Source organism: Phocoena sinus, chromosome 3 (assembly GCF_008692025.1).
Source record: "Phocoena sinus isolate mPhoSin1 chromosome 3, mPhoSin1.pri, whole genome shotgun sequence".
Lineage (NCBI taxonomy): Eukaryota > Metazoa > Chordata > Mammalia > Artiodactyla > Phocoenidae > Phocoena > Phocoena sinus.
Genome location: NC_045765.1, coordinates 104,705,354 through 104,777,442, shown reverse-complemented (window position 1 = coordinate 104,777,442; position 72,089 = coordinate 104,705,354).

The following is a 72,089-nucleotide window of genomic DNA, read 5'->3' as shown; positions in this document are numbered from 1 at the left end:
TTCCAAAGTAATCATGCCAGATATATTCCCACTGTCAATATACAAGTGATCCTATGAATTTGAATCCTCTCAAAGTCTTGATATTTGCAATATTATTACTTTTTTTGCCATAGGAATTACGTATGATGGTTTCACATGGTCATCTAGATTTACATATAATTTGTCACCAATAATGTTGACCATTATTTTTAGCTCTGTTGACCATATGTGTTTCTTCCTCTGTGAAATACCTGTTCATATATTAGACTTTTTCTATTGGCTATATTTTTGGCACAAGTTCTTTGTATATTATTACGAATTGTGACCTCAAATTTTATAAATAAAATGATTTTTAAAATATCATCAAATATATCAGTAAGCTAAGGGCAAATGGCCAAACTATACACCACACTTGCTGAAACATGAAAAGGGAAGCAGAAGTAGTTTATATATTTTTTCTATCAACCATCCAACTCTGAAGCACAGCCCAAGCATCCAACTAAGCTGGTGCTCTTAGGACATATTTTTTTTTTTTTTAGCATCTTTATTGGAGTATAATTGCTTTACAATAGTGTGTTGATTTCTGCTTTATAACAAAGTGAATCAGTTATACATATGTCCCCATACCTCTTCCCTCTTGCATCTCCCTCCCTCCCACCCTCCCTATCCCACCTCTCTACGTGGTCACAAAGCACTGAGCTGATCTCTCTGTTCTATGAGGCTGCTTCCCACTAGCTATCTATTTTATGTTTGGTAGTGTATATATGTCCATGCCACTCTCTCATTTTGTCCCAGCATACCCTTCCCCCTCTCCATATCCTCAAGTCCATTCTCTAGTAGGTCTGCATCTTTATTCCCGTCTTGCCCCTAGAGGGCAAGGTCTTGGTTGTAGGTTTATCTCTTTTATCACTTTATATATTTCCTGCCATTCCCTTCTGGCTTGCAGAGTTTCTGCTGAAAGATCAGCTGTTAACCTTATGGGGATTCCCTTGTGTGTTATTTGTTGTTTTTCCCTTGCTGCTTTTTTTTTTTTTTTGCGGTACACGGGCCTCTCACTGTTGTGGTCTCTCCTGTTGCAGAGCACAGGCTCTGGATGCACAGGCTCAGTGGCCATGGCTCACTGGCCTAGCCACTCCGCGGCATGTGTGATCTTCCTGGACCAGGGCACGAACCTGTGTCCCCTGCATTGGCAGGCGGACTCTCAACCACTGTGCCACCAGGGAAGCCCTCTTGCTGCTTTTAATATGTTTTCCTTGTATTTACTTTTGATAGTTTGATTAATATGTGTCTTGGCATGTTTCTCCTTGGATTTATCCTGTATGGGACTCTCTGTGCTTCCTGGACTTGATTAACTATTTCCTTTCCCATATTAGGAGGTTTTCAACTATAATCTCTTCAAATATTTTCTCAGTCCCTTTCCTTTTCTCTTCTTCTTCTGGGACCCCTATAATTCGAATGTTGGTGCATTTAATGTTGTCCCAAATGTCTCTGAGACTGTCCTCAATTCTTTTCATTCTTCTTTCTTTATTCTACTCTGCAGTAGTTATTTCCATTATTTTATCTTCCAGGTCACTTATCCGTTCTTCTGCCATAGTTATTCTGCTATTGATCCCTTCTAGAGAAGTTTTAATTTCATTTATTGTGCTGTTCATCACTGTTTGCTCTTTAGTTCTACTAGGTCCTTGTTAAAATGTTTCTTGTATTTTCTCCATTCTATTTCCAAGATTTTGGATCATCTTTAATATCATTATTCTGAATTCTTTTCCAGGTAGACTGCCTATTTCCTCTTCATTTGTTATGTCTGGTGGGTTTTTTGCCTTGCTCCTTCATCTGCTGTGTGTTTCTCTGTCTTCTCAGTTTGTTTAACTTACTGTGTTTGGGGTCTGCTTTCCGCAGGCTGCAGGTTCGTAGTTCCCATTGTTTTTGGTGTCTGTCCTCAGTGGCTAAGTTTGGTTCAGTGGGTTTTGTAGGCTTCCTGGTGGAGGGGACTAATGTCCATGTTCTGGTGGATGAGGTTGCATCTTGTCTTCTTGGTGGGCAGGTCCACATCTGGTTGTGTGTTTTGGGTGTCTGTGGCCTTACTATGATTTTAGGCAGCCTCTGTGCTAATGGATGGGGTTGTTTTCCTGTCCTGCTAGCTGTTTGGCATAGGATGCCCAGCACTGTAGCTTGCTGGTCATTGAGTGGAGCTGGGTCTTGGCGTTGAGATGGAGATCACCGGGAGATTTTCACCGTTTGATATTACGTGGAGCTGGGAGGTCTCTTGTGGACCAGTGTCCTGAACTTGTCTCTCCCACCTCAGAGGAACAGCCCTGACACTGGGCTGGAGCACCAAGAGCCTGTCCTCCACACTGCTCAGAATTAAAGGGAGGAATAAAAGAAAGAAAGAAAGAAAGAAAGAAAGAGATAAAATAAAGTTATTAAAATAAGAAATAATTATTAAGAAAAAAATTTTTAAGTAATAAAAAAAACCGGACAGACAGAACCCTAGGATAAATGGTAAAAGCAAAGTTATACAGACAAAATCAGACACAGAAGCATACACATACACACTCACAAAAAGAGAAAAAGGGGGAAAAAAAAAAAAATATATATATATATATATCGTTGCTCCCAAAGTCCATCTCCTCAATTTGGGATGAGTCGTTGTCTATTCAGGTATCCCACAGATGCAGGTACATCAAGTTGATTGTGGAGATTTAATCCGCTGCTCCTGAGGCTGCTGGGAGGAATTTCCCTTTCTCTTCTTTGATTGTACAGCTCCCGGGTTTCGGCTTTGGATTTGGCCCTGCCTCTGCGTGTAGGTCGCCTGAGGGCATCTGTTCTTCGCTCAGACAGGACGGGGTTAAAGGAGAAGCTGCTTCGGCGGCTCTGGCTCACTCAGGCCGGCGGGAGGGAGGGGTATGGAGTGCTGGGCAAGCCTGCGGCGGCAGAGGCCGGCGTGACGTTGCACCAGCCTGAGGCGCGCCGTGCGTTCTCCCAGGGAAGTTGTGCCTGGATCACGGGACCCTGGCAGTGGTGGGCTGCACAGGCTCCCGGGAGGGGAGGTGTGGAGAGTGACCTGTGCTTGCACACAGGCTTCTTGGTGGCGGCAGCATCAGCCTTAGCTTCTCACGCCCGTCTCTGGGGTCTGCGCTGATAGCCGCGGCTCGCGCCCGTTTTTGGAGCTCCTTTAAGCGGTGCTCTTAATCCCCTCTCGTGCACCAGGAAATAAAGAGGCAAGAAAAAGTCTCTTGCCTCTTCGTCAGCTCCAGACCTTTTCCCGGACTCCCTCCCGGCTACCTGTGGCGCACTAGCCCACTTCAGGCTGTGTTCACGCAGCCAACCCCAGTCCTTTCCCTGGGATCCGACCTCCGAAGCCCAAACCTCAGCTCCCAGCCCCCGACCGCCCGGCGGTTGAGCAGACAAGCCTCTCGGACTGGTGAGTGCTGGTCGGCACCTATCTCTGTGTGAGAATCTCTCTGCTTTGCCCTCTGCACCCGCGTTGCTGTGCTCTCCTCCGTGGCTCCGGAGCTTCCCCCCTCCACCACCCGCAGTCTCCACCTGCGAAGGGGCTTCCTAGTGTGTGGAAATCTTTCCTCCTTCAAAGCTCCCTACCACTGGTGCGGGTCCCGTCCCTATTCTTTTGTCTCTGTTTTTTCCTTTTTCTTTTGCCCTACCCAGGTACGTGGGGAGTTTCTTGCCTTTTGGGAGGTCTGAGGTCTTCTGCCAGCATTCAGTAGGTGTTCTGTAGGAATTGTTCCACATGTAGATGTATTTCTGATGTATTTGTGGGGAGGAAGGTGATCTCCGCGTCCTACTCTTCCGCCATCTTGAAGCTCCTCCTAGGATGTATTCTTAAGGAAACATTATCTCCTCAACTGGCAATATTAGAAGCTGAACTATAATGACAAAAACTTGTATCTGGCAGTATTCTTTCAGCCAAGCATATATGACTGAGAAATCACCAGCCCATATCGTGGTACAATTTGAGGGCTGCTGTGCAATCTGCATTGCAGATCGCTGACACAGCAATCCGGTGGCATCATCTATGACCTAAGAATCATGGTTTGGGAACCAACAGCTGCTCTTTGGTTATGTTTAGGAACTGAGGTCAGTTTATATAACAAAATACACTGTTGAGCTGATATACCACTTCAACACTACCCAGATTGTTGCTTTTCATGTAACTACTTCTAGTCTTTTCGTTTATCCTTGTACCAATAGCAATTATGTAGTTACTATAGTTTTGTAATGTCTTAACAGAAGTCCACCCACTTCTTATTTTTCATCAAAATTATATTGACTTTTCTTGGCTTTTTCATTTTCACTTACAAAAAATACCATATAGAATTATCCTCTGCATAAAATATATAACCAGTGAAAAAATTAGGAGATTGTTTTCTCTCTTTAAAATCTGATACATTACATTTAACATTTCAAATGGATTAATAAGTTTCCAGTAAGGGTTTAGACCATATAATTCCTTCTTAATATAATCAAATTCACCCAAATATTAATTACACATAAATTTGTTTGTTTTTGAAGTATAATAGACCTACAACATTATGTTAGTTCCTGATGAACAGCATAGTAATTTGATATTTCTATACATTATAAAATGATCACCATGATCAATCAAGTTACCATCTGTCACCGTACAAAAGACATTACATTATTATTGACTATATTCTCCACACTGTACATTTTATAATTGTGACTCGTTTATTTTGTAACTTGAAATTTGTACCTCTTTACTCCACTTATTTCTCCCCTCCTCCCAACTCCCTACCCTCTGGCAACCTGCTCTTTATTCTCTGTATCTATGACTCTTTCTGTTTTATGTTTGTTGATTGTTTTGTTTTTTTAGATTTCACATATAAGTGAAATCATACAGTATTTGTGTTTTTCTGTCTGACCTATTTCACTTAGCCTAATACCCTCTAGGTCCATCCATATTGTTGCAAATGGTAACATTTCATTGTTTTTTTACGGTTTATTTATATTCCTCTGTGTGTGTGGGGTGGGGTGGGGGCGGTGAGTGTGTATCACATCTCCTTTATCCATTTATCTATTGATGGACCCTTAGGTTGCTTCCATATCTTGGCTATTGTAAGTAATGCTGCAATGAGCACTGGGATGCATATATCTTTTTAAATTAGTGTTCTTGTTTTCTTTGGATAAATACCCAGAAGTGGAATTGTTGAATCATATGGTAGTTCTACTTTTAATTTTTTTAGTAACCCCCATACTGTTTTCCACAGTAGCTGCACCAATTCACATTCCCATCAACAGTGCATGAGGATTTCTTTTTCTCTGCATGCTGGTCAACATTTGTTATTTGTGGTCTTTTTGATAACAGCCATTCTGACAGTGTGGGGTAATAGCTCACTGTGGTTTTGATTTGCACTTCCCTGATGATTAGTGATGTTGAGCATCTTTTCATGTACCTGTTGGCCATTGTTTGTCTTCTTTAGAAAAATGTCAATTCAGAGCCCCTGCCCATTTTTTATTTTTGGTTGTTTGGTTTTCTGCTGTTGAGTTGTATGAGTTCTTTGTATAATTTGTATATTAACCCTTCCCATTTAGTAGGCTGCTGTCTTTTTGTTTTGTTGATAGTTTCTTTTGGTATGCAAAAGCTTTTAGCTTGATGTAGTCCCACTTGATTATTTTTGCTTTTGTTTCCATTGCCTGAGGAGACATATCCTCCAAAAATATTGCTAAGATTGATGTCAAAGAGCATTCTGCCTATGTTTTCTTCTGGGAGTGTTATGGTTTCAGGTCTTATATTTAAGTCCTTAATCCATTTTAAGTTTATTTTTGTACACTGTGAGAGGGTAGTCCAATTTGATTCTTTTGCATGTAGCTGTCCAGTTTTCCCATTATCATTTATTTAAGAGATTGTCTTTTCCCCATTGTATATTCTTGCCTCCTTTGTCATAGATTAATTGACTATATAAATGTTGGTTCATTTCTGAGCTTTCTATTCTTACACAATTTTTTTAATAAACACATTGATTGCATAAAATAACTTATACCTGTAAGAATGAGTCAGATAGTATGTTTAGAGAAACAAGAGAGAGGCAGACTCATTAAAATATATTTTAACAGGAGAGGTTTTGAAGATAATATGGGACCCTAGTTTTCTTTACACGTGGATGATTCATGGATTTACTGTTAGGAACCGTAGGTCACTGCTCATTCTAAAGCAATATTCCCAAGGAATGATCAAAGGGAGTTGGTGGAAAATCCAAAGGCATCAAAAAATCTAAATACTTGTTCTGTTTTTGAGTCTCTAGCTGTAGATCAGGACTTTGAGGTTACTGAAAAAAAATTCACCATCTCAGTCCAAGTTTTTGTCAGAATAGGAGATAAAACATAGGATAGAATGAGAGTCAGATAATTTCTAATCAGTAAGACCATCTACCATATAAATTACTGGAATTTTTAAACCTCTTACTATTAGAACACCAACTCTATGTTTTCATTACAAGGTAGATTAATCCAACAAAGATAGTTGTCCAAACTTTCTGTTCTTGAGAATGAGAATCACATTTCTCTCTCCATAAAAGCACAGAACAAGCCTTATAGATTCTGCTATTCTATTACTTCCTCCATCCAATCACCAGCCACAATGTGGTAATAATTTTACTATCTCAACATTATTATTTTAAACATTTCTACAGACTATTGTGCTGTAATGGTGACCTATTAACGAGCTATTTATTCTATGCACTAACAAAAATGAGAAGAACATGGTTAATTTTTTTTTGCATTTACTCAAGCTTTACTTGAAAATATATGAATTTTAAAATAAATAGCTTATTTTAACCAATCATTGTATCATCATATTGAAGTGACATACAATTAATCAAAACTTCATCTGTCAGGTAATGCCATTTTTGACCAACTTTATTTGTGCAAAAATATGAAACCTATCTCCACAGGGGTAACTAAAGTTATCATAATAGATGTGCCACACACTAACTGATTACACTACTGGAGCTAAAGTTATCATAATAGAAAATAACATTCTGACTCTGGTATCTGTAGAAGGATAGCCCAGGTCATCACAATAAGAAATAAGATTAGAGATTTTCTTCTATAAATGAGTTTTAAAATTTTTTTTGAATTTTTGAATTTTATTTTATTTATTTATTTATACAGCAGGTTCTTATTAGTTATCCATTTTATACATATTGGTGTATATATGTCAATCCCAACATCCCATCACACATCCCCCTCCCCCCACTTTCCCCCCTTGGTGTCCATACATTTGTTCTCTACATCTATGTCTTTACTGTTTTTTTAGTTTTGTTTTGTTTTTATAGTATCCTTTTGTGACTTCCAAGAACCATAAGTACAGTAAAACAGCAGCCTACTTTGTGAGCAGAAATGCCAAATCATAGGTTTTTGAGATGCTGTGTCTCTCTACTATTTTATGATAATATACAAAAGGCCACATGCTAACGATAAAACCAACCTTAAGATAAATTTAATGTATCACTTGTTCCTGATCAAAGACCATTAAACTTTTCTTCTTCCATTGACCAGTATAAATATGGAAAACTTATATTTTTATAATTATATGTATATGTTTAAACCATAAACAAAATCATATAGTTGTTCATCTTTAACCCTATTCTCATATAATTATATTAACATAAGTGTTCTATTTATTTAAAATATTATGAATACATAAAATATCTGACATGAATTACCTCTGGACCAGATACAGATGCTCTCACATATTGTTAATATCTACCTTTAACTGAAGTATATCAGAGTTATACTGATTTTGTTAACAAATTACTATTTATGAAGATAATATGATCCAAATTACAGTCTTCACAACAGAGTGCAATGTTTTTCCCTGCATACTTGAATACACTGAATATGATCTGCCTATTGCTGCACATTTATTATTGAGCTGTCAGGAAGAAGGAAAGAAATAAAAATCAGATTGGATTGAAAAGTCAGTCACTAAGTTGGAATAACAGACACAGATAAATCAAGGTGTACATTTACACAGAACATTATTTTCCTCAAGGACTTGCTGCAGTTGTAAGATATTATTACAATCTCCTTCTATGAGTGACAAATACATTCTTAATCATGGAAGTAATCTGTTCTCTAATATCATAGGCTATCAGAAAACTTGCTATTTAAAATTACATTCATAAGAATAAAACAATACACTCTTCCTTTGAGGAACTAAGTCACTCTGGCACAGAGAAGCAGTCATGAATTAAAACCCTAGTTCAGAATTTCAGATAAAAGGTCCTGGACACTTTTCACGTATATATTAATTTTGTATTTTAAATGAAATGGCTTCCTGGGTCTATTTTGTATTTCATAATTGATATTGACTCATTTGCCCGATATACTTCTTTTGTTTGAGACTTTCAAACCCTTCTTTGTTTAAAAACCCCCTAAATTTCACCTGTCCTCCAAATCTTATAATGCCTCTGTCTTTTCCTTGTTTGATGATATGCTCTCCTAGTCCTCTGGTGTGCACTTTGCATTAATGCCATGGGCTAATAAACTTGATTTGTCAGGCTACAGATTTATCTCTGGTGGTTTTAGGCTTACTGGGCTAACGCATTGTATATGTATGGTTGCTTGTATTATGAAAGGCAACTTTGTAGCACAGTTGGAAAAGAATATATTTCCAATTAATATTTCTAGATCAATTGGACATCCAGGTAGGAAAAAAAATGAATCTAGAGCATTAACTCACACCTTACAAAAATATATCCCAAGTGGGTCAGAAGTAAATGCTAAATATAAAACAATAATCGTCTAAAAGAAAACTAGAAGAATATTTTGTTGACTATCACAAGTAAAAATTTCTTAAGCAGGCAGACTAACTATAAGATAAAATATTAACAATTTGTGGTTCATTAAAATAAAAAAAGTTCAGTTCATCAAAATACAATATTTAAAGAGTTAAAAGTCAAGCTACAGAATTGGACACAATATTTGTAATGCACATGACAAGAAGAAGAAGTGGCATCTGGAATATAACAACAAGTCCTACAAATAAGTATAAAAAGACAACCCACTAGAAAAATGGTATTATAATTTAATAGGCAATTCACAGAAAAAATTTTCAACTGGACAATAAACATGTCAAAATGTCCTTAAAATTAGCACTTATTATGAAATTTCAAGTTAAAATTTTAAAGAGATCCACCATTGGGACAGTAATGCCACAACAGCTGCAGAGCTTTTTAATACTGATGTGCGGGTGAAGCCAGGTGCAGTCGGGTGTGCTGCGTGCCTTGCTGTGGGTCATAAAGGTCTACTTATTCTCGATCTTCCTGTGTCTTGTCATCCCTAAGGGTTTATCTGCTAAGAACTGAGGTGGAACTGTGGTCCCTGTGAAGCCCTTCCGACTCCAGAGAATATAAAGGCCACTGGCAGACCATTTGAGTCTTAACAGTGGCATCTTTACCAGCTACCTAACTATATTGGCAAAATCATTTAAATAAGCACAGAAGATTTCCATATTATAATCTGACATTGTTATTTTGCAACATTTTAAACTAATCCCTCAATTCAGTCTTTAACAATGTCATTTCAGAAAAAATTGTACAATAGCAGCTTGTAAACTGCTGTTTATGAGAGTGTCCCGAGAAAAAGGTTTGTCAAGAATAACCAAAACTGAAAGGAGGGGAGGGAAGAGACACTAGGAAAGACACAGTGGGCTACACAGAGAGAGCTGCTAACATGAAAATGGTTGTATAACCAGGAGGGCTATGCAAAGGTACAGTGTGTCCACAGTCTTGGGACTTAGGTAAATAAAACAGGGGTATAGACAATGACAGTGGAAGGTGGAAATGATGCTATTAAAAGGAATGGAAAGAGTGGCTGAAATATTCCAAGCTGGTTAAAAAATTATCAGCCTAACTTTTAAAATCAAAATATATAACAATAAAACTGATCTTTTGATGTCCCTTTCCATATATGCCATGGAAATGGTATCCAATGTCACACCTTGATTGTAATCAAATAGAAAAAAATATACCCTTGGGAAGTATTAGAAGTCTTTATTGTAGGTTTTTGAAATATGCCATGATTGTCCCATTTTGCAGTCAATATATGATGTATAGAGATGCTTCCATAAAATATTTTACCTCTGTTATTAAGAGTATGTTTGTTTTGTATTATTTGGATATGTATATAATACTATATCTATCAATACAAGTGGAGAAATACAATTAGATACACTTCTAATAGAACAGATAAAATTAAAGATAAAGAAAACTAAAAATACCTACTGTTGGCTAGGATATAGAGCAACTAGAACTTTTATAAACTAGTGGTGGGTACGGTCTGGCACTACCTATTGGCACCCATTTTGGAAAATCATTTGGCTGCAATACCTCTCCTGGTACATACCTAACAGAAATGTAGGTATGTATTCAACAACAGAAATGTAGGTATGTATTCAGCCAAAGACATGGTCAGGAGTGTTAATAAAAACATCAGTAATAATCAAATATTTAAAATAACCCAAATATTGTTCACATATTTTAGAGTGATAAATAAAATGAGATTTATTTACAATGGATTTCTCTATAGTAGAGATCAATAAACTTTTTCTTTGATAGGCCAAATTGTAAATATCTTTAGCTTTACGGACCATACTGTCCTGCTTGTAACTACAAAACTCTGCTGTTGTAGCATAAAAACAGTCAGAGATAACATAAATAAATGAGTTCATTTAAACTTCATTTATAAAAACTAGCAGTGGGCTAGACCTGGGCCAGAGGCTATAGTTTGTTAATCCTTGTTCTATAGCAATGAGAAATAATAAATAACTTCTATGTGCAACAAAGTGAAATAATATTGAGGGAAAGAAGTGAGACAGGAAAGAGTATAACTGAATGACTCCATTTATATAAACTTCAAAAAAATTGGCAAAACTTCTTTGGTAAAAGAAGTCAGAATGCTGGTTGGCTTAGAGTGGAAGACACCAAGAGGGGGCAAAAGGTGAGCTTTCATGGAGATGTTAATGTTCTTTTGCTTGATTTGGCTGTTTATTAAATAAGAATATTCATTTAAAAGTGTATACAGTTATAATTTGTTCAATTTTATTTATATATGTTATATTTCAATGAAAAGTTCCCTTAAATACTGAAGCTTATTACTCAAGAATAAATATTTGTACCCAATTATTAAATTTTTCTTCTACGTTCCATTGAGATTTGTAATTGTATACATTTATTGACAAATTTATTCTTCTGTATTTTACCTTTGATTCTGTTATTATGAATGGGGACATTTTTCTTACATGGTGTTTGTGTGTGTGTGTATGTGTGTGTATGTGTGTGTGTGTGTGTGTGTGTGTGTGCATGTATTTTTAAAAGCTGTAGCTTTTAAAATATGTTTTGCAGTGTAACAGCCTATCTACCGAACTCTTCTGGATTTTTTGGTGTGAGAGTTGCGTTTTGTTTGTTTGGTTTGATTTATTGTCTTTTATTTAATTCCACCTGTCTTGTGAAAATGTGGCATAAAGGTTTTCATTAGTCTTAATTTTTACCAAGATTTCAAAAATGTTCATTTATGGTTACTGCAATGAAAATTGGTTATTTCCTGTCTAATTATCTATTGCTATATATCAAACCATGCCACAGCCTAAGGACTTAAAACAACATTTGGTAATAGCTAACAACTTTGTGGATCAGTAATTAGGGTAGGGCTCAGCTGAGTAATTCTTCTGTGTCACATAACTATAACTATTGTCACTTGGTGATACTAAGCTGGTGGCTGAGATGCTCTGGAGGTTACAAGATGGTTACCCTGAGATGTCTGATGTATTGACATAGATGATCAGAAATCTGGGCTTAACTGACCCTCTTTCTCTCTAAGTTATCTCAGAACATTTTGACATAATTACAAAAACCTAGTTGTACTTCTTTCATGGTAACTCAGGGCTCTCAGAAAACTATGTGAAATCTGCCAGACTTTTAAAGGCATACTTTCACCATACTCTAGTGGCCGAAGAACTCATAGGCTAGCCCAAATTTAATGTGAAGAGAAACGCTACATCATAATGGGAGAAATGCCAAAGAATCTGCATATATTTTAATCTATGAGAAGTATTCTTTCATCACAAATTATTTATATTTTCTCCCATGATAAATATACCCTCTGCTTCTCAATACCTCATAATCTCATTCCATCACGGCATTAGTTAGATGCCCAGGGTCCCATTATCCAAACAAGGTCCATGTGGGAATGAAGCTCCTGGAGTACATATTCTTTAGTATATTTTCTCTCAATATGAAGATATAGGAACTAAAGTTAGAAGATATCTGTCCCCACACACTGAAAATAATATGGAAAAAGGCACACCATACTGATACAAGACTCTGATTCAAAAAAGAAGTTACATAGCCATTACTGCCCCCATAACAATTCTGCAATCTAGAGGAAAATATGCTATCAGTTCTATTAATAGGGCTCGATTCAGTTTTGCGAAGTGCTCCTCTATGTCTCTTTGCTCTGCCCTATGGCTTCTTGATTCCAATTTCTGATTGGAAGTCCTTTCTTTTCCATTGGTAATGGTTCATGTTTGCCACAGAGAGGCCTATAATCTTTTTGATGTCTTAAAAAAGGATGTTTCTCACAGAGATTATTTTGCTGGAAGAAACTGGAGTTGCATAAGAGCTTTATTTTTGAAACTATAAAGTCCTGACATTTGTATTTTCTCTAAATTCTTGGCCTGCATCTTGCTTGTAAAAGTTTTAGAGTCCAAAGAATTACTTTTGTTTTTTACTGTCCCTCTTTTAGTCCAAACTAGTGGTGCTTGTATCAGTAAAATTATTTTAAAAGTGTTTTGGTTTTCCTGTGAATTGTATTGGTGTTTACTACATTAGATAAAAGCCACATCTACAAATCTCTTCCAGATTAGCCTTCTCTATAATATTGGTTCTTTGTTCTTTGAGACTCCTATTCAACTGCATCCTTCACATTCTCAGAAACTCTATTGCTTAATGGAAAGGATATGACATATACTTTTGAAATCCATAAAGATTTATTTTCTAACTTAAAAGTATGCAAACTTTTTTGTAAAGTGCTGGAGAGTAAATATTTTAAGCTTGTGGGCCATAGAGTCTCTGTCACTGCTATTCAACTCTACTGCTGTAGCACAACAGCAGCCATAGATCATATGTAAACAAATGGGCATGGCTATGTTACATAAAAACTATTTACAAAAATTCATGGTCAACCTGTTGGCCACAGGTTGCCAACTCCTGATCCAGCCACCAGGTTCTATAATTATTTTGATACCTAAAAATGATATTTCTCTCAGAGATTATTTTTCTGGGAAAGACTGGGGATTTGTTAGAGTTTTATTTTTAAAAGTCGTAAGTCCCAGCTCATATTTTCCCAAATTCTTTTCAAAAACTGTTATTTTGTATTACTTCATTTTTTTTCTTTTCATATTTTATCATGGGCAGCTAGAAGTACCAGTTACTGCATTATGCATTTTACTTGGAAATCTTCCCAGCCAGACTCATGAGCCCAATAAGTACCCTTTCTATGTTCCACATCATACAGGTAACACTAATGACAAACTTTGTGCTACAGCAAATGTAGGGTCCCCTTTTTTACAGTTCCCAATAACTGTTTCCTCAATGTCATTCAAGCTATCACCAATAATCTCCTTTTCTTTTAGGCCCTTCCAGTTTCCCCTAATACTCTACTCAAGATTCTTGAGAATCTTCCACCTTTTGTCTGTTATCTTGTTTTAAGATATGTCCCATAATTTAGCTTTTTGTTATGACATTACACCACTTTTGATAGCATATTCTGACTTGGTTAGGTGTTGCTGAAAAACAAACTGCCCCAAAATCTGGTGCCTCAAAACCACCAAACATTTTAATATGGTTCATTAATTTTGTTGGGTGGGAATTGGGCCAGGGTGATTCTTCAGTTCCATCTGGTGTTACTTGGTGTCACTGGGTGTTATTCAGCTGGCAGCTAGATTGCTCTGGATAATATAAGATGACTTAACTTACATGCCTGGCATCTTAGCATATGTGGAATCTGGCATCTTGGCAGAGGTTCCTGGAAGACTAGACTTAGGCTACTCTATCTCTCTCCACTTAGTCTCAGGGACCCTCTACACGGCTTCCTGACAGAGTATTCAGACTTCTTACTCAAAAGTCAGGGCTCCAAGAGACCAAGGCAGAAACTGACAGTCCTTACCAATCCTAGATATAGATTTAGCTTAGTATCACTCACACTATTCTACATTTGTCAAAGCAATCATGAGCCAGCCCAAATTCAAAGGTGGGGAATATGGACACCGTCTCTCAATGAAAAAGCTATTAAAGGACTTAATGGTCATTTTACAGTCAACACAGTTCTAATATGCAGCTAGAAGAACTGTCATATTCATACAATAAAACTTCAAAATATTCAAGTTACATTTATTACATGTATTCAAATTACAAGTCACTTAAAAAATATGTATCACCCTTCTTTGACATGTGGATCTCCTATAATCTACTGTAATTGGTTTTACTTATATAATATAGAGAAGATATGCATAAACTATTTACCATAGCTGTGTGTTTATTGATGGTGGTAGTGGTGACATAATTCAGATTTTATGAAATTAAATCTATATTTATTTCTATTTGTATCATAAAATCTGGAAGGAGAAGAAGGCAGATAATTAATATGATATTAAAATCTATTATTTTTTATAAACCTCCATATATGGGACCTAGAGAATGTGGTCTATTTCCCAGTCTCCTGTGTTAGTGAATCAATGCACATGCAAATACATGCCTGGAGCAAAGAAAGAATGTTGAGAGCTAAATCACTTTATAGCGTAGACTGGTTATTATTGAATTTCTGAAGGAAGAATGAGTTGTTGTAGACTATGAAACATGGAATGATAGGGTCGAGCAAAATGAATCTTAACTATTTATGAAATGCCTAGGCACTTGCAATAAAAGTTATCTCTAATATTCAGCTTTTGATTTACTCTTATCCTGAAATATAAACCCCCTTTAATTTCTCAAAACCTCCAGTAAACTATGCTATAGCATTTGGATATGCTAGCCAGAACTATTGAAGCATCATTTTATGGTTCAAGCTGTATCCTTCCTTTGTATATCTTAGGCAGACATATTTAACTATCCTTAATTACCTGCATAAAGACCTCACTAGCCCATTATTAAAAGTTAAAAGTTTCTTGAAACTGATTTGTTAAAAAAAATATTTGTGCAACTTTCAGCCAATGAGTATTTGTGTTGAGAAATTACTTAGGGATATTGTTATCCATAAGGAAGAAAAGATAAATATAATAAAGGTGCCACTTTAAAAAAAGAGATTTTCAGATGAGAATACAAGTTCTGAAATGAAACAATTTATTACATAAGTTCCAATATTAAATTAAAATAATTTCTATATATCTGTATAAATTAATGTGCTATGATTTGTAAGAAGGCTTACATTGGTGCCTAAGATTCAAATTTCATCAGTATTACCTTCATTTAACATAATGCAGGAAATAGAAATCTTTAAAAAGTGCTTAGCTGTTTGTCACCTTGTGGAGGTTCAGCAAAAGCTTACTGATTAATATATCCATAGAGAAGCCAATAGGTGACCTCTGATAAGTTTGATTATTACCATTTCAAATAAATGGCTCATTTATCAACCTTTGTATACTCTCGCTGTGTCTGTGCACATGTTAGAGAAATATAATCACACAGTGCTTGGAACAAACAAATTGTTTCATTTTTGCTAGTTTTGTAATTAGGAAAAAAATAAAAATAAAACAACTGGGTAAGAAAAATCAAAGGTTCTCAGCTAAAGGGAATTTCATTTTCAAATCTAGTAAAGAAAAAGCCCAGGAAGCAGAATTTGTAAAGCTTAATATTACAACCAGTAGACAATATGTATATATTTTAAAGTAATCACATTAACATACTTTGGATTAATTTCTGGATTTTCATTCAGTTCATATGCTGAATATATTAATGTCTCAATATTGTTTAAATTCATCAAAAATAGACAACCTAAATTAAAAGGTTTTATATTAAATGCACTATGTTTCAAAACCAATGATTACTATCTCTTCCACCAACTGACAAACTTTAAATTTGAGAAAATAAAAAAAGTGTATATCTACATCTGTCCATCTATCTATAATTTGGAAGAGCTATATTAAAAGAAACAATTGGTATTTTTTTACCTCTCTACTCATACATGTAGTAAAGCAATATATTGTATAAAATGGTTTTGAAATAACTGTTGAGTATATTTAGTATTCATGCATCATGAGTAATTAAGCATACAGAGAATAATTTAAAGTTGAGTTACAATGCTTTGAATCTGTCACGAGTTAATGCTCCCAAATTTAAAAGTTAACCTCTATGTTAATTTCTCTCAATGAGCTCTTGCCCAGGGTTTTTCAGATGAGACAAAGTAAAATACTGAAGAGGTGATACTGGGATAACCTGAAATAGTAAGAGAACTCAGAGAATAAAAACGGAAAGAGGTAATAAATTCCAAATGGCATAGTGAAAAGTACAGCATAACTGTAACCAAGGGAACTGAATCTAATAACACCTGTCCACACCTGCCCTTATTCAGCCAGCTCTTGCATTCAAACTGGTGAATATATACTGCACAGGCTCAGGTTATTAATTTATGAGCATAATTCAAAGTAATCACCTTATGAAAATGTCTTCTATTAAATAATGAAAATTTGCCTTAACTTTAGAGAGAGTGTGCAAATTTTCCATCCATAAATCTGCATTTAACTTTGAAATTATCCTTTATTTAAATCTCTACTGTATGTTTATTATTTTGACATGAGCAATGTACTGCATAGGTCAATGTCTCCTTCAGATTTGTATATGCCCTTAGTATTATAATATATATTAAGATATGTATATATTACATATATAACTGTCTAGATACAGACACATATGTTGAGATTACAATTTCTCAATACGTATAATCTGAGGACCAATCTGCTGACAGTGGCTCCTCTCTTTGACTCAAGGATATTAGGGTAGATGAAGAGAAACTTTCAAGCTTTGTTCTATATATGTTGTTATCATTCAAATCTTGTATTATTCATGTCTACGTATGCCATTGAGTAAATTCTGAAAAATATTTTTGAATGCCTAGTTTTCTCATGTAGACTGCAATATGGGAATAAAAATGTGTTGCCATCTTTGTAATGTTTAAATTGAATCTATGACATTATTTTATCTCCTGTGATTGTATTATTTCACTGTTTCATATTTTTTTATCCCTTGACATTAGTACTATTTTTGTGTATCTAAACTGTGGCATTTGTAAACAATAAATTCCTTGTGGCCTTTTGCCTGTTGTCCTCTAACAGATCATTTTTAAAGGGCTTGTAAGAATTAATATTACATTTCTTTCAGGAACGGACTTGTTACTTTTCTCATCTTTGAATCAGTAATCTCATTATAAATAATTACCATGTAGCTAGCTTCCTAAGGCTTTGTACAAAATCCTCTTACCACTACATTTCTTTTTCTAGCTCAAATAAATATTTATAAAATCTATTTTGTAAATCCATCTCAATTACATGGAAATATATGCTAAATCACTCTCTTTAAAGTAACATGTCAAATAATTTCAAATAATACTTCTCAGGGGGCAAAGATATTTCTGAAACATTAATGGTTATAAAACTCATGGAAGATATTTAGAACTTTTCAATAGTCATAATTACATGAGTAATTGTCTTCAGCATACCATTTCCTTTATTTCATTATGGATTTCCAAGGACCTTGAGATAAGGTTTCCATATGAACTATCTCACACTGTATTGTTTCTCCAGTTTTATGATCCATAATTCTTAAGAACTCATTTAATTATTTCAACTTAAACTAAATTAACACACAAGTCAGAGTCATAGTTTCACTTCCTGATTTAGAGGAGTAGATGCAATTTTTTTTTTAATGGAAAAAGAGAACAGGAGCAGGGGAAATAAAGAACTCCAAGAACATGCTTTTAAAAAACACAAGCTTATGAATGTGTGTGTGTGCATGTGTGTTTGTGTTTTGGTTTGGGTATGTGAGTGTGTATGTATTTATGCTATTTCATTCATATCATATTCAGTACCAAGAGTCACCTGGGGAAAAATATATAAATTGAGTGGTATAAGGTGAAGAAAAATGTTAATGGAATTTGGCTTATTAAACTCATAGATGTGACCGTGAATATTAGAATTATGAGAGGAAATTTAGACTGGTTAATACAGCCACAAACACATTCCTAAGGTATTAAAACTAAGCAATTCTATCAATAAAAGAACTTTTCAACATGTAAGATTAAGACATTGGAGTGAAAAAGAAGTAAAACTTATGAGTCCAAATAATGAAAATAGTTAATACATCAAGCAATATTCTTCTAATTTGGTGACTACAGATTATATAGCTTAAAATTGATCTCAGAGATCAAAAGAATGAAATTTCTCTGAAGTACAACATGGTCCCTGCCATCAAGACATAATGGTCTAATGCAGGGACTGCCAACATTTTTGTTCATGAAAGTCCTAAAATAATTTTGAAAAAGACATGCCCCTTGTCATATATTAAAGAGATTTAATTTAGATGCAACAAACTTTAAAATGTACATTTGGGTGAGTTTTGCCAAATACGTACACGTGTGAAGCCACCAAAATAAAATAGAACATTTCTATTTCTCCCATAGCTTCCTCATGCCCCTTTGTAGTAAATCTGACTTGTAATTTCAGGCAACTTGGTCACAATTTCCTCAAATTTCATAAAAATATAATCATATTGTATGCATTCTTTTGTTTGCCTTCCTTCATTTGTCATAATGATTTTGATATTTATACATGCTGCATGTATCAGCCGTCTGTTCCATTTTATTGCTGAGAGTGTTGCATTGTATAGATACACTAAATTTCATTCATTCATTCATCTGTTCACTAACAGTTGTGTTGTTCCCAGTTTTCAGCTACTAAAAGTAAAACTGATTTGAACATTTGGGTATATTTTTTTCATTTGGATATGTGTTTCATTTTCCTTTCTTGAGGAAAAAATACACAGGAATGGAAAAGCTCCATCTCTAGGTAGGTGGGTGTTTAACTCTATAAGAGTTACATTGTTTTCCAAAGTAGCTATACTATTTTATATTCCCACCAGAAGTGTTCTAATTTTCATATCCTTACCAACATTTAGTATCCTCAGTCTTTTCATTCTAAACTCTCTTAAAAGTATTTAAGGGGCTTCCTGGTGGAGCGGTGGTTGAGAGTCCGCCTGCTGATGCAGGGGACACAGGTTCGTGCCCGGTCCGGGAAGATCCCATACGCCGCAGAGCGGCTGGGCCCAAGAGCCATGGCCGCTAAGCCTGCACGTCAGGAGCCTGTGCTCCGCAACAGGAGAGACCACAACAGTGAGAGGCCCGCGTACCGAAAAAAAAAAAAAAAAAAATTATACCCATTTCTGAGGTGTTAAAGGCTCAAGTCTTTTTCACAGAAAAATTCCAAATAATTAATTTAGATATTCTTCCTTCTGGAAGTTGGAGCCCATTTCCCCTTCTTTTGAGCATTGGCTGGGCTTAGTAACTCACTTTGAATAAACAGAAAGGTGGCGGGGTGGGGATACCTAATAACAATCTCAGAGGAAAAATCTGGAAAATGCAACCTTAACCAAGTGATTGAGGTTAACATAATTTGTGATAAATAGTGTTGATAAGATGTATCTCATAATATGACGCAGTAAGAAAAGCACTTCTCCCCTGTAGTACTCTTCCCAAAAGCCCATAACCCCTGTCTACTCACGGGAAAACATAAGCCAAAACCTGTATTGAGAGACATTCTACAAAATACCCTACACAGTCTATTCAAAAGTGGTAAGGTCATGAAGAGCAAGGAAAGAGTAAATAAATGTCACAGATTGAAGGAGACTAAGGAGCTAAGGAATCATGACACCTAAATTCAGTATGGTATCCTGAATTGCATCCTGGAGCAGAAATAAGGACTTTAGTTGAAAAACTGGTAAAGTTAAATAGCACGTGTAGTTTAGTTAATAGTACCAACATTAATTTCTTAGTTTTGATAAATATGTGATTGTTTTATGAGACGTTAACATTAAGGGAAACTGAGGGAAAATATGCAGAAACTCTCTGTGCTATCACTGCTCTAAATCTAAAATTATTTCAAATAAAAATGTTTTAAAATATATATTAAATATAAAATATATGCAATTTTTAATTGTTTTTATCCATTTATTATTAGATTGTAATAGTTTTTTATATAAGCTTAATGCAAGTCTTTTTTCAGACATATATCAGTGACTGGATATTTTCTTGTAAAGTTGAAATTTGTTAGCTTTCATCATTAAAATATGTGAGGAGGAAAAATCATTTTTAAAGGTACACATTCCAGTGAATCTTAAGTATTTTCATTATAAAATAAAATTACTTTATTACCCTTTTACATGTGTAATGGACTTTCCATACCATAACAATTCAAGAAAGCTGACTATACACTTTAAAAGGACAAGAACAAGTTCGCTTTTTTTTTTCTTTTTCTTTTTTTTGCGGTATGTGGACCTTTCACTGTTGTGGCCTCTCCCGTAGTGGAGCACAGGCTCCGGACGCGCAGGCTCAATGGCCATGGCTCATGGGCCTAGCCGCTCCGTGGCATGTGGGATCTTCCCGGACCGGGGCACGAACCCATGTCCCCTGTACCAGCAGGCGGACTCTCAACCACTGCGCCACCAAGGAAGCCCAAGTTTGCTTTTAATATTAATACTTTTACTGTTTTTTTTTTTTACTCTTTAAGCTTTTATTATTAACTGCTTTCTCCACAGTATTTTATACCATGGTAATATATATTATGCAAGGTTTTATTAAATCCTATATTACTTTCCTGCAACTAGTATCTGAATTAAAATTTAAAAGATAAATTTTCCTCACTTTCAAAGACCTTGATATTAAAAATTGTTTTGAACTAAACTATTAAAAATTATCATTAGTATGATTTTTAATACATATTTGGAATTAAACAATTATAAAAAAGTAAAATTTTATTGGAAAAACATTTTTTAATTAGCTAAACAGTTTATAGGGTTCCGGATTCAGTCTTAACTCTATTTATTTGCCTTTTTAAGGTGTAAATGCTGAGACTAGAAGGACTTCGAAATTTTTTCTGATTATTTCCTATATGTAATAAACTACTCAAAAATTTACAGATTTAAACAACAGCAATGCATTATTTCCTATAATTCTTTGGGTTGACCAGAAAGTTCTGCTTTATGTGGTATCAGCTAAGATTCTAGGATGGTTAGAAGGTCCAACTTCCTCACTCAAGTGTTTTGTAGTCTGTGATGACTGGTAGCTGAGCCGAGACTGTCAGTTGGGTTCTCAAGTCTCCTCTATGCAGTTGCTTATGCTTGCTTCCATCCCAAACTGTAAAAACATCTCTTAAGGCCCAGCCTTAGAAGTTATACAGAATCACATCCATTGTAATCTACTGGTCAAAATAGGTCATAAAGCCAACCCAGTAATTTCATCAAGTCAATAAAAAATTGACTCCATTTCAATTTATAATTGGTCATTAATAATAAAAAGGTTATGTAATATGGGAAATACTGTTGCAGTAGTCTTTGGAATCACAAACTACCACACAATGTCACTCATCCTTTGAACAACTTTTAAGTCATCTGGAGAAGACGACAATGATTTATCACAAAAATAAATTTTAAAGAATTTACCAGCTGATCATTTTATTTCTTCTTTTTTTTTTAAACAAAGAATTTGAAACCATTAAACTTGTAAAAGTGTATATTTCACTAGTGGCCTTCCCTTTCTCAACACTGACAATATCTGAAATTAAATCAACCCTGTGTTTGATTTACCAGTGACTTTTATACTCTAGTGGTAAAAGCCATGGTAAGATGGAGAATTGGGGTATGCAGAAGTTTAAAAGAAGTGAAAGGGAGGTGTGAAAGAAGAAGCATAAAGCCTAAGGGCAGAGGCCTAGACCACAAGTTATTTCTCAGTAGACATGTATCAAGAAAAAGACTACACACAGAATATGGTCATTTATTAATTAATTCATTTTCTAAAGTTATTTACATACAAGTTTCCATTGAAAGTTTCCAGATCATTATTCTAAAGAAAGCCAGGTTTTTTTGTTGGTGATGTATCCTTCATTATCTCTTTCTTGCCATTTAGTCTTCTTTTAAAGCCTTAATTATTTGATTACCCACCACCCCCATTCCAGGTTTTTCCCCTCCTAAATTTTTCCTTTGGCCTCTTGATATAATTGAAATTACCCTTACATTCTACCACTCACACATTGTGTATGCCAGAGATATATAGAATTAGCAGCTGTGTATATTTTAGACAATAGTATTTCAAGAAAAATGATTAGAACTTTTATTAATAGAATGTAATCTCTAAGCGAAAGAAACAAGCAAATAAACAAAATCTAGCAGAATACACTCCCCAACTATAATTTTATTCAGTATTCTGCAAAACAGCAGGAATATATTATCTCACTGAGTCCTCATAATAGACACATGACATGAGTATTGTTACATTCAGAGAGTGGAAAAACAATGGTCCATTAAGTAACTTGCTTAAGTTTATAAGGTAGAGGTATTTTTCAATGCCAGATCTATACATCAAAAATGGCAGTTTTTTCATCATTGGATTACATTTTGCCTCTTTTAACAATTTATTTGAGGTTAGATATTGAATTTTGAAATGAATTATTAGCATTTTAACAAATAAGTTAATAGACTGAGATTTACTGTGCCTCAATATTAATAATTTATTTTATTTTATACATATATTTTAATAAAACAGAACTACAGCATTCAAGAAACTAAATGAAATGGATTCTTTTTAAATTGAATTTCCCAATATTAACTCTCAAATGATTTCTTTAGAATATTCATGAGTAGACTTATATGTTATGGACAAAGTGAAAACTATCTTAACCCATACAAGAACTGCAGGGATTTAATATAGTGGATCAGAAAAATTACTACCTAGTTGTATGATATTCCAAATTAATAGTTCCTAAATCCAAAAATTAATCTTTACTTGTAGTTCCCTATATAGATATAGGTACTGGTAGTATCTATAATGGAGAAAAAAAAATGATTCTCAAAAATCATAATTCAAAAAGAGTCATGTACCAAAATGTTCATTGCAGCTCTATTTACAAAAGCCAGGACATGGAAGCAACCTAAGTGTCCATCAACAGATGAATGGATAAAGAAGATGTGGCACACATATACAATGGAATATGACTCAGCCATAAAAAGGAATGAAACTGAGTTATTTATAGTGAGGTGGATGGACCTAGAGTCTGTCATACAGAGTGAAGCAAGTCAGAAAGAGAAAAACAAATACCGTATGCTAACACATGTATATATGGAATCTAAAAAAAAAAAGAAAAGGAAAAAAGAAAATGGTCAGAAGAACCTAGGGGCAAGACGGGAATAAAGATGCAGACCTACTAGAGGATGGACTTGAGGATATGGGGAGGGAGAAGGGTAAGCTGGGACAAAGTGAGAGAGTGACATGGACATATATACACTACCAAACGTAAAATAGATAGCTAGTGGGAAGCAGCTGCATAGCACAGGGAGATCAGCTCGGTGCTTTGTGACCACCTATAGGGGTGAGATAGGGAGGGTGGGAGGGAGGGAGATGCAAGAGGGAAGCGATATAGGGACATATGTACCTGATTCACTTTGTTATGAAGCAGAAACTGACACACCATTGTAAAGCAATTATACTCTAATAAAGATGTTAAAAAAACTAAAAAAAAAAAAAAAAAAAGATTCTCATGATGGATTAGGAAAAGCTGGAAAAAACTGAGCTTTCACTTAAAAAAATAACAAAACTAAAAAGTATTTTAGCATATAATTATATCTAAAAATGCATATATGCATATATATTTGATGTAGATACCAAATTTCATTAGTATATACCAATATTTTCTCTCTTTCTCTTTTTAAACTACTCACTGACATTTTTTTTTTTAATTTATTTTGGCTGTGCCAGGTCTTAGTTGCATCACAAGGGGTCTTTGTGGCAGCACAAGGGATCTTTGTTGCGGCATGCATGCATGTGGGATCTAGTTCTCTGACCAGGGATCAAAGCGGACCCCCTGCACTGGGAGCACAGTCTTACCCACTGGACCACCAGGGAAGTCACTCACTGACATCTTTCTAAAAAACGGTTTAAAGTAACCTTCTTGCTTGAATAACTGTGAAATACCTTTTAGATCTGTATTGGTGAAATATCTTATAATGGACTGAATTGTGTCCTGAAAAATTCATATGTTGATGTCTAACTTCCAGTGTAACTGTACCTGGAGATAGAGCCTATAAGGAGGTAACAAAGTTTAAATTAGGTAATAATGGTGGGGCCTTAATCCAAGAAGACTGGTATCCTCATTAGAAAAGGAAGAGACACCAGAGATCACGCTTTCCATATGTGCAAGAGAAGAGACCACCTGAGGACACAGGGACAAGGCATCTTGGCATCTACAAGCCAGAAAGAGAGTCCTCACAGAAACTGAAGTTCCTGGCACCTTGATCTTGGACTTCTAGCCTCCAGAACTTTGAAAAAATAAAGTTCTGTTGCTTAGACCATCCAGTCTGGCATTTTGTTACAGCAGTCCTAGCTGACAAATAAGTAAGTATACAAAGAACAACGCTTACAGAATTTATTCCATAATGCAAAGAGTCAATATATCCTACAGAGTCAATATTGCTTGGATGAAATAATCACCTATAAACCCTTTCCATAAAAAACAAACAGAACAAACAAACAACCCCACAAAGCATCTGCTTTCAAGTCCACATAAGTACATATGTGCTGGTGGACTCATTAAATCATAGTCTTGTAAAAACAAGTGTACAGGCTTAGTCAGCATGCAGTCCAGTAAGCTGCTTTCTCAACTATGGATAAAAACTATTCCAAATTTTAAACTGATATATTCATATAGTATGCCACTTGTCATGAAGAAGAACATAATGTGTTCATTAATTTAAGTAATCATTTCCTAAATACCAATTATTTACAAGGCGCTAAGGGGATAAAAAAAATATATATGTTGTAAAGTATCACACAATCTGATATAGGGTAAAAGGCAAGTCAAAGACAATAGTAATGCAAGGAAAAACTGTGAAAAGTATTTGTCTAAAAAGAGTAATTTTAAAAACTTATACTACTGATAAAGGTATATTGGTGTTATCTTTGTGATTTCTAAAAATTATTTTTAGTCATTGGTTAACACCTATACTGCTATGTTTATAAAACACTATGAGTATTTGTCTTACTTACTGAAACAGTGTGTGATGTTATCTCTGTGAATTTGTTAGATTTATTACCTCTGGAAATGTGTCTATCCCTGGACAAAGTGAAAGAGGTAGTTGAAAAAAATTTTTTTATGTTCCTGTGATGAAAAATAGTTTTCATTTGTTTGTGCTTCCAAGAATAATCTTGATTTATTTAATAAATGTTATGTTAAATTATTGAAAGAAATAGGCTTCTTAGGGGAAAAGTATGTAGTTTTATTTCACTTTAAAAATTGAATTCATCTATCATATTTTTAAAAGTGTATAATATTTTTTCTATTTTTATTAATTTATGAGTGATATATATATATTTATTGTCATACATATAAAATTTATAGATATGTTTTGTATGTATATAACATTAATAACAGTAATTACTAGTTGGAATAACTGTGATCATTGAAATTACATGAACCTAATACCTCTTGGCAGCAATAATATGATAATTTAAAACTCAAAGGGTAAAAATGTCTTGCTATGACCTAGTCTTACTCTCTTAACCTCCATAATATAATCACCTTATTGTATTTAGTGAAAGAAGAAACAAATCTAATCTCCTTTAAATATTTTCTAAATTATGTTCATTTGCAATAATTTCAAGAGGGTGCATAATTTCTCTTTTTCAAATTGATCAAAGTGTTCTTACGTAAAAAAATACATAATAATTATAATTCAGAAGTTCAAGAGGCAAAGGTATTCAAACTGACTTTCTATGTTAATAAAATGCAGTTGGTCTTTAGGATAGTAGATTTTTACATATTTTATTTCAAAGCAAATATCTCCCGGTTCCACTAGAAAAGAGTGTAAATGAGGAGTGTAAAGATTTGAAGCTAGTGTTGATTAAAATTTCACCTTTTTTTTTTCAAGATAGTTTATCCTGATCTTAGTTTCAGAGGGAAAAAAATCAGGGCACTGAAAATGTAAAGACATTACCTCCTACCATAGAATCCAACAGTCTAGTGTACAAATCTCATTGCAATAAGTTTGAAGATATCAACAGAATAAAGAGAAAAGAAAATCTATAAACAATGGAGACATGAATTCAACATGTGTTAGCTGTTGACTATTCCACAAACATTATTTCAGGTACTAGGGCTCCAGCTGTGAGTAAAGCAGACATGGTAACAAAGAATCAAATATTTCAGAAGCGCTTAGATGTAGAATATCATCAACTTCCACAACTAAGGATAACTAAAATCTGAAGGCAAAGTAGAAATTAGCACGGGGGAAACAAAGGAGTAAGAGGGTGTTAATAGAAGAAGAACAGCAAATGAAAAATCCCAGAGGCAAAAACAAATATAATATGCTGGAAGCATTAAATGTAATAATAGCCCAGAAGGCTAGAGGATAAAGTGCAAAATTAGTGTTAAAGATGAAACTGGAGAAGCAAGCAGAAGGAAAGCTTTGCAATTTCTGTGTTAAATTTTGGATTTTATCCTAAGAGTAAGAGACAGTCATGGGATTTTTAAAAATGTATTTATTTATTAGGTATGGAAGTACGTTTCAATTTTAAATTATCATTGTGGCTATGATAGTTAAAGACTATTGGATTAAAGAAAGTTCAGGGAGAAGATGATGGAGGCTAATAAAGAAATTTAAGAGAGTTATGCATTTTTTTTCTGATATAAGATAAAATGTGAAGAGGGACCAGATTTAAGAGACTTATAGGTTATTACCTCCAAAGGTAAGTTGTTGTAAGTGGAAAGAGAGAGAGAGAAGAGTGAAGTACGTTCCCAGGTTGTGGCTTGGGAACTTGGATAGATTTCAAATCAAGTAGTATATCATAATCACTTTTCTACTGAAATATGAGCACCTCTCTAAATCTTCCACACTCCAGTGCCTATGCCCTATACAGAATTTCCCCATACTACCGTTTTACATTTTATTTATTAACTTCCTCTTGAAGTCAAATGAGAATGGAGAAATAGTCGCTTAATTGACAAATGTTTAACTCCATTTGTGTGCATGTTAGATACTGTTAGATATTCTCTGCTGGTAAGTCTATTGGGGAGAGGGACAAATACATACATATGACTTCCTGCCATTGGTAAGCTCAATAACTTTATGAGACATGAGACATATGCAAGAATAACAAATACAAGGTAGATTGGGAAGAAATATATGGAAGTTTATAGACAGTAAAAAATGTTCTAGCTGCAAGGACCACAAAAGATTCCTTTTCCATCAAGGACTAAAGTGGGTCACTCACAAGCAGGGTAAGGAGAGAAAATGTTTAAAGAAAGCACTGAAGCACAGCTGTAGCCAAATGAGAAATAGCAGCAGATAGACCAGTCTGACATCAGCTACAAGGGCAAAAGCTTTAGGCCAACTCTAAATCTAAGAAAATAGGAAAGAAAATAGTGACTACAATTTTACATCTAAAAAAAAATCTAATTCCTTTACAGTAGGCAAAGGCTGTTGTACTCTTCATGTCATACCTACATAACTATTAATATTTCTCAATACTTTGATGTTTAAATATGAATAATACCTATACATGACTATACATATAAATCTATTCTGAAAAAGAAATATATAATATGTATATTTAGAGCTGACATGTGTAATTAAAAGGAACCTAAAATGTTTAGCTTCCTTTTAATATTTCAGTATGATCTCTTAATTTAGTATTTTGGTGAAATTTGAGAGTTCTAACCTAATTTGATCAGCAAATTAATGTCATTTTTTTGGATAGTATCATGATTCATGTCTTAAACCTTATCAGTGAGACAACATAAAAAATGTCTGTTGACCTTAATTCTTAACTGATTTCCAAAACTATTGCTTATTTTGTATAAATCATTCACTGTGGATCTAGATAAAAAAAATAAGGTAAGGTATGAATAAACCTAAACTACATAGGATAGAAGATATCTTATACACTTCTACGAATTCCCTTTGTTTTTGTAGTACAGTTCATGTAACAGGATATATAGATAGTATATTCTTGTCAGGGCTGGGAAAAGTTTAATCCTGATAGATCTAAGGGAGTAAAAATATAATAGTCACAATAACAATCATATCATCATCATATTATTATTATAAAGTTAGGAACCTAATACTATGCCAATCACTTTAGATGCAACCACTTATCAAAGCCTAATAATGACCTTATAAAGAAGGGGCTGTTACTCTACTATTTAGTAGATGCTGAAACTAAAGCTTAGTGAGAATCAACAATCTCCCTAAAATCACACAGATTGTAATGGTGGTGATGTGACTTGTCTTTGGAGTTATACATTCTCCATGGCCAAAGGACTGGAGAAAGGGAAGCCTAACATAGACCCAGTGGGGAATCTCAAACTCTTAGTACAAACTCAGGGGATGGATGGTCTGATCCATCAGCAGCAGTGGTGGCAGGAAGGCCCTAACTCTCTCAGTCCCTACTCCATAACTGGGTCCTGTTAGGTAGTCTCATCTGCCTGCAGTGGCAGCAGCAAAGTGCCAGCACCTGCTTCTCCACAAGTGGGTTACCTCAGGTAGTCAGATTCACAAGCTGCAGCACAGCAATGAAGCCCCTGGCTATTCCAGCATTTGTTCCACAACCAGGAAAGAGGACAGGAAAGTTAGGGGTAGAGGGGCAGAATGTAGTGTCCCATATACTCACATCTACAAGAGCAGCAAAGCTCCATGTCTCCTTAATGTATGTTCAGTGACTTAAGGAGACCCAGGCCCAGTGGCTTCTGTGCCACCTACCCCAAGGAGTTCACCTAGCAACAGATGATATCCCAGGGAAGCAACTTCTGCCCTCACAGACTGCACCAGAAGAATCTAAGGATGATCTAAGGATCAACAGCACCAGACGAATGAAGCAGACAAGTTTATTGCAAGGACTCAGAAAACAAAACTGTCAATGGAACTAATACCCACAAAATTAGGCTAAAGCCTCTAAGCTAAACCTAAATAGAATAACAGCCTGCTGAAGAGATTTAGCTAGATTTAAGATATAGATACAATTGAGAGTCTCCTTCCATAATAGCCAAAATGTTTAGGATATAATCAAAAATTACCTGTTTATACCAAGAACAAGAAACAGCATAATTTGAATGAGAAAAGACAATCAACAGATGTCAACACCAAAATAAAGCAGATGTTGGAATTAGCTGATGAGAATTTTAAGCAGCTCTCATTAAAATATTTCATGTAATAGTATTCAGACATTAGAAAGAAGGAAATCCTGCAATTTGTGACAACATGAATGGACCATGAGAACATTAAAAACTTTACAGACAAGCAAAAGTTAAGAGAATTCAGCGCCACCAAATCAGCTTTATAACAAATGCCAAAGGAACTTTTCTAGGCAGGAAACACAAGAGAAAGTGTTTTTTGTAGCATACGGCATTTGTTTTTCTATTTCTGACTTAACTCACTCTGTATGATAGCCTCTAGGTCCATCTACCTCACTACAAATAACTCAATTTCATTCCTTTTTATGGCTGAGTAATAGTCCACTGTATATATGTGCCACATCTTCTTTATTCATTCATCTGTCAATGGACATTAGATTGCTTCCATGTCCTGGCTATTGTAAATGGTGCTACATTGAACATTGTGGTACATGACTCTTTTTGAATTACGGTTTTCTCAGGGGATTGCTGGGTCATACAATAGTTCTATTTTTAGTTTTTTAAGGAACCTCCATACTGTTCTCCATAGTGGTTATATCAGTTTACATTCGCAGCAACAATGCAGGAGGGTTCCTTTCCTCCACACCCTCTCCAGCATTTTTTGTTCCTAGATTGTTTGATGATGGCCATTTTGACCGGTGTGAGGTGATACCTCATTGTGGTTTTGATTTGCATTTCTCTAATGATTACTGATGTTGAGCATCTTTTCATGTTTTTGTTGGCAATCCATATGTCTTCTTTGGAAAAATGTCTAATTAGGTTTTCTGCCCATTTTTGGTTTGGGTTGTTTGTTTTTTGATATTGAGCTGCATGAGCTACTTGTATATTTTGCAGATTAATCCTGTGTCAGTTGCTTCATTTACAAATATTTTCTCCCATTCTGAGGGTTGTCTTTTCATCTTGTTTAAGGTTTCCTTTGTTTTGCAAAAGCTTTTAAGTTTCATTAGGTCCCATTTGTTTATTTTTGGTTTTATTTCCATTACTCTAGGAGGTGGATCAAAAAGGATCTTGCTGTGATTTATGTCATAAAGTGTTCTGCCTATGTTTTCCTCTAAGAGTTTTATAGTCTCTGGCCTTACATTTAGTTCTTTAATCCATTTTGAGTTTATTTTTGTGTATGGTGTTAGGGAGTGTTCTAATTTCATTCTTTTACATGTAGTTGTTCAGTGTTCCCAGAACCACTTATTGAAGAGGCTGTCATTTCTCCATTGTATATTCTTGCCTCCTTTGTTAAAGATAAGGTAACCATATGTACGTGGGTTTATCTCTGGGCTTTTTATCCTATTCCGTTTGTCTATATTTCTGTTTTTGTGCCAGTACCATACTGTCTTGATTACTGTAGCTTTGTAGTATAGTCTGAAGTCAGTGAGCCTGATTCCTCCAGCTCCATTTTTCTTTCTCAAGATTGGATTGGCTATTCAGGGTCTTTTGTGTTTCCATACAAATTGTAAAATATTTTGTTCTAGTTCTGTGAAAAATGTCATTGGTAGTTTGGTAGGGATTGCATTGAATCTGTAGATTGCTCTGGGTTATGCATTCATTTTCACAATGTTGATTCTTCCAATCCAAGAACATGGTGTATCTCTCCATCTGTTTGTATCATCTTTAATTTCTTTCATCAGTGTCTTATAGTTTTTGTCATATAGGTATTTTGTCTCCTTAGATAGGTTTATTCCTAGATATTTTATTCTTTTTTTGCAATGGTAAATGGGAGTGTTTCCTTAATTTCTCTTTCAGATTTTTTATCACTCGTGTATAGGAATGCAAGAGATTTCTGTGCATTAATTTTGTATCCTGCTACTTTACCAAATTCATTGATTAGCTCTGAGTTTTAGGATTCTCTATGTATGGTATCATGTCATCTGCAAGCAGTGACAGTTTTACTTCTTTTCGAATTTGGATTCCTTTTATTTCTTTTTCTTCTCTTATTACCATAACTAAAACTTCCACAACTATTCAACTAATTAAATATATACATCTTCTCTCTTGTTAGGGTCTTTAAAGACATACAAGAGTGTAAAGTAATATAATTATATCATTGTATCATTGGTTTTGTAACATATATAGATGTAATTAGTATAACAATAACTTTAAAAAGTGGAAAAGGGAATAGAGCCATATAGAAGTAAAACTTCTGTATCTCACTGGACTTAAGTTAGTAAAAGTGAGAAGTAAATTCGGATAACTTAAGATATATATGATAAGTCTCAAAGCCACTACTTGGATAATAACTAAACATATATGACAAAATTATCTTAGGAATTTAAATGTTCCACTAGTTAAATGTAAAATGATTGACAATCCAATAAAAAGGGAAAGATTATCAGAATGTGTTTTTAAAAATCCAACTATATGTTATATATGAGACACATTTTAGATTCAAAGATATAAATAGGTAGAAAATGAAGGATGGAAAATATATATCATGCAAAGAGTATCCATAAGAAGACTAGAGTGGATAAACTAATATCAGACAAAATAGACTTAACAGTAGAACATTACCAGCAAAATGAGGGATATTTTATAATGATATTTTATAATGCCAGTCTCATCCTGTTGTCAATGTACCTGCAGTTAACAACAGAATCCCAAACTACATGAAGCAAAAACTGACAGAATTGAAGTGAAAAGGCCACTTCTATTTAACTTTGTATTAACATTTCTAACCAGGGAATTTAGGCAAGAAAATGAAATAACAGGCCTACTTGTGGAAAATGAAGTAAAACAATCTCTATTTGTCTGGTATATAGAAAATCCTATGAAATTCTCTAACAAAACTACTAGAACTGATAAAAGAGTTAAGTGACATTATTGTATACAAGGTCAATATGCAGGCAGCAATTGTATTTCTATATACTAGAAATGAGCATGCAAAAATGAAATGAAAACAATTTCATTTAAATTAATATCAAAATAATAAAATAATTCAGAATGAATTTAACAAAAGAAGTGTAATCTTGCACACTGAAAACTTACTTCCACACAATAGATATTTTATAATTTACTTCATTATTCCCTTATTATTAGACATGTAAGTCATTTAAGTAACTTTATTTTAAAACAGTGCCACAACGACTAATGTCATCACTGTGTCTTTATCTATGTGTTCAATTATCTCAAACCCATGAGTATAATTGCTGCTTTGGGAACTATATACATATAAATAATCTAGATAAAGCCAAATTGCCCTCCAAAGAATAGTATAGAATTTTATACCTCTCCCAAGAGTGTGTGAAAATAACACTTTCCTATAACTTGGCTAACAGTGACGGTTACAATATGTTTTAACTTTTCAGTAAACTAATGGACAATACATTTTTCAGTCTTTTTATAATTTGCAATTCCTGTTTAAAGACAATTTGAACATGTTTCACATTAACTTATTTGTATCCCTTCCAAGTTCCCTATGCTTAAGTGTACAATTTTCACAGTATTTACTTGTATTTTTAAATTTAAGTTTCTTTATATTTCCTCATTCAGCAAGTACTATAATGAGTGTCTATTATGTGTGTCTATAATGAGTGTCTATTATGAGTGTCTATATGTGTGTCTATATGAGTATTATGAGTGTCTATATGAGTGTCTATATGAGTGTCTATTATGAGTGTCTATAATGAGTGTCTATTCTATTTACTGGGTTACTGTAGCTTTCTGGTGATAGCTTGCATCAAACTTAGCAATTTTCCCTCAAAACCAAGTTGGATAAAGGATCCAGAATTTCAGTGATTTAAAAAAATCTGTAAAGTTGTTTTCATGGTCTTCTTTTTTGAATATGTTGTTACTAATTAGTGTGTTGTTTATATTCTTGCATAAAATAATTTTATTAATGCATTTTTATGGATTAAAATTTCCAAAACCTTACTTTAAACATTTTTATAACTAAGTACATAAGAGAGAATTAATTATACTTTAATTTTTTATGTCTTTCCTTTCTTGCTATGGTATAATGAACTGGATAATACTGCATCATTCCCATCTTTTACAGATATCTATATAACATGGAAATTATTTCCTATTTGTATTAGTAGAACACATCCAAAGGAATATCTAGTTATTTCTTCATGATGGGAGATATTTGATTACATTTTAATATTTTATCCTTAATTTCTTCTAATAATTGGAAAATACAGGTTTTCTTCATCTTCTTAAGTTTTGCTAATTTTTTTGCCAGAAAGTCATCTAATTTGTAAAAGTTTTTATATTTTTATAAAATGTGCACAGATTATTTATAATTTTAAAAACATCTATATCTGAAATTGTTTCCCCTTTTCATATATAACCTGATTGGTTTCTCCTCCTTCAAATTCCTAATATCTCTCAGCTATTCTTTAACTTTTACATATGTATGTTAGAAATGTTTTATGTTCTGATGTATAAAAATATTCAATTATTTATTATTTTATTCGTAGATTGATTCTAAGCACTAAAACCCCAAAAGTGGTGTTTAAACTACTATGGTTATATAAATTTTGTTCATTGTAGAGCCATTTATTATACTGGGATATTGGGCTATCATTCCTTTCTTCCTTTCTTTCTCTCTTTCTCTCTCTCACTCTCATTCTCCCTCTCTTTCTTTTATCCAATATAGTGACCTCTATAAAATTTGTAGCAAAATATCCCTTGCATTCAAGTTGAGCTACTTTTTTCCTGAAATAATTTCTTTGTATCATACCAACTTTTAAAATGACTTTTATTTGGATCATAATGTTTCTCATACAAATTTTCTGCTTTTTTAAATCTTTATATTCCCTTGTTAAGTGGATTTATTTTTCTTACCATGTTACCAATATTATCTATCTCTTTTGTCACTTAATCTTTAGCTTCAAAGCCATTCCATTCATCTTAAAGCCTTATTCTTGGAAACTTCACCTTCTTTTAGTTGTTTCAAATGATTGCTTTCTATATATACTTTTTAGTATTTCACAGGATTTCTTCCTGTGGCTGCATGGTTAGTGTTATAATATTGTGTTTCCTGTATAACTTTCTATTCTTTCCTTTAAGATTTATTTATGAGAGTTCATACTCAAAGTAACTTTTTCAGAAATTACATGACAGGTAAAAATTTCTTTGTTCTTTCCTATCTGATGAAATTTTTGTTTTGTTCTCTCAACTGATTTTTATTTCATCTGAGTTTAGAATTAAAATTTTGATATCATTTTTGTTAAGATATTAAAAGCCAAAACTCAACTACTGCCAAGAATTCCATAGTAATAAGGAGAAGACAGCTTTCAGTCTTTCTCTTCATACATTGGAACATAAAGTAAAACATGTCTCTTTTTTATTTGTGTGTGTGTGTGTGTGTGTGTGTGTGTGTGTGTGTGTGTGTGTTGGCCGCTTAAGATCTCTATTATTACATTTCAGAGACTTCTTCATTGTGTGTAGTGCTGCATATGATTTAGGCTCAGTCAACTTGACGTGCCTGCCAAAGACTGAAACTTGAGAAAACAAAGCAAAAGTTCAGGAGTGAATATAAATGCTTACTGGTGTTATCAATGTATAGAGTTTCTTGATGGTGGCAGAAAGTTTCCAAAGATGACAGCTACCACTACCGGAGGGATATATGCCAGGCCATTGCTCTTATATGGCCCTTGCTGTGGTTCCTGTGGTTTAGAGTCCCTGTATTCCTGTCCATTATCTGAATCATGTTTATCATCATCTTTTTATCAGAGCAGTTGGCTGTTTGATATTCTTTCAAATCTACTATCAAATCTACTTATAAAAATTAAGTTTCATACTAGGTAACCAAGACAGTGATTACAGTAGGATACCAATTTTTGTTATTATATATAACTTTTTAAACTTTTCAGGATCTTTAATTTTTCTTAGTTTTAAGACATTTTGTCAGTATATGTCCACGTTTGGCTCTTTATTCACATTCATTCTACTCTAAGGAGTTGGCTTACTAAAAAAAATAAGGTTCATGCTCAATATCGTAACTTACTCTGTTTCCAAGTAATACAAATCTTTAAGTTATTTTTCTTAGATTTGTTTCAACTTATTTTTTAAATCATAATCACTATATAAGAGTGACTGTTGACTGTGTCCTTATATTACAAACAACTGAAACAAAGTGTCCTATTTCTTGAGATATTTACATCAATAACAAACTTGAGTGTTAAAGTGTTTTTTCTTGTATAGGTTTTATAAATAAAAAATAAATTTCATGAAATGTATTCTTTGGGGTTTTCTAAATTTTACTGTAAAAATATGTTTAAAACATTTAAAAAATCCTTTAAAAATATTTCCACAAAACTTTGCCACTATCAAAGTTCACCTTGAAACTACTTAGCTCTAGTCAGAAAGTCAATAAGTTTTTCTCTAAGAGCAAAATTGGTATGAGAGTTTAACAGGAAAGGGCAAATATCACACTGTGCACAGGCCACAGGAAAATTATATATTTCAGCACAAACATTTTAAAAATCCTTGTGTTACAAATTCATTGAGATTTAGAATTATTTAAGAACTATTATAATAAATATATTAGGGTATTCATAAAATAAAAGTTGCAGACATAAGCACACATACAGACACACACTATATATTTTTTCCATGACAATACTACAAAATGTAAATTTTTAAAAAGTTTAAAGAAAAAAATCATAGGTTAATTTGATGTATAAATAAAAATCACCAACTGCAGATGTATAGGGATGTATAAATATTCTTTTGTTTAGAAGCTAATTTATTAGCTCTGTCAACACAGACTAAGAGATTTGGAAACTTACTTATCTATTTCAGGTTAGAAGCCAATAGATAAAAAAGTCATTGTATACCATTAGAAGTACAGACTTATAAATATTTGACTGCTAGAATTAGCCCAGTTACTTCATCTCTCTCATTTTGAATTTACATATTTAGACATTAAAGAAATAAGGATTTTCTTTCACTTCCAAACTTTCAATGAATGAGTTTCTTGATTATAAATTAGTTACAGATGCAGAAAGAGTTCTGCACAATTAAGATAATTGGCACATTGATTTTAAAAATAAGGATCAAACATAAATATTATAAAATTAATGTAAAAAAAGAGAAAAGAAAAATTTGAAGATGTTCAATGGAAGATCCCCAGTGGAAAACATATACAATCTTCTAAGTAGTTTCTTGAATATACTCTACACAAAAATATGTACAGTTTATTAGTAAAGCCTGAACTATGAAGAATATGTTTCTCCAAAATTCTAGTTTTAAAATGTAAGCATTTGATATAAACAATCTGTCATTTTGTAATAAATACTTTTGTAAAACACTTGTTCTAGTATTTACTTATGGAAATCAGAATGTTTATACATATTTACTACTGATGTAAACAACACATTTTAAAAATTATATGTGCCCAATACCCAAAAGCCTTAAACTAGTAAAGCCTTAAACTAGTAAAGGCTTAAACTACATATATGTGTATATATGTACATATATATATATATATACACATATATATAGCTCCTCATGGGATAAATTCCTGTTAAAGCAGAAAGTTAAGGGGGTTCTTGTGGCTTTTAGGTTCTTACACTTCTGCAGACTTATGCAGAAGATATTATGTGGGGGATTCTGACAGTGTCATTCCAATTGGTATGATATTGTAGAACACAGGGAAAGCACTAAAATAAATAGAAACAGACAGAAATTTTATCCAGCCAGCAACTGTTAAGAAGCTCAATTTCTTACAAATTTTTAGTGGGATTATAAAGAACGCCACTGAAATAAAAATGAAAGCAGTTTCATTGAACTGAGGTATTTTCTCTGTTACTGTTTATCCAGAGTTCAAATCAATGCCATCATCAGATTGTGTAGCAAAGATTTCCAATTAAATGCAGAATAAATCAAAATAAGTAGTTCTTACTGAAAAAAAAAAATTCAGAATCTAATTCTCTGGATCATACATAAGATAAAGCTCCATCACCCTGAATATTTGAGTGGATTTAATAATTCAGTAAGAAGTAAAATGTGGAAACACCTAAGTTTGGAAAAGTTAAAAAATACCTTTTCTTTTAATGAAGCATACCCTTGAGTGTTTATTTGTGCCTAAGTCTGCCCTGATTTGTCTGGTAGATTCCTCATTTTATTCTGAGCTGGTGATATCACTGACTTTCTGAGGCTCTTCCTTGAGCAATAAATGAAACAATGGGGAGTCCCATCCTCTTCCTTTTATTGATGATTTTGTATTGTCCTCTTGTTTACTGACTTTGTAATAAACTAAGTTAAATCGATTTTAATGAAAATAGGATCTTCCTGTGAGTCAGTCTCTGAACCTAAAACCTATATTGTTGTCTAGTTTAACCTACTGCACCAGTTGGGTTAATCTGAGAAATAAAGTGAGGATTGGGGAGGTCCTGGGTAATAGTGATACTCACTGGCTACAGGATTCATGTTTAATTCAAGTTGTTGAAAACTGGTGGACATTGAACTGTGTGTAATAATTATAATTATTATATATTATATTATTATATATAACTATAATGTATAGAGATGATCATATGATCTTTATCCTTTATCTTGTTAATGTGGTGTATCATGTTGATTGATCATCCCTGGAATAAATCCTACTTGATTGTAGTGTATTATCCTTTTATTGTATTGTCTTTGGTTTGCTAATATTTTGTTGAGGATTTTGGCTTCTATGTTCATCAGGGCTAGGATGGCCTGTAATTTGAGTTTTTTGTAGTGTCTTTGTCTGCTTTTGGTATTATGGTAATGTTGGCTAGTAAAATGAGTTTTGAAAGTCTTCCTTTCTTTTCAATATTTTGGAAGAGTTTGAAAACAATAGGTATTAAATCTTATTTGAATGCTTGATAGAATTTGATACAGCATAAATTGATTTGAATTTTGAGGAGCTCAATTTTTCAATATGAAACAAAATTTTAATAAGGACAGTATGTGTACTCATAATTAATCTTTTAGAGATTTATGCCATGTTGAAAATGTCAAGTGATTAAAGATGTATGTACAAAAATATTTATCAAAGCCTTATAACAGTGTAAAGTGGGAAATAACATAAATATCCACCAACAGGGAGGATTTTTTTTTCATGTGGACCATTTTTAAAGTCTTTATTTAATTTGTTGCAGTATTGCTTCTGTTTTATGTTTTGGCTTTTTGGCTGCGAGGCATGTGGGATCTTAGCTCTCTGACCAAGGATTGAACTCACACCCCCTGCATTGGAAGGTGACGTCTTAACCAATGGCAGCCAGGGAAGTCCCAAAAGGGAGTTTTTAATACACATTTATGGTAGAGCACCACAGTTGGACATCTTTTGTGCAAAAATAAATATTGACAGGAGTAAAGGATCATAATACGTAGCAAATAAGAATGTGGTAAGAATGAAATACAGACAGGGGTTTATGAGGGGACAAAGGTCATACTCAGGCTACAATTCTCTATGAGGCTCAAAGTCCACCAAATAATAAAAGATTTATTGTGTTTCTGTTTTCCCATGTATATATATTTCTCTCAATAACCTCTCAGGAATAGTTAGCTGTGATCTGGATATTAGTCAGGACTATATAAAAAGATGGCAACTGTTTGCTCTCAAATGTTATAATTCTTTCTATCTATCTATCTACCTATTATCGATGCATGCAAACAATAACCAAATAAAAAAGCCATGCCAATCTTAAAGTGCCTGTCTATGGATGATGGGACTGTTTGTGATTTTTTCCCCCTTAATTGTTAATGTTGAGCTTATAAACTTTATGCTCAAAAATATTTTTATTATTATTTTTTTTTGCGGTATGTGGGCCTCTCACTGCTGTGGCCTCTCCCGCTGCAGAGCACAGGCTCCGGACGTGCAGGCTCAGCGGCCATGGCTCACGAGCCCAGCCGCTCCGCGGCATGTGGGATCTTCCCAGACCGGGGCACGAACCCGTGTCCCCTGCATCGGCAGGTGGACTCTCAACAACTGCGCCACCAGGGAAGCCCAAAAAAAATAATTTTTAAAAAGTAATTTATTCTGTCTCAAGGCAGAATAAAGTAATTTACACTGGCTCGAGATTTTCAGTTTATTAATTCTCTTAACATTGTCTTCATTATCAGAGAAAACATGTAAAAATGTAATCATTATATGTGACAGATGTGCTTATATGAATTGATGATTACAAAATGTTTTTATAGGACACAGAACTGTGGGCACAGCACTATTACAGATGTTATGATTATCCCAAAGGAATGAAGCTTACTCTTTTTGTATTGGAAGATTCTATAAGTTAAGTGGGAATTCAAAGCAATTATGTATACTCATGTAACTCATACTTAACAGAGAGTTATTTGCAAAAACATGGTACAAAAATTGCACAGTGCAAAGTAACTGCAAATTACTTCTTGGTCTTGTGATTCCTGGAGTCATTTTGGATTATGACTTATATCTTCTTTTCTGATTTTCCTTTGACCCACTGATTTCACACTTAGCTTTCAAGTGTCTACTTTGAGCCCTCTCGCTCCCCCATCCCCATCCCATGCCAAGCTACTCTGATCTCCAGCTTTGATTAAGTATCTATCTCACACATATTCGTTATTAAATGTAGTTCTTTGGTACAGGCTGCCTGACTTTTTGGCCGTGAAAATATCTTACTGAATTTTCTTGTCTCCCAGGACTAATTATTTCCATACCTTCTAGGTTTGACCAAACCCTTAAATTGAAATGTAAAAAAGTAAAATTAAAATGTTTGAATAATTAATGAGCTGAGCTTTGAAAAATAGGAAGGATTCCAGGGGTGTTGCATCATTCAAATAGATTTTTTTTTCTCTATAACATACCATTTGTATCATTGAAATAGATATTTTTTCTCTATAACATACCATTTGTATCATTGAAATCAGCAATTATGAAATAATTATTTCTTTACTTCAGAGGCTTTATGATATTATTTCTTCCATCTTTATTGTTAGTAATGTGATTCAAATTTATCCCTTTTTGCTACCATTTCAAGTTTCAATTCAGTGTTCTTAACAATGTCAGTTTATAATCATTGTGCTTGTGAATCATTTGGCCTAACCTAAAGGTTGGGGTTGGCACCAGATTGAATTTTCCTTTCAAGTGAAAGTGACACAGTATGTCTTTTTGTTCTTATGTTGAAAAATATTGCCTTAGAGGAAAATTTATATTTACACAGATGACATTAAATGACAAGCAAACAACTCTTTCAGATTCTAACAAGACACATTCATTATCTTTAGTCAAATAATCATTCTCTATTTCTTCATTTTTTTATTAAATGCTTTTATAATATTTAAAATGCCATATTTTTTAAGCAAAGGTGTATATTCAAATTTTTAATTGATTAGAGAAATGTTAGACAAATCATTCCAGGGATTATAAAGAGAGACCAAAGGGAAGTGAAATTAGTAGTACAAAAATAGCAAAACTCTTTGCAAAGCAACTATAAGCAAAGATAAAAGAAGCTAAAATAAAAATACTTGGACACTGCAATCACACTATGATATATATGAGGACAAATAGAGAGCTAATGCTATCAGTGCAGAGCATTCAGTTGTGCTCTCATTCAAAGGAATTTGGAGTGAAGCTGTTGTGAAGCTAATGTTACTTAACTTTGTGATTATGGATGAGAATAGTATTGCTGCACTAAATTCAAAAGGGATTAAACAGATCCTTCCCAAAGATGCTGATTTGAGAGACAAATTTTGGGAAGAATATCTCATCCCTGAGTAGGCAACTTTTTCTGGTTGCCCAAGAACCAAAACAAGAATTTATAAAAAAGAAATGCTATCTCGATCAAAATTATTTTTGTTTCTCATTTTACCTTTACAAAAGGAGCTGATTCATTTTCTTGCACATTATCTTAATTTTATAAAAATTCCTTTTTTTTTTTACAACTCCTTGTTTGGCATTTCATCATTGATATAATGATTCTTTGTGTGCTAAATAACACTTAAAATAAATGGAAACAATCCTAAATCATTTGAGGAAAACAAATTATTTTTCTTATTGATATTTTTACTCAGATTAATAATCAAAATTTTGAGGGCTTCCCTGGTGGCACAGTGGTTGAGAGTCCGCCTGCCAATGCAGGGGACACGGGTTCGTGCACCAGTCCGGGAAGATCCCACATGCCGCGTAGCAGCTAGGCCTGTGCTCCACAATGGGAGAGGCCACAGCAGTGAGAGGCCCGCGTACCACAAAAAAAAAAAAAAAAAAATTTAGACTGAGAAGATAGAAAAACTTTTCAGAGAATTGTGGAAAAAATTTTACAAGTCAGACAGGTAAATATGAAAAAGCTAAACACCATCTCTCCAAAACAAAAAAAGCAGAGGAGGAAGAAAGTTAGAATATAGTTCTTATAGTTCTTACTGAGACTTGTATAATAGATATTTAAAGGTTTTTTGTTTGTTTGGTGGATTTGTGGTGTTTTCATCTTATTTAGCTTATGTTTTTTAATTGCAAAATCTGTTTCATCTCCTTATGGCAACCATACCCATATTCCATGCATTTTCTAGAAACGTGGCTCCATCCAAGACTCCAAGGATGTAGCAAGTGTTCTAGGCCAATTAACCTACTCACTGTCACAGAGATGGTACAGGGATGAACAGATGACTCAAGACAGGTCAATGGGGAAAAAGAAAACTAAATCCTGAGATTATTGTTTGTCTCATTGGTTATCTGGAAGTTTCTGGGACCACCATGCAGAGCTTAAGAGTGGAAGGAACCTAATGGAAAGGAAGCCAAGAAATGCATCTGATGACGTTGACTGGGCCCTGCACCACATCATGTCTGAAATCATGATTACTGATTGATTTTTTTTATGTGAGCCAATATACTGTATTTTTGATTAAGCCATTGGATTTAATTTTCTGTACTTATAACAAAAAGGTTCTATCTGAGACTCTTTGTAAGGCAGAATACATGATGAATACTACCAGTAATACTTCTGATTAACTAAAAACCATCATTTCCAAGTAATTTTGGTGCTAAAAAAGATCCAAATAAAATTAAACATTTTCAATTAATTAAAATGATAGGCACTAACAATTTAGATCATTAGATTGGTTACACTGGTCATAATGCTATTAAAATTTTCACATATTTAGTTTTCACTTTTTGCACATTCTATATGTTTTAAAGACATTGTTTATATTATGAAACCCTTAAATACATCATGATTTTAAGTCTTAAACAGTGAAAAGCATTTATTCTCCAATTAATCTCACAATCTATAACATTAACTTCAAATTCTGTAGCAAGTATGATGTACTTAAAGACCCTCAAATTTAGTAGTCATACATGATTTGCAATAGTACCATAAACATTTCATCATGAGCCTTAGAGAAAAAGTTGCAGATAATAGTATAGGTAAGGAACGCTGTCTACTGAGTTTCCTAAACCATTATATTAATATCCTAGTTAGGGAGACACAATGAGAACAGAGTTTGGAGAGAAGGTTCATAAGAAGGGAAAGTTGAATGACAGAATAACAAGACAAATCTAAGTAGAGAAAATCTGGAAATCAACACAGTGGTTTATAGCCACTGATTTGAGAAAGTCTTAAGTGACATATTTCACTTTCCTGAAGAGGTACTTGAAGAAATATATGCTGCAACATAGCACAGTTAAACAAAGCTGTATTCAAATTCCTGGTCTACTACTTACTGACTCTATTGATTGACAAATAAGTAAGCCTTATTCACACAAAAAATGGGTATGAGTGCCTACCTCACAAAGTACCCAGCCTTTGCTTGCATATCAATTATCAATTTAAAAGTAAGTGTTGCTATTATGATGATTAATATTTTATAGAAAGTTGCCTCAACAGAAGATGCTGTGGATCTTTTTGGGAATCCAGGAAATAACAATCTGCTGGGTTTAGAGGATGTTAATCTTTGTAGGGCAGTAGAGAGAGTAGAAACTTTAGTTAAATAAAATAAGATGTTCCAGAAAAATGATGCATTATTTAACAGCTATGCAGTGGTGGCCTTATAAGTTGATGAAAATAGTTTGGGCATTAATATGTAGTTGTTGAAAACAGTTTATTATCAACTTTTGATAAGATAATCAAAAATTTTGAGAGTTTCTATATGTGTTACTTAGAACTAATAAATAAACTAAAGATTACAGGGATTAGATACCTCAAAAACTGGAGAATCTAGAATATGCATTTGATGAATAGAATAGCAGTGGCTGGAACAAAAATGAGGAATCCATTTAGTAGATGAAATGAATCATTGTATGACTATCTATCTCCACTAAAGTGATATTTTGACTGTGGATTGGTGACAGTTCTATAACAAAAGCTATAGTGATGGTGACTCTTGAGTTTACGGCATATGAAAATACTTGTAATAGCACTTAGTGTTATTTGAGCTTGTGTTTTACCCCATCATACAAAAGTCACAGTTATTGTGCATTTAAGACCATCATTATGATAGCAGGCCATTAAAACCTATTTGCTCCCAAACAATACAAGTTATGAAAATAGATCTCCCATGCAAACTAAAAAAGCTTAGATATCTGCAGTGGATGGTTTTTCTTTATAATAACGTATTATTTAAATAACAGCTCTAAAATTTTCCTGTTTTGGAACAGGTGGTACAATGTGGCATATATATATGCTTTTGTTTTATTTTGCTTTGTTTTAATGCATAGGTTTATAAGTCATTCCCTCTCTCCCTTGGACAAAGTAATTAAAGAGTAGGCATATATATAATCCCAAAATCTTTATATTTCATGAATAACAAGATATAGAAAACTAAGACTTTCCTGGTCATATAAAGAAAAGGAATCTTTGATAATTATTTGTACATATTTTTTCTTTTCTGTTTCTTTTCTTGCTTAGCCAAACAATATATCACTACAATAGTAACATCACTTCAATCATATAATTATTCCATTAATCTAGCTATTTTCTCTCATATCAATATTGTTTTAAATTATTCTAATAAAATAATTTTGTACAGTAGTTATATATGTCAATTTTTTTCAATTTTCATCTAAGCATTAGAATCACTGAGTGTTAGAAAATTTTATTTCAATACTTTATGTGAAAATTCTATTTCATATTTCTTGGGACCAAATTTCCAAAACAACAATAAATAATAGAAAAAAAGTGCATGTGTTGTGTGTGTGTGCATCTGTGTGTGTGTGTGTGTGTGTGTGTGTGTGTATGTGGAGGTTAATCTAATTTTTAAGGACTATCTCTATCATTTCGCATTCAAATAATGTTGTGACCATGAGATTGAAGTAAATATTTAGTGGCTTTTTAAGGAATAAAAGAGATGACAGTTGTTTGATGGGGTTAATTACAAATTTCTTTAAATATAAAACTGTCTCAAATTATAATCACTGAACTTGGAAGGAAGTTTAGAATTAGTTTGCATTATGTAATCATCTAATAAGTGAATATACCCATCTGGAGTGGGTTCATAATTTATTGTGTTGACATTTTTTACAGTCAAAAATTTGAGGTAATATAGCCCTATATTAGTAATCAATATGAAAATGAAATTCAAAATATCCAATACACTTGGTTTATTATTTTTCTGGTGAGCCTGAAGGGAAATAAATATGTTGCCTAACATTTTGGCAGTATAAATAATTACACTTTGCAGAGTGAGATGGATTCATCACCATCATGTATCTTTTAGTCAGTAATGTTACTTAGTTGGAAAGTTCTCAGAATTCTGCAGTGGCTAACTTTGTCGTAAAATACCTTTAAAGTTAAAACCACAGGGGTCTGGTTTTTGCTGTTCTGTCTCAATTTTCTGGAAAAACCAAGTGTCTATGTAAGAAACTACATATACTTACTAATTTTCCATATAGCCTTAACTTTTATATGCTGGATTATATTTATAAAAGTATAAAAAATTATCAACATATAAAAGCCTTTTTTTAACAGCTCTTTATCTCACCTTTTCTCCTTATATACCTTGTGGTGTGGTTGGTGTCATTGCTATTTCACATAAGTGGGAACTGTGGCTCAGAATTTAGTGACAGAAAAATTCTTAGGAAGCCCAAGTATAGAACACTTATTTTAAACTAATATGCATACATGAACCTGTATAAAAACACATCCACATTTCCCAAGGTACAATTAAGAGTTCTAGTGTCAGCCCCATGATTGTCAAAGAATCAAATATCCCCTAAAGATTTAAGGATTAATACTGGTCTCCTTTTATCCAAAGAGACAGGGACAGTTTTGGTTTTTCTCTCTCTTTTTCTCTCTCTCTCTGTCTTCACTTCCCACCCGTTCAGGCTAAATCTCAGAATCACTTATTGGTTTATATTTTTGGATACACATATATTACTACTATTACACTGTTATTTTTCCATGTTTACCTTATAATATCTGAGAAGAGTTTATAATAGCATATAGATATACCCATACATATGTGTTATCACACATGTATATATGTGTATGAATATATAATAAATTGGATATAGCAAATAGAATATTCACTTTATTTTAGACTGGAAGATCTTTATATAGCTAGACTGGAACATCATTTAGACCCTTTCCAATTATACCCAAATGTGATTTTTTTTACTTTCCTGATTATTTAAAAATATTGTTTATTTTTATTTATTTACTTATTTATTTTTGGCTGTGTTGGGTCTTCGTTGCTGCCGTGGGCTTTCTCTAGTTGCGGTGAGCAGGAGCTACTCTTCATTTCAGTGTGCGGCTTATTGTGGTGGTTTCTCTCGTTGCGGAGCATGGGCTCTAGGCACGTGGGCTTCAGTAGTTGTGGCACACGGGCTCAGTAGCTGTGGCTTGCGGGCTCTAGAATGAAGGCTCAGTAATTGTGGCACAAGGGCTTAGTTGCTCCGCGGCATGTAGGATCTTCTGGGACCAGGGACTGAACCCGTGTCCCCTGCATTGGCAGGAGGATTCTTAACCACTGTGCCACCAAGGAAGTCCATTAAGAACACTGTTTAGAATAAGACATCAGATTGTTAAAAATTCATTGGGATACAATAGCTAAGGTAATAATTATCATAAAATGACATATAGTGAGTACTAAATAGAGACTAGTGACAGAAATAGCACTGGAAACTCCATGGATGAGAATGAGATGATAAAGCAGTATTATTCCTGATGAAGTTAATCACTATGTCTTCAAATAGCAATTTAAAAATACATTCCAGAGCATCTTACTAACAATCTTGGTAAGTGATATTAAAACATGTTCAACTTTCATAGAACAGCTAATGAGAAGATTGGTTTATGAAACTTATAAGAGATTTTCTACAGTGATCAATAATGCCAAAATTTTAATTAGTTTAGCTTTACAACTCTTGTTCTGAGAGTGATGCTTAATTTCTCTACAAGTGCTTTCTTCTTTTTTTTATGTCTTTTAATCTTGTTCTTTCTGTGTGTGAGTTCTTTCTTTTCTTTCTTATTTATACATTGGCTTTTACTTTGGGGATAATTTAGTTTAAATTATATTCAAGGAGTTCTCATCAATCTTCAAGATTATATAAAATACACTGCTTAAAGTTGCTAAACAGTCACATTTTCAGATTACTTTGTAGAATTATGTAGAGAACATAATGTCCAAATACGTCCAAGAATGTTTGATTAGAAATTTACTCAGGTGGAATTTAAAATTTTTGTTTAATTTCATTTGTAATCATATAATATTTAAGAGAGTGCAGTCCTGTACTCCATTCTCAAGGATCTTAATGCCAAAGAACTGAACCTGATTGCCAGATACAATAGATAAGTAAATAGGAGATCTGAAATTAGTATCAGCTTTCATAGCTCTACATCCTGAGTCCCTTTTCTGTACATTATAAAACATATATTCAACCTGAGCACCTACTAATTATCATTTAATATGGAGACAAAATTAATAGAACAGAATATGGAGTTAGATTCATTTCAATAATTTTAACTAGCTTGTATTTAAAATTATTTTAAAAGTGGCCTAGAAATGACCTTATAAATGGTAAAAAAAAATTATTTCCTAATCTACATTCATTGTACACACAGGCCTATATAAATAATCCACCTATAATCTTCTTGGAAAACATTTTACTATGGAAAATAAATCACAGGTTTCAGTTTAAAATTTTAATAATATTTTCTAAAATATTAATATTTCCCTAGGCTAAATTTTGCTCTGGCTGTGGGAGGTAAAGGGGAGTAATTTATTCAGTAGGAATAGGAATATAGGTTTTTTTTTAAAGTACCAACATTAAATTAAAGGGTTCCTATTAACGTTCATAAAATCAATCTTACATAAATGTATATTTGAATATTTATTTTTTCATGTACACTTCGGATTTAATTAATGTCTTTGTTTCAGAAATGTAATAATTTCTACTAAAGTCAAAGTTAGAGAAGCAAATGTTCTAAGATTTCTGCTAAAATAAATGTTTTATACATACATATATTTACATATTTTTTTTCCTGAAAGCAGACTGTTATATTAAAAAAGTCTATAAAAGTGGCCTTTAATTATGTTCTGGATAAACTCTACTAGTTTCCAAAAATAATAACATTTGTATTTGTGTGTAAAGTAAGAAAATTGAAAGAGTAGAGAAAAATAAAATGAATTATAAAATCTTAATGCCTCTTCAATTGCTCCCTTCAAATGTAAACCTAGTTAAGCATTCTTGTCTTTCCCAAATGATAAGTATAGGTCCTCATATTTCTATGTCAGCATGTATACACGTCTATATGTCTTTATATATAAATTCTAGCTCTGCTTATAAAAGATAGAATCATAAACAATATCATGGTCCTTGCTTCTCTAATTTAACAAAAAATACTGAATACAATTTTAAGTCAGAATGTACAGCTTTACCTTTTAAAAAATTGCTGGTCAAATATATCACTCTACCTACAAAATCTGCCAATGAATAGATATACAATGATTAATTTAGTCACTAGCGATGTCCAGATAAGTAGTTTTCATTTTGGAGCCATTACCCACAATGCAGTGAGGTAAAAGAAACCTGAGTTACCAGCTACCTTTCGAAACTTTCAGCTAAAGTTTGATATGTGGCAAGATGTCCAGTATTACAGAGCTGTTTATGTCCACTGCAATTTCAAGAAAACGGCATATTGGTAACAGTACATAAATGCAATTCAAATAGTATCTCCTGGGAGGTGGTTGGCTGATGTGGAGGGAGGGGTTATTAGAATCTACTAGCAAAATCTAAAAGCCAAGGTACAACCAAATGTCTTATGCCTGTTTCAGTGACATTCAAATGGTATACTCTAGGTATAATCTGCAGAGAAATTCTTATTCTTAATTTTAAATTCTTGTTCTTACATTTTATTCTTAAATAGGTTTCTTAATTAAAGCTCAACATTAAAATTCTCTTTATGCCAAGAAAATGCAAATCTTTTTTGAATACTTTCCAAGAAAATGTAGGAATAGCTTAGGGTGAAATGAACCTTGATCCTAAAATACCATAGAAAAAGGATCAATCTGTGATATTATCAGAGTAAAAATGACCACTTATTTTTAACTTAGAATGCCGGAAACAAACGTATCTTGAAAGGCAGAATGGAATAAATGACAACACAGCTGGAAAGGAATGAAAATGTTTTGGTGGGAAAGTATACTTTTGTTTGTCCTTTATCCTTCTCTTCAACTTCATGGAATAAAGGGTATAAAGTATGCAATGAAAGATACATCAACACTGACACAATAATAGCATAATTCTATATCATGGGAAATTTGAAGCTGGAAACATGTCAGATACTTCCAGATAACAGAACAATTTTCTATAGCTGCAGTGGCCTTAAAAAATGTATTTAAGCAATTACAAATGTATGCTTTTCCTGAAAAAGTCTCAGTTTCCAATAAATAATCTTAGATATATACACATAATAAAAGCATTAATGATTTTTACCAGTTTTTCTTATTCTCCTTGCATCTATAGACACTTCTGACTTCACTCATTTAATTTTTTTTCCTCTCTCCCTAGTCACTCATGAAGGATTCTTCCATTTCTGTCAGTTATTTGTACTTTTATGATATCCAAGTACTAGGAAAACATTAATTTGAGAGCTAAAAGTAACATTAAAGCTAGAACTCTAATAGAATGGATTCTGAGACTGTTTCAGAAAGAGCTATAGAAGTAGTTGTAAGTATGAGAAAAAATAGATGGCAGATAAATTATTGTGGTGGATTATGTGTATTACCTTTTTATCACCTAAACAAAGTACTAATTTTTTTTTTTTTTTTTTTTTTTTGCTAAATTGCCTTTTGGAGGTAGGTAGGATTTGTTTTTTAAAAAGCACTGTTTGACAGAAGAAAAAAGCATGTGGCTTCTATTTTCAATAAGAAATATATATGTGCATATATTTGTGCATATGTATTTTTGCTATATCAAAGTTCATCTTTATATTTGCACATATTCACATGCTTATATCTGTTTATATTTTATACCTATTTTGAAAGTGGTTAATGTTTATAGACATTGTAGTTTATTGAATTGTGACTATAAACTAATATCCAGGTTTGCAAAATGACAATTAAAAATGTAATGTACGCTTCTAAAGTGTCCACTATAAATTAGTTCCTTTACTTAGATTACTTTTAATTTCTATAATGACAAATAAGAATATTACACCCATTTTACTTGCTCAGTATGAGACAACTAGTAAGTAGCTGAATGGGGATTTGAAGTAATATATTTTCTATTCTGAGTTTATTTATGCAATATTTGGTTTCCTCGAGTAAAACAAAATACCACTAAAGACACCATTTTTTTCTTCAATGATTGTGGTTTCTGTATGGAGTAAAATATACTTAACTTCCCAAATAAAATATAATTTCCTTGAGAGAAGATCATAAACTGAATGGAGTTTCATTATAGGTAACAGGTAAGCAAACAAAAATAGGATGAGTAATTGATTAGGTCACTAACTGTTAGAATTCCTAAAAAACATATATACTGTGTAGTTATGTTACTTTATTACTCGGAGCTTCTTTTTTATTGAAGTATTGTTGATTTACAATATTGTGTTAGTTTTGGGTGTACTCAGAGCTTCTTGATTCATAACTAGCACAACTTTAAACTCTAGTTATAAGGAGATAGATGAGAAAAATGTAATATATTGTATGTATACTTTTAAAATGAATTCTCAGTACTTCACTTTTTCCAAAAACATCCATGATTTGTAAAATTTAATAATCACCATTTCTTTGCTACTATGAAAAAAAGATAATATTTTTGACCTTTTAAAATATCAAATCATAACAATGCATTTTCCTAACCTTTCAAAAATCAAATTTGTCACACTAGATTCAAGAGATAAAAGAACTATAATTTCAGTTGCATTTATTGTGCTCTCTGCATCTCATTTCAAGAGAAAATTAACTAATGTGGGAGTAAACACTGCCTACTACCACCCTAACTTTAACCTCTTTTGATATATTCATCAATCTGTTAATTATTATTCATCAAAAGTTCTGCATGATTAGAGATGAGAAAAATAGGGTCAAAGGACCCATGATAGTAGTAACAGAAGCAATAGCACTAAGATCACCAGCTGTTGCTACCCCTGTTATAACTGATATTTATGATTCTGAAAATATCAGAGCAGTTTATAAAAAAAGCACAAAGATATAACTATGGTAAAAATATTTTTAAAGGAAAGGTTTTTTTGGTCTTAAAAAATGGTTGGTTTTACTTAGATTAAAAGGAGAAAAACAGAAATGGAAAATGGACAAAATATGGATGTAGTAGAGAAAGAGAAAGAACAAGTTCTTAGGGGACCACCTTAATTTAAAGACAATTATTAGGCTGTTTACCTGGGTTATTACAGAACCAAGTCCTAAGGACATCAACCAAATGTTAATATATTCTAATAATTATAACAAAAGCTCTTATTTTATCTATATAACATACATTAATTGGTGTTATTTTTAGATCAGCTTGATATTTTTGAGGCTTATTTTTAAACTTTTTAAAAAAATAGTGGATCTAGAGTGTCCTTATTCTAGGAGTTGTTTAGTCCCTCTAACAAGATGACGAACTTTGAGTATCTACGAAAATGCCCTTATATGCAACCATCTTTCTCTACTCTGAGTAGTAAATTTGAATGATTCACAGACCTGGGGGAGTTCAGGAAATTTTCCAGCTTACAATTTCCCATTAATTGTCCTTTATATGGTAGCTGTTCTTTGCCTAGCCTCCTAGAGTTCAACCTAGTGCATATTGAGTTTGGTATTCAGCCAAACATTATAAGGGACTCTTAAGCAGATTTATGGAGCTCTTTCCTTGCATAGATCCCACTTCTCCAAACTCTGTTCAGCAAATTCTAGTTGCCATACTCCCCTTTAAAATAACTTTACATCTTTTCACCTCACCAAAATTAGTGGATTCTGTTGGGGTTCTCCCTCCTTTGCTATGGCCAGTGAATTACCTCCAAGCAGAAAGACGGGATGATAGTAGGGCTCATCTAACTGATTTTTCTCTTCTCAGAGATTACGGTCCTGCACTGCATGTTGTCAAATACCTAAATGCAATGGTTGTATATATTCTGCCCAGTTTGCTTGTTGTTTATTATAGAAGGCCAAGTCTCATACAATTACTCTTTCATAGATGGAAATGCATAGTTTTTTACTACCTTACATCATAAACCAAAAATTTAGCAGTTGTTATTCAGGGGAAACCTGGCCATGGCCTTGGACCCCATGTATCCATATGAAACTCCTTGGTTTCTCTATTCTTAGCAACTATTCTTCATAGGTTTTATAGTCTCAAGGTCTTAGCCTTCTGCCTGCATTTTGAATTGGCATACTCAGAGAAAGTAAAAGGAGCTGAGGAAGTCAGATAAACTCTTGGGTGTTTTCCTTTCTTCAGTGTCTTGATCCTTCAAGTTCTCATTACCTCCATAACTCTCTAGCTTCAAATGCCTAAATTTATGCAAATGTTCTAGTTGTTTTGCTCTAAGCCCTGGTCCTCCTTTAGCTCTCCATCCCACTGGGAAACAGAAGTTCTCACATGCATTTTCAAACTAGTTTCTCCTCCTCAAGAATTGTTAAAATTGAATCTGTCTTCCTCAAACTACTGTACTGATATTCTAAACCCTTATTACCATTATGATATCTATCTTTTCAAAAGCTTCTAACAAAGTATCACTTTAAAGAGCACAAAGAGATTCACACACACAAGCACATGCAACATAATATGCTTTTATTTAAACCTATGGAAAACATTGTGTGCATATTTGAATGGACAATTTTTAAAAAAGGTATGAAGAATAACCTATGTTGATTATTATAGTTCTGTGGATTTGGAAAATGAAAGATATTACTTAATATTGTATATATGTGCCATACACCTTTTTATTATTTAACTTTTTACTAAAAGCACATTATCTTATTAAATGTATGCTTTTAAAAATACAGTAAAATAAATTGCAAATAATTAGTAGCACCTTATTATTTGTAGATGAATTTTAACCACCATAAAGTATTGCTCAATGACTACCTTGTGCCTGGGTAGTCTCCTCCAGTTTCACCTGTGACTACTCTCTGCCCTCCACTGTGCACTATGGCCACAAGGAAATGATTCTAAAGTCTTGCACATAATATGTGGATTACCTAACACTGCTTGTGCTCTCCCCTAAGCTTTTATGCATGTTCAAAAGCCATCCCTGCTTAGACTAAAGTCTCTCTCCCATGACTCTAAGTGTGGATCACCTTTAGAAAACTTATCACTGTCAAAACAATCAGATTGTTTTCCCATACGTGTTTAATCTATGAGTAACAGTGGAGAATTTTTCTTTCTCACAGTTGAAAATCGCTGTGCCTAGTCTCATCCATTGCATATATTAGAGGGGTATTGGTATGGAATTTAGTTAATTTATAACTCTCAAAACCCTAGCAATTCCCATGTAAATAATATCCTACTCTGATGGTAAAAGAAATAGTTACATATAGAAAAAATTAAAAAGCACTGGCATGAAAGTTGAGTCTTGACTCCATTTCACCTGACAGAAGAACAACCTCTGATATACAAAACACATTGCTATGTGGGAATTTGTTTTCCTAAATTCCTGATTTCCTCCACAATATGATTTAGATAATGTGAAGAATATAGTCTCAAGATTAGATTAAGCATACATTATAATGGAATCATACATTTCTTAAAAATAGCATTCAAATATAATTATGGTAAAAATTGAAAAATTAGACTAACATAATTACTTTGAACATGATCACATCACATTTGAGGAAATACGGACTCTTTATGAAACAATAATTTGTATGCTGTGTGTATTTTCTAAATAGATTATCAGTTTGTACAGAATAGGTGTTATTTACATATTTTGAAGGCAGTGCTTGCTATCAACACAGACTATGTAGTCCCCTGAACAGCAATCACATTATAAAATTTTAAATAAATTGTGGTTTAATATTTTTTTTGCCTAGCTAAAGATTTAGTTTAGAAAATACCTTTCTCTAGCCACTTCTGAGGATCTTGATAATATCAATTGCCTATTATACCAGGACATCTGAAGTTTTTAGGATCTATGGCTTATATTCATAAGAGTCCAAATTCATTGCAATGATAGACACTTTAAAAAAATTATTTTAACGTATCCCACCCTAGGAAGCCAGCAGGGTCAGGAAGAACACTGAAATAGAAACGTGTGTTGTTATTGCTTTTTTAAACTTCTATTTTTTTAAGCAGTCTAGACATACTGAATAATTAGAAAACATTTAATTTCATCATTTCATTAAGCCAAATGCAGGCAAGTTAATAAAAACAAGCATTTTATTGTAACTGAAGGAAGATGAAACTTATTACAATTATAAAATTGTATTGCAAATTGGAAATTGGAAAATTAGACTACACTTTCTGAACACACATTAGCATTTACAGTATAATATATTTGTATGTGTGCATCTATTTTATGTATTGATCTATATGGATGTAGGCATGGAGGCAGAAGTAAAATGGATTCTGTTAGAATTTTAAAAGGATTTGTGCTAATGCCTGAAAACATAAGAGTAATAGATAAAACTAATCTGCACATAGTGAGTAACTTTTTCCAAATACTTTTCTATATAAATTATTTTATCCTCAGGCAACTCTATAAGGTTGATACTATTGTTTACCTGCATTTTACATAAAGAAAATAAGACACTGAGAAGTTAAGAAATATACCCAACTCACACAGCTAAGAAAGGCACAGATAGAATATAGAACCATGTATGCTGGTTCCAGTATTCATAACTTTTAAGTTATGCTGACTAATTTCATATTGTTTCACTGTCTTATCTTTTGTCAATTGCATCTTCAACCTCAAGTTTCTAGGAAAAATAGTACTGCTATGTCAAACTTGTTGAAAATTCATGCTATGAATCCATTTATGTATGGCAAACAAAAAGATTGCGTATTTTGTTAAGAATTTTTTGTTAAACTCAATGGTTTCTCTTTAATATTTTTTTCAGAAGAGGTTGGGAAAAAATAAGATTTCAATAAAAAATTTAAGATTTTATAAAGAATCACTAACTTATGAAAACAAAATAGGCAAAGAAAAATTGTATAGCTCCATCATCTATATCACTATAATGATTTTGTATGTGCATTTTGCTCAACTGGTTGCTAGTCAGCTCCACCTCAATTTATCTTTATTCCCCTATCTTCCCAACATTGGAGTGTCTCAGAATTCACTACATGAAACTCATCTATTTTTTAAACATCTTTATCAGAGTATAATTATTTTACAATGGCATCTTAGTTTCTGCTGTACAACAAAGTGAATCACCTATACATAAACAAATATCCCCATATCTCCTCCCTCTTGCATCTCCCTCCCTCCCACCCTCCCTATCCCACCCCTCTAGGTGGTCACAAAGCACCGAACTGATTTCCCTGTGCTATGTGGCTTCTTCCCACTAGCTATCTATTTTACATTTGATGTGTACATATGTACATGCTACTCTCTCACTTCATCCCAGCTTGCCCTTCCCCCACCCTGTGTCCTCAAGTCCATTCTCTACATCTGCGTCTTTATTCCTGTCCTGCCCCTAGGTTCTTCAGAACCTTTTTTTTTTTTTTTTACAGTCCATATATATGTGTTAGAATACAGTATTTATTTTTCTATATCTGACTTACTTCACTCTGTGTGACATTCTCTAGGTTCATACACCTCACTACAAATAACTCAATTTCATTTCGTTTTATGGCTCAGTAATATTCCATTGTATATATGTGCCACATCATCTTTATCCATTCATCTGTCAATGGATACTTAGGTGGCTTCCATGTCCTGGATATTGTAAATACAGCTGCAATGAACACTGTGGTACATGACTCTTTTTTTTTTTTTTTTTTTTTTTTGCGGTACGTGGGCCTCTCACTGCTGCAGCTTCTCCCATTGCGGAACACAGGCTCCGGACATGCAGACCCAGCGGCCATGGTTCATGGGCCCAGCTGCTCCGTGGTATGTGGGATCTTCCCGGACGGAGCATGAACCCGTGTCCCCTGCATTGGCAGGTGGACTCTCAACCACTGCGCCACCAGGGAAGCCCACATGACTCTTTTTGAAGTATGGTTTTCATAGGGTATATGCCCAGTAGTGAGATTGTTGGGTCATATGGTAGTTCTATTCTTAGTTTTTTAAGGAACCTCCATACTGTTCTCCATAGTGGCTGTATCAATTTACATTCCCACCAACAGTGCAAGAGGGTTCCCTTTTCCTCACACTCTCTCCAGCATTTATTGTTTGTAGATTTTTTGAGATGGCCATTCTGAGTGATGTGAGGTGATACCTCATTGTAGTTTTGATTTGCATTTCTCCAATGATTACTGATGTTGAGCATCCTTTCATGTGTTTGTTGGCAATCTGTATAACTTCTTGGAGAAATGTCTATTTAGATTTTCTGCCCAGTTTTGGATTGGGTTGTTTGTTTTTTTTATATTGAGCTGCATGAGCTGCCTGTATATTTTGGAGATTAATCCTTTGTCAGTTGCTTCATTTGCAAATATATTCTCCCATTCTGAGGATTGTCCTTTCGTCTTGTTTATGGTTTCCTTCGTTGTGCAAAACTTTTAAGCTTCATTAGATTCCATTTGTTCATTTTTGTTTTTATTTCCCTTTCTCTAGGAGGTGGGTCAAAAAGGATCTTGCTGTGACGTATGTCATAGAGTGTTCTGCCTATGTTTTCCTCTAACAGTTTTACAGTGTCTGGCCTTACATTTAGGTCTGTAATCCATTTTAAGTTTATTTTTGTGTATGGTGTTAAGGAGTGTTCCAATTTCATTCTTTTACATGTAGTTGTCCAGTTATCCCAGCACCACATATTGAAGAGGCTGTCTTTTCTCCATTGTATATTCTTGCCCCCTTTATCAAAGATAAGGTGACCATATGTGTGTGTGTTTATCTCTGGGCTTTCTGTCCTTTTCCATGGATCTATATTTCTGTTTTTGTGCCAGTACCATACTGTCTTGATTACTGTAGCTTTGTAGTATAGTCTGAAGTCAGGGAGCCTGATTCCCGCAGCTCCGTTTTTATTTCTCAAGATTTCTTTGGCTCTTCCGGGTCTTTTGTGTTTCCATACATATTGTGAAAATTTTTGTTCTAGTTCTGTGAAAAATGCCATTGGTAATTTGATAGGGATTGCATTGAATCTGTAGATTGCTTAGGGTAGTATAGTCATTTTCACAATGTTGTTTCTTCAAATCCAAGAACATGGTATATATCTCTCCACCTGTTTGTATCATCTTTAATTTCTTTCATCACTGTCTTATAGTTTTCTGTATACAGGTCTTTTGTCTCCCTAGGTAGGTTTATTCCTAGGTATTTTATTCTTTTTGTTGCAATGGTAAAAGGGAGTGTTGCCTTAATTTCTCTTTCAGATTTTTCATCATTAGTGTATAGGAATGCAAGAGATTTCTTTGCATTAATTTTATATCCTGCTACTTTACCAAATTCATTGATTAGCTCTAGTAGTTTTACGATTCTCTACGTATGGTATCATGTCATCTGCAAACAGTGATAGTTTTACTTCTTCTTTTCTGATTTGGATTTGTTTTATTTATTTTTCTTCTCTGATTGCCACAGTTAAAACTTCCAAAACTATATTGAATAATAGTGGTGAGAGTGGGCAGTCTTGTCTTGTTCCTGATCTTAGTGGAAATGGTTTCAGTTTTTCACCATTGAGAATGATGTTGGCTGTAGGTTTGGCATATATGGGCTTTATTATGTCGAGGTAAGTTACCTCTATGCCTACTTTCTGGAGAGTTTTTATCATAAATGGGTGTTGAATTTTGTCAAAAGTTTTTCTGAATCTATTGACATGATCGTAAAGATTTTCTCCTTCAATCTGTTAATATGGTTTAAAACATTGATTGATTTGTCTATATTGAACAATCCTTGCATTCCAGGGATAAACCACACTTGATCATGGAGCATCTCAATACTTAAGTTAAATGCTAAGAGCCATAAAAGGGGAAATCAACAGTAACACAATCATAGTAGGGGACTTTAAAACCCCACTTCCACCAATGGACAGATATCCAAAGTGAAAATAAATAAGGAAACACAAGCTTTAAATGATACATTAAACAAGATGGACTTAATTGATATATATAGGACATTCCATCCAAAAACATGAGAATACACTGTGTTCTCAAGTGCTCATGGAACATTCTCCAGCATAGATCATATCTTGGGTCACAAATGAACCCTTGGTGAATTTAAGAAAATTGAAATTGTATCAATTATCTTTTCCGACCACAACGCTATGAGACTAGATATCAATTACGGGAAAAGATCTGTAAATAATACAAACACATGGAGGTTAAACAATACACTACTAAATAACGAAGTGATCACTGAAGAAATCAAAGAGGAAATAAAAAAATACCTACCAAAAAATGACAATGAAAACATGACGACCCAAAACCTATGGGATACAGCACAAGCAGTTCTAAGAGGGAAGTTTATAGTAATACAATCCTACCTGAAGATACTAGAAACATCTCAAATAAACAACCCTACCATACACCTAAAGCAATTAAAGAAAGAAGAACAAAAAACCCCAAAGTTAGCAGGAGGAAAGAAATCATAAATATCAGATCAGAAATAAAAGAAAAAGAAATGAAGGAAACAATAGTTAAGATCAATAAAACTAAAATCTGGCTCTTTGAGAAGGTAAACAAAATTGATAAACCATTAGCCAGACTCATCAGGCAAAAAAGGGGGAAGACTCAAATCAATAGAATTAGAAGTGAAAAAGGAGAAGTAACAATTGACATTGCAGAAATACAAAGGATCATGAGAGATTACTACAAGAATCTATATGCCAATAAAATGTACAACCTGGAAGAAGTGGACAAATTCTTAGAGAAGGGCAACCTCCTGAGACTGAACCAGGAAGAAATAGAAAATATAAACAGACCAATCACAAGCACTGAAATTGAAACTGTTATTAAAAATCTTCCAACAAACAAAAGCCTAGGACCAGATGGCTTCACACGTGAATTCTATCAAACATTTAAAGAAGAGCTAACACCTATTTTCTCAAATGCTTCCAAAATATAGCAGAGGGAGGGACACTCCCAATCTCATTCTATGAGGCCACCATCACCTTGATACCAGTACCAGACAAAGATGTCACAAAAAAAGCAAACTGCAGACCAATATCACTGATGAACATAGATGCAAAAATCCTCAACAAAATACTAGCAAACAGAATCCAACAGCACACTAAAAGAAGTTCATCTATCTTTATCTTCACTTAATTCTTAGGTGGTCTCATTAAATTTAAATCTAAAGCTTTAAATATCACCTGTATTAGTTAAGCAGGTGTATTAACCCCCAATTCAAAGGACATAATACAACAAACTCTTATTTTTCTTTCTTATCTAGCATATGCAATGTGAGTTGATAGATCAACTCTGCTCTTGGTACATACTCAGATACTTAGGTGGACCAAGGTTCACCATCATGAGGTGCCACCATCTCAGAATGAGATTCTAAGATATGCTTAAACATGGGAAGGTAACTTGGAGAATCATTTCCTTACCCTTGAATGCTTCTAACCAAAAGTTACACTCATTTTTTCTATTCATAATTTTTTTTTGGATAATGAGAGTCATGTGGACATACCCAAAGTTGAGCTCAGCAGGATTGTTTTTATCCCATGTTTTGGGAGAGGAGGAGAACTGAAAATATTAGTGAACATTAGTAGTGCTTACCTTCCTGAGCTAAATAATAATAATTTATTAATTCGTCTTCGATCTTGACTTCTGTAACTCATATCCAAATACCAAAACAATATCTCCACTTGTGTGTCTAATTGGCAGCTAAGCCTTAAAAATCCCTAAACCAAATGCCTGATCTAGCCTATTACACCTGCTCATCCTATAATCTGCTAAGTCTCCATTCTTCCTATTGCTCAGACCAAAATGATCTTTTACTCAAATAATCTTTTTTTGTTTCCCTATATATTACATAGTAGTTGCCTAGATTGTGGGATATTTGGAAGATTGTAACTTGATTTTGACAGTTGAAGGTCAAAAAATATTGAAAATATTTATGATATTTTTGCTTAGTGAATACTGGAGTCATAAAAAAAATTTATTTTATGGAGTGTGGAGAATGACTGAGAACAAGAGGAATACCTGCCCTGAACAAAGTACTATCTATTATGTAGTGAACTACATTTAACAAAGTGTCAACATTATATTGCCAATATTCAAGGATGATTAACTTCCAGGGATTACATATTTAATGGGTGGTAGAGTATTCTTGTCCTCTATTCAAAGATAAGTTTCTCAAAATGGTGACCCTCCAGGTAAGAGATAAATGAACTTGAATAGATGAGCTATATTCTATATTTTTTGTTAAAAATCAGTTATATTCTAAGACATATATCAGAAAATTGAAATCTAAAATAATTGATCTAATTATGCCATTGTAATTAATTGCATTAAGATTATTTCTCTCATATGGAGAATCAGAAAAACTCCTTTGTTACTGATACTGAATAATTTGGGATTACAAAGTAGGGAAAAAAGAGGAGAATAAATCACCTTCTGCTGTAGGCTATTTTCTTTACATTCATCTGAGAAGCCTTGAGAGAGATTACTCACTCATCCCACAGTACAAGGGCCCAGGGTTAAAAAGGTGAAAAAACATGACTTTTACCTTTAATTAGCTTATGCTACTCTGGGGCCACAGAAAATGTAAACAAACAATTATAATAGAATATGACCACTTTAATATTAAAGCTTTGGTAGTTGAGTAAGAGAGGATCAAAGCTGTATTGTACAACACAGGGAATATAGCCAGTATTTTGTAATAACTCTAAATGGAAAGTAATCTTTAAAAATTGTATAAAAATTTTAAAAATTAAAGTTTTGAGAGTGGAATACAGCCATCAAAGAAATTATTAATATTATAAAAAGAATAAAAAATATATGTACAAAAAGTCAAGAGAAGGAATAAAAATAAGAAAAAAGTTTCAAAGGTGGGCCAAATGCTGATCTGATCAAGAATTAAACAGAGGGTTTATCAGTGTAGAGTTCATTGTTAGACCTAGCCAAGGGCTGAATAATAAATTTATTTACTGAAGTGGGTTCAAGACACAATTGATGGAGAGGAACTGATGAAAAAGAATGCAGGAACTTTAGTGTAAAAGGACAAGATTCATTAGGATTTGGCTAGAGGAGAATGAAGAGTTGAGAGATAGCTTTATTTCTTTGAAATGGGAGTCATTAGACTATCTTTCTTTGCTGGTGAGAATGAATCAGCAGAGAAAGAAAAATTGATAATGCTAGCCGTGTAAGAATAATTCCTGAAACAACACACTTGAGCAGATAATGGTGCATGAGATCTAGAAGTGCGTTATCAGGGACATTTGCTTTACCTAGCAGGAAGGTGAGGTTTTAACCTTAGGACTGTAACTGTGGATAGGTGGGAGGACATAGTGGTAGGGATATATGGAAACTGTCTTATGATTATTTCTCAGTGAAACAAAATGCATAGGAGCAATAAATTAAGTTACAAAATAGTCATCTATAAGAGGTGGGAGAGGTGGCTGTGAATGAACCAGAAAAGTGTAGTGGGATTACTAGACATCCCAAGGACCAATGTGAAATTAGCAGTAAATAATACCAGTTGACAAGAGATTATTTTTCCCTCCTTCTAGCAATATTAAGTTAGGCGGGTCAAGGGTAAACTGCTAAATTGAATTTATCCAGAGTTGAGATTTTGCCGGGAATATATAAACAGGAGTGAGTACAATACTGATGAAACCTAAGGAAGGAAATGAAGACAGAGGAGAATAAAGGTCACTGCAGTGATGGTAGGAACAATGCCTTGTAGATGGGGTTGGGGGAGGTGGGGATGTGGATCATAGGACATGGGAGTCAAGGAAATGAGACAAGGCACAGTAAGGATAGTTGTTCTCTGACAGAAGGAGAAAAAAGTATTGCACTGTAATAGAAAACATGTACTAGATGCTTAATATATTTTTTTTTGAATAAATGGCATTTTAAAAGATGTTAACTACACATAATATAAATATTTAGGTACAAACACTAAGTTATGTGTTAAAGGCACTCTAAGCAGATCTCACTGGGGAGATTTCAGTCAGAAAGAGAAGAAGTCCAAAGGGATTCACTAGGTTGAGTTAGAAGGACATTTGAATCATCTCACTCTTCCTTTCTTGAGGCAGAAAAGAACAAAGAAACAGGACTGTGTAAACTTAGCTCCCACCACCAACTCTGAACTCATTTTCTAAAATTCTATACTTCTCCTTCTACAGTAGCCTACCAAGATAATATTAAATAATATATCTAACTAATATTTTTTTGGAATCCAAGCTTTACTTTTCTCATATATCAGTTTCTTCTATGTATATAACAAATTTATTGTCTCAAGACCTAAAGTCTTCCTGTCCTCATTTTTAGTCTATCTCTTCCTTAGAAAATGTACTGTGACATACAATAGCAAAGACAGGATAATTTTTCACCACTAACTTTTATTGAAGGCAGCTATCAATGTCAATCTAACTTTCTATGTCTTTGCTTCAGTGATTCTGAATAAAGAGATTAATGAAGAAAATAGGAGGAAAGTGGGTCTTATATGACATGCTTCATATCAAACACTTCCTTTTAAAACTATGCAATAAATATTCTTAAAGCAGTAAATGTAAACAAGGAGAGAGGCTTTTCATACACGTGTTAGTTTTTGCTAGCTTGTGTTATTTAGAGTATAAATGAAAAAAATCAACTTAATATAAACTGCTATCTTAGTCTTCTCCATCTGCCATAACAAAGCACCATGAGCAACAAAAATTGTGGTTTAAACAACAGAGATGTATTTCCCAGAGTTCAGGAACTGAGAAGTCCAAGATAAAGGTGCCGGCAAGGTAGGTTTTATTCTGAGGCCTTTTCTCTTGGCTTGTAGGCAGATGCCATCTTATTATGTGCTCACATGACCTGTTCTTTGTGCATGAGTGGAGTGGGGAAATAAGCAAGCTCTCTGATGTCTCTTCTTATAAAGGACAAATAACATCAGACCAGGGTCTTGCCCTCCTGACCTCATCTAACCCTAATTTCTTCCAAAAAGGCATTAACTCCAAATGTTATCACATGGGGAGTTAGGGCTTCAACATATGAATTTTGAGAGGACACAAACATTTAATCCATAGCACCTGCTTATAAGAGACCTTCAAGATTTTCAAGAAACAGCTAACTTTTACTAAAACATCTATGACTATTGAATGTTATGTTACCCTTTCCTTTAAAGAACAAAGTTGTTCCTGACCACTCCAGAATGCCTAAGTTCAGTCTAAAGTGGTCTATCCTATACAACACTGTGAGATTCAGGCTTTAAAACTGGGGCCCAGAGAACAGCAGGCTAACAATTGTTAACCTATTGTTAAACTGATTTTTTTCTTTTTTCTTGTACGCGGGCCTCTCACTGTTGTGGCCTCTCCCGTGCAAAGCACAGGCTCCGGACGCACAGGCTTACCTGCCATGGCTCACGGGCCCAGCCGCTCCGTGGCATGTGAGATCTTCCCGGACTGGGGCACGAACCCACGTCCCCTGCATCAGCAGTCAGACTCTCAACCACTGTGCAACCAGGGAAGCCCTGTTAAACTGATTTTTAACGTACATATAATTTTACTTTCTTTGAGAATGAAAAGAGTAATTTTAAGATAGGCAGAGTAAGTGACTATATTTCTACATATGTACATAGGTCATGTCTTCAATAATTGTTTGCAACAATAGTTTAAATTGAACAGAATGACGAACTAATGATATTTTCACCTGGATTTGTTATCCTACTCTGTACTTTGAATGTGAGTGGTTTCAGTGCAGTGAAGACTGTTTTTTTAATTATTCTGTAAGTAGTTTGTAACAATTATGAAAATGTACTAAAATAGCCATTCTCACGGTACGTTCCTCAAAATGTTAACGTGAATGGCCTGTAAAAGGGAATCCATGGTCAGATAAATTTAGGAAAATTGGCTTAAATAAGGTAAATGAGAGATGTTTCAGACTCTTTGATATTTTATAGTATTTTGTCCATCTACAAAAGGGAGAAATATTTGTGTGCATTTCTCCAAAACATTTGAACACCAAACTGCTTTGTTTCATGGAACATAGCCAGGACGACTATAACACAGAAGAATTTGGGGAGTGCAAGGGTGTGATATTTGTGTTTCATTTTTCACTTCATTACAACATGCATAGAGAGGAGAGGATAGGGAGTTAATGTGAATGGTCTAAAAAAGAGTTCCATGGTCAGATAAATTTAGGAAACAATGGTTTTAAACAAAGTTCAAAGAAGGAACTGGGAGTCAGAGAATTTGTTTTGGAATGCTGACCACTGTTTGTTTTTTCTTTTCTTTATTTGATTTTTTTTATTGAGGTAACATTGATATATAGCATTATATGTTTCATGTGAACAACATTATATTTCTACTTCTGTATGCCCTAAAGCATGCTCACCTCAAAAATTTAGTTTCCATCTCTTACCATATAGTTGATCTCCTTTACATATTTTCCTTTCCTACTACCCGTCTCCCTCTGGTAACCACTATTCTGTGCTCTGTATCTATGTGTCTGTTTTTGTTTGGTTTGGTTTTGAACTACTGTATATTAACACCTGGAGATATGGAGGGTCACTTAACTTCCTCTGCTCTTAGAACATTTATCAATGAAATCAAATGTTTGAACTAATAACCTCCAAGGGCAATTTTAACCTGATAAAAGTGTTTGAACTTGGGCCCACTGATCCTGAACCTGTTTCTTCTCAAGCATATTTATTTGGGGAAATGTAGAAGCCTATAGGTCAACTGAGAGAGCGTTAAGAAGAAAGTCCTTGAAACACTGGGGAATATTATTGATTAAACTGTGTGCCCCTCCAAATCATTTATTTATTATTTTTTAATCTTTTTTTATTGGAGTATAATTGCTTCACAGTGGTGTGTTAGTTTCTGCTTTATAACAAAGTGAATCAGTTATACATAAACATATGTTCCTATATGTCTTCCCTCTTGCATCTCCCTCCCTCCCACCCACCCTATCCCACCCCTCCAGGCGGTCACAAAACACAGAGCTGATCTCCCTGTGCTATGCGGCTGCTTCCCACTAGCTATCTACATTACATTTGATAGTGTATATATGTCCATGCCTCTCTCTCGCTTTGTCACACCATACCCTTCCCCCTCCCCATATCCTCAAGTCCATTCTCTAGTAGGTCTGTGTCTTTATTCCTGTCTTATCCCTAGGCTCTTCATGACATTTTTTCCCATAAATTCCGTATATATGTGTTAGCATACGGTATTTGTCTTTCTATTTCTGACTTACTTCACTCTGTATGACAGACTCTAGGTCTATCCACCTCATTACAAATAGCTCAATTTCGTTTCTTTTTATGGCTGAGTTATATTCCATTGTATATATGTGCCACATCTTCTTTATCCATTCTTCCGATGATGGACTCTTAGGTTGTTTCCATCTCTGGGCTATTGTAAATAGAGCTGCAATGAACATTTTGGTACATGACTCTTTTTGAATTATGGTTTTCTCAGGGTATATGCCCAGTAGTGGGATTGCTGGGTCACATGGTGGTTCTATTTGTAGTTTTTTAAGGAACCTCCATACTGTTCTCCACAGTGGCTGTATCAATTTACATTCCCACCAACAGTGCAAGAGCGTTCCCTTTCCTCCACACCCTCTCCAGCATTTATTGTTTCTAGATTTTTTGATGATGGCCATTCTGACCATTCTGGTGTGAGATGATATCTCATTGTAGTTTTGATTTGCATTTCTCTAATGATTAATGATGTTGAGCATCCTTTCATGTGTTTGTTGGCAGTCTGTATATCTTCTTTGGAGAAATGTCTATTTAGGTCTTCTGCCCATTTTTGGATTGGGTTGTTTATTTTTGTTATTGAGCTGCATGAGCTGCTTATAAATTTTGGAGATTAATCCTTTGTCAGTTGCTTCATTTGCAAATATTTTCTCCCATTCGGAGGGTTGTCTTTTGGTCTTGTTTATGGTTTCCTTTGTTGTGCAAAAGCTTTTAAGTTTCATTAGGTCCCATTTGTTTTTGTTTTTAGTCCCATTTCTCTAGGGGGTGGGTCAAAAAGGATCTTGCTGTGATTTATGTCATAGAGTGTTCTGCGTATGTTTTCCTCTAAGACTTTGACAGTTTCTGGCCTTAAATTTAGGTCTTTAATCCATTTTGAGCTTATTTTTGTGTATGGTGTTAGGGAGAGATCTAATCTCCTAGTTTTACATGTACCTGTCCAGTTTTCCCAGCACCACTTATTAAACACGCTGTCGTTTCTCCACTGTACATTCCTGGTCCTTTATCAAAGATAAGGTGACCATATGTGCGTGGTTTATCTCTGGCCTTTCTATCCTGTTCCATTGATGTATCTTTCTGTTTTTGTGCCAGTACCATACTGTCTTGATTACTGTAGCTTTCTTGTATAGTCTGAAGTCAGGGAGCCTGTTTCCTCCAGCTCCGTTTTTCGTTCTCAAGATTGCTTTGGCTATTCAGGGTCTTTTGTGTTTCCATAGAAATTGTGAAATTTTTTGTTCTAGTTCTGTGAAAAATGTCAGTGGTAGTTTGATAGGGATTGCATTGAATCTGTAAATTGCTTTGGGTAGTAGAGTCATTTTTTTTTCCCTTGCTGCTTTTAATATATTTTCTTTGTATTTAATTTTTGGCAGTTTGATTAATATGTGTCTAGGCGTATTTCTCCTTGGATTTATCCTGTATGGGACTCTCTGTGCTTCCTGGACTTGATTAACTATTTCCTTTCCCACATTAGGGAAGGTTTCAACTATAATCTCTTCAAATATTTTCTCAATCCCTTTCTTTTTCTCTGCTTCTTCTCGAAACCCTATAATTTGAATGTTGGTGCATTTAATGTTGTCCCAGAAGTCTCTGAGACTGTCCTCAGTTCTTTTCATTCTTTTTTCTTTATTCTGCTCTGCAGTAGTTATTTCCACTATTTTATCTTCCAGGTCACTTATCCGTTCTTCTGCCTCAGTTATTCTGCTATTGACCCCATATAGAGTATTTTTAATTTCATTTATTTTGTTGTTCATCGTTGTTTGTTTCCTCTTTAGTTCTTCTAGGTCCTTGTTAAATGTTTCTTGCATTTTGTCTATTCTACTTCCAAGATTTTGGATAATCTTTACTATCATTATTCTGAATTCTTTTTCAGGTAGACTGCCTATTTCCTCTTCATTTGTTATGTCTGGTGGGTTTTTATTTTGCTCCTTCATCTGCTGTGTGTTTTTCTGTCTTCTCATTTTGCTTATCTTACTGTGTTTGGGGTCTCCTTTTTGCAGGCTGCAGGTTCGTAGTTCCCATTGTTTTTGGTGTCTGTCCCCAGTGGCTAAGGTTGGCGCAGTGGGCTGTGTAGGCTTCCTGGTGGAAGGGACTAGTGCCTGTGTTCTGGTGGATGAGGCTGGATCTTGTCTTCCTGGGGGGCAGGTCCACATCTGGTGGTGTGTTTTGGGGTGTCTGTGGACTTATTATGATTTTAGGCAGGCTCTCTGCTAATGGGTGGGGTTGTGTTCCTGTCTTGCTAGTTGTTTGGCATAGGATGTCCAGCACTGTAGCTTACTGGTCGTTGAGTGAAGCTGGGTGCTGGTGTTGAGATGGAGATCTCTGGGAGATTTTCACCATTTAATATTATGTGGAGCTGGGAGGTCTCTTGTGGACCAGTGCCCTGAAGTTGGCTCTCCCACCTCAGAGGCACAGCACTGACTCCTGGCTCCAGCACGAAGAGCCTTTCATTCACACGGCTCAGAATAAAAGGGAGAAAAAGTAGAAAGAACGAATTAGTAGAAGTAGAAAGAAAGAAAGAAAGAAAGGAGGGAGGGAGGAAGGAAGGAAAGAGGGAAGGAAGAAAAAATGAAAGAAGATAAAGTAAAATAAAGTAAGATAAAATATAATGGCTATTAAAATTAAAAAATAATTATTAAGAAAAAAAATAAAAAAAAAACGGATGGATAGAACCCTAGGACAAATGGTGGAAGCAAAGCTATACAGACAAAATCTCACACAGAAGCACACATATACACACTCACAAAAAGATGAAAAGGAGAAAAAATCATAAATCTTGCTCTCAAAATCCACCTCCTTAATTTGGGATGATTCGTTGTCTATTCATGTATTCCACAGATGCAGGGTACATCAAGTTGATTGTGGAGCTTTAATCCGCTGCTTCTGAGGCTGCTGGGAGAGATTTCCCTTTCTCTTATTTGTTCTCACAGCTCTCAGGGGCTCATATTTGGATTTGGCCCCGCCTCTGCGTGTAGGTCACCGGAGGGCGTCTGTTCTTCGCTCAGACAGGACGGGGTTAAAGGAGCTGCTGATTCGGGAGCTCTGGCTCACTCAGGCCAGGGGGAGAGAGGGGCACGGAGTGCGGGGCAAGCCTGTGGCAGCAGAGGCCGGCGTGACGTTGCACCAGCATGAGGCACGCTGTGCGTTCTCCCGGGGGAGTTGTCCCTGGATCCCGGAACCCTGGCAATGGCGGGCTGCACAGGCTACCCGGAAGTGGGGTGTGGATAGTAACCTGTGCTCACACACAGGCTTCTTGGTGGTGGCGGCAGCAGCAGACTTAGGGTCTCATGCCCGTCTCTTTGGTCTGCACTTTTAGCTACGGCTCGCGCCCGTCTCTGGAGCTCCTTTAAGCAGCCCTCTTAATCCCCTCTCCTCGCGCACCAGGAAACAAAGAGGGAAGAAAAAGTCTCTTGCCTCTTCGGCAGGTCCAGACTTTTCTCCGGACTCCCTCCTGACTAGCCATGGCGCACTAACCCCCTGCAGGCTGTGTTCACGCCCTACGCTCCGACGGAAGCCCGAGCCTCAACTCCCAGCCCCGCCCGCCCCGGTGGGTGAGCAGACAAGCCTCTCGGACTGGTGAGTGCCGGTCGTCCCCGATCCTCTGTGTGGGACTCTCTCCACTTTGGCCTCCGCACCCTTGTTGCTGTGCTCTCCTCTGCGGCTCCAAATCTTCCCCGCTCCGCCACCCGCAGTCTCTGCCCGCGAAGGGGCTTCCTAGTGTGTGGAAATCTTTCTTCCTTCACAGCTCCCTCCCACTGGTTCAGGTCCCGTCCCTATCCTTTTGTCTCTGTTTATTCTTTTTTCTTTCACCCTAGCCAGGCACATGGGGGACTTTCTTGCCTTTTGGGAGGTCTGAGGTCTTCTGCCAGCATTCAGTAAGTGATCTGTAGGAGTTGTTCCACGTGTAGATGTATTTCCGGTGTATCTGTGGGGAGAAGGTGATCTCTGCGTCTCACTCTTCTGCCATCTTCCCGGAAGCCCAAATCATTTATTGAAGTCATAATTCCCCAGTACCTCAGAACATGAACTTACTTGAAAATACAGGATTTAAAGGTGTAACTAATGAAGATGAGGTCATAGTGGAGTAGGGTGGGTGCCTAATTCAGTATGACTGGTATGCTTATAACAAAAGGGAAATTTGGACACATACACACATGTGTACTGGGATAATGCCATGTGATGATGAAGACACAGATCAGGGTGATGATTCTACAAGCCAATAAATGCCAAAGATTGCCAGAAAACCAGCTAGGCAATAAGCATGTTATTCCTTAGAGTTTCAGAAGAAATCAACTCTGCCAATGCCTTGTTTTAGGAATTCTAGTCTCTAGAACTAAGTGACAATACATTTCTGTTGTTTAAACCCTCCAGTTTGTGGCGCTTCGTTATGGAAGACTGAGCAGACTAATACAGAACAAGAAAACAGACAGTGAACACCATACCAGGACTTATGTGTTGACAGGCATCTGTGCACAGAAGACATTGCAATTTCCACCCACACAGGAAATCCACAAACATCAGTTATTACACAATTATTTTACAAGTTCAACTAACTTTTAAAATGACTGCATTTAAAAATATCCCATTATATAAAAGGTGTTAAAATAGACCTGAAACACAAGTGCAGGAGCAATGAGTCACTCAAGCTTCCCCCTCCACACCTACCTCCCTATCAGTTTGGAGGGAAGATTTGAAGCACACTTCAGGACCTGGGGCAGCAGTGTGAAAATAACTGGATATCTCACAAGGGTACCAGGCGTGTCCTCCTTCACCTTCAGTATTCCTTCCAAGACTCACCACAACCAGCACCTTTCTTTGTGTTCCTTTGCTCCTTCTCATTAATCCAATATCTCAGTAACATTCGTGTGACCCTATATCCCTTTAACAACAGCAATGATAATAAAAATTATATTCCTCATGATAAGAGTTAACATTAATCGAACACTTTCTATATATCAGGTAATCTTTTTTTAAGATTTTTTTTTGATGTGGACCATTTTTAAAGTCTTTATTGAATTTGTTACAATATTGCTTCTGTTTTATGTTTTGGTTTCTTGGCAGAGAGACATGTGGGATCCTTGCTCTCCGACCAGGGATTGAACCCGTACCCCCTGCATTGGAAGGTGAAGTCCTAACCACTGGCCCACAAAGGAAGTCCCACAGGTACTCTTCTAAATGCTATTAATATTTATTAATTCTATTGATATTAAACCAACGCTATGAGGTAGGTTTCAGTAACTACTGGGCCAGGAATCTAGATTAGAACTCAAATGACTTGACTCAGGCAGTGTAAACCGATACTAGGTTAATGGTTTATGATAGTGTAAACTAATATAATTATTCAATATTGCAAATATGCATATATTTTTTAAAGTACAGATGATTTGGGGGCTGTATACTGCAGTCTGTGTTGGTCTCTGTCTAAAGTTGACAATTCCCTTTGAATTTTTGTATATCTTACTACAACAGTGAATACTAGGCAATACATTGTACCAAAGAATAATTCAATAGGGCTTTCCTGGTGGCGCAGTCGTTGGGAGTCCGCCTGCCGATGCTGGGGACTCGGGTTTGTGCCCTGGTCCGGGAGGATCCCACATGCCGCGGAGCGGCTGGGCCCGTGAGCCATGGCCGCTGCGCCTGCACATCCGGAGCCTGTGCTTCGCAGCAGGAGGGGCCATGGCAGTGAGAGGCCCGCGTATCACAAAAAAAAAAAAAAAAAAAAAAAAAAAGAATAATTCAATAAATACTGTCAGCATAATTTTATATTTCAAATAATGAACAGAAATTTATGATAGTTTTGCCTGCTTTTATTATAAATATTTTTATGTTTATAGAAAGCATATATGTTAAAGAACAACTTTCTTTTGAATGCCATTAATAGTAAGCATAAATGGATTATAAATTATTCCTCTGGGTAAACCAGCAATGGTATGTAAAAGTACAATACTTGGAACTCAAAGTACAGAACCAAATTGAGTGGGTAACTGCACATAACTACACATAATATAACTGATAATGATAGTTTAATTGTCTGGTGTCTCTTGTTAATTAGTCAATGAAAGCAGCAATAGAAACTTAAGTTTATGTTATCACTCTGATCACCCATATTTCAGCTATGTGACCTTGGCAACTTACAACGTCTTGGCGGGTTATTTTACCGTTAGTAAAATCAGAGGTTTTATTAGGTGATTGGTAAAAATTATTTTTAACTCTAAAATCTAAGATTATCCACTATAGCCTACGTAGACCTCTAATATTACCTGTTATTTATAACCAAAACCTTAGTTTCCTATTAGTTTGTTAGTCATCTGAACAGCAAAACAATGTGAACTCTTATTTTAAAAATCATTGTAATTCTCATATCTCTCTGTAAATGTAAATAGATAAATGTATATAGATAAGAGAAATGAAATCAACTTTACATGAGGTTTATTTAACTGTTAAGTTACAAATACAAAACTCAAAACACTAATATGTATTATTGTTTTAGCAGATATCCAAAATTAAGAACACTACATTGTCTGAGAACTGAGTGTTTTCTAATGGCATTGAAGGGGAATTTTCAGATCCCAAAGGGACTTAGACTGATACGATTATATAGACTAAAAATGATATAACAAATGTGAGCATATACATTAATAATAATTATTTCAATGTCAAGTTTAACTCTTTTTAATGTTTTATGCATTTAACTTTTTATTTCTCCAATTTAAGCATTTAATTAGACTAATTTCTTATGCACTAAAATACGTGTCCAAGTCATTTGTTCAAGAATAAAATTTAGATGATTTAATTTTAAAGTCTCAATTATCTAATAAATACCCTTTTACTTCCTTCATGAATTGGCACAATTTTTGTTTATTAAGGAGTGTGGGGTTTATGCATAT